We start from the raw sequence: 72,089 nt of genomic DNA, 5'->3' as shown, positions 1-72,089 counted from the left end.
AGAATCACAAATACGCCTAAGCGGAGTGGCTTTGGACTTAAGCCACAAGTGCGCGTTGTCGGCTTAACTCAAGCACGGGCTCAAGCCCCAAAGACTGGGTCTTAGCTAGGGTTTGGACTTGGGTTTTTCCAATATATTTTGGACTCAAATTTCAACTTATTATAAAATAATTCTTTGGCCTATAAAGAATAATTGTTTGCCAGCCCATTTATATGTCTAACACATGAATAAAGAGTCTAAATAATCTTCTTGCTATTGAATAATTTATTTTTAAAGGAAAAAATGTTAGGTTTTTAAGGCAAAAAACTATCAAGTGTTTTTTTTATGGCTGGCATTTAAAGCAAAACATCAGGAATTAATTATGGTAATTATCAAAAATAATTTTGTATCAGTTTTGATCTTAAAAATAATTATAAAAAAGGGGTTAAGGAGGAATGTTTTGTTTATGTTGTAGTAGCCCTTTAGGCTTCTTCTATATTGTTTTTATCGGCTTTTTTTTTTTTTTGTCCTTTTTCTCTTTTATTCTAGAGGTAATGTTCTTGTCCCTCTTATAGAGCATTTTAAGTCCCTTATTTCTTTGATTAGTAAACTTTTTTTTAAAAAAAAAGGCATTCTTTAAGAATGCAATTATTGGAATCTTTGAAAGCATATTAAGATTATTTTATTCAAGAGATGAGCAATAAAGTCTTAACAAAAATGATTGACCCTTGATAACAATAGATTGCTAGTTTACTCTTATTCTATGTTCTACAACAACTGTGTTCCATAGTTATATTATAGTTTTAGATTATTTATATAATTGTTATTGTATGTAATAGTATACATTCTAAAATTTCATTTTGATTCAAGTGTAATTCTAAACTCTAATTATATGCTTAAAATGCAAGCTAAGTTTCTTGTTTAATTCTATTGCAAGTTTATGTTTTTATTTGTTTAATAAAAGTATATGCTATATAAATTAAACAATTGTAGTTTGAATCTATGAACAACAATCTTAAGGTTTTATTATACTAGTGTTTTGTTTTGTTTATATATTTATTTTTTGTCAAATTAGAAAAAAATTTAGAAGGTTTTGCAACTTTATTTTAAGTTATTATACATGATCATGTATATTTTAAATAAAATTATTTTGATATGATATATGTTAAACATGTACTTTATTGAACTAAGTAAGCAAAACTTGTTTATAAGATACATGTTAAACATTTACTTTCTTCAACTAAACAATTAAAACTTGATTAAATCAATTGTCTTAGTAATAGCTTCATGTTCTTCTTTTTTTGACCAATTTGTTTAGTTTTGTGATTATTCTACATATTTAATTTAGTTATTTTCATTCTTACATTTGAGAAGCCAGAATTTTAATTATAAATATTTGGCTATTGTTTATATATGATTATCATGACTTCAACACAAGATTTGGTTATCTCAATCAATGTTGTTTTGGCAAGTATTATTTTGGTAGGGAGGATTTCACCATTATTTTTATGATGCATGGAGAGAAACCTAAGAAGTTCAATGGATTGAACTTTAAAAGGTGACAACATAAAATATTGTTTTGTCTAACCACCTTGAACTTGGCAAAGTTCTTATTGGAAGAAGCATCAATGTTGTCAAATAATAAATTTAATCTCACTTTATGAAAGTTATGGACACATGGAATCACATGGATGTTGTATGCAAGAACTACTTATTATATGGATTAGACAATACATTGTATGATGTGTATAGTTCAATCAAGAGTGAAAATACATTATAGAAAGCTTTGGATAAAAAGTACAAGGCTAAAGATGTTTGTATGAAAATATTCATAGTCAGCCAATTTATGGATTTTAAAATGGTCCACTCAAATACCATGATAAGTTGATTTTAAGAGTTTTAGCTCATCATGCATATTCTTGTTAAAGGAATGGTTTATAATGAATCCTTCCAAGTGGTTGCAATTATTGAAAATTAACCACCATCTTAGAAGAAATTCTAGAATAACCTTAAGCATAAGGACAAGGAAATGAGAGTTGAAGATCTTATTTTAAGGTTAAGAATATAAGAGAAAAATAAGTTGATGGGAAGAAGAGCCAAGTCTTTTGGTATGGCTTCTAAAGCAAACATTGTAAAACAAGTCATGAAGTCTGTAAAAAGTTGTTATGATTGTTGATGTGAAAAAATGAAATTATGTGAGTAATAATAAATGAAGAAATAAAATAAATGCATCAAAATTATGGTCTATGTGCTAAACATTCAAACTAGAAATCTGGGTTGTATTGTTAGTTAACTTGTGACCAGGAATTGACCTAGATAAAGGCATGTTATGGGGTATTTTCCTTCATGAAAGTTGTAAAATTAGATGTTAAATTTTAAATAAAACTGGAATCACCTAAATGGAAGTTGTAGAACTCTAAATATTGGTAAAAAACCAAAGACAGGTCAAAATGAAAAATTCTGGACACCATGTACATCGGACCTAGAACTGAAATTTTAGGCTTGTAACAAAGAGAAATTGGGATAAATGTCTTCATGAAAAATGTGTGCCATCATGTTAAATTTCATAGGAAATAAACCTTGCTCCATTTGAAGTTATAGAACTCCAGATATGGATAAAATACCAGGCATAGGTCGGGCTGTAAGTTATAAGACAGATCTGCTTACCACTGTATTTTGATAAATTTGAGTGTATAAAACATAGTTTTGAAACCCAACCCGGCCCAGCAGGTCGACTCGGGCCGGGTTGAAGAAAAAATGGGGGAAGGAAAAACCCGACGTGACCCGGCTGACCCGGCGGGTTGACCCAACAAGACCCGGCTGCAAACCTGTTGACTTTTATTTATTTTTATTTTTTTTACTAAAACAATGTCGTTTTGATTTTAAAAAAAAATTGACTCGGTTGACCTGATGACCCGGTCAAAACCCGGAACCTTGGCCTTGGACCGGGCCAGCCGGGTCTTAAAACTATGGTATAAATGGCAGAACTGGGTTGACCCTCTTCATCCCATATGTGTTATTGTGTCTTAACTTACTAAGAAAATAATACCCAAAGGGAATCAAGTCCTACAACTCTAGTAGAGGAAAAAGCACTAAACAGTATTTTAGTGCACTTGTCATATGTTGTTTGAACATAATGAGCTTAAGATGGAATTTTATAGAAGTGATTCTTAAAAAAATATATATATATATATATATATATATATATGAGTATGTGAACTCGTTAAAGCATTTACTGAAAGGAAAATTTTGTGTGGTATAAAAGGAACACCGAGCATAGAGTCTTCTATCGGAGGAGCTCACGTGACCGAAGAAGCAGATAAGCAAAATCTTGCCTATAATGAACTTCGTTAAGTTTGTAAATTTTGAATTCTTGATGAATACTGAAGATTTGAAAGGTTAGGGATAAAATTTTAGGATATAATGTAAAACTGATACAATTGAAATGTTTCCATAATGATCGAAAGACCAGTGTAGAAAATCATCTCCTGAGTCATCGGAAATTAGCAAATCTGTATTGGTTATAAATCATGGAGTCAAGTTTGAAACCTTAATATTTGTGAATGAGTAACAAACAAGTTAGTAATATGGATACTTCATGAAAGTAATATGAGCCTAAGAAGAATTCAAATTGCTTTGGTAATGAGCGAAAGCCATTATTGGTATTTGTTTTTGAAATGATATATAACCATGTTAACCTCATCAGAATTCTCTTAACATAGGTTATAATGTTAAGAGTAACGAACAAGTTAGTAATATGGATACTTCATGAAAGTAATATGAGCCTAGGAAGAATTCAAATTGCTTTGGTAATGAGCGAAAGCCATTATTGGTATTTGTTTTCGAAATGATATATAACCATGTTAACCTCATCAGAATTCTCTTAACATAGGTTATAATGCAAATCCAACTTTTCTTTTATGGATGACCAATCTTGATCATTTGATTACATCAAAGGCTTTATCATGGATACCAAAAGTCATACTTACAGCTTAGTATTTTTCTGGTGTTTGCCTTTTGGCGTTTGTTGTGTCTAATAATTATGACATGATTAATTCTAGCACCCATCTTCACTGCTTTGTCTGGATGGTAAGGAAAGACCCGCATCAGTATTTTTTGGCCCCTAGTCTATATCTCTTTTTTCTTTTAGCCTTTTCTCAATCGTTGGACTTTTGTTCTTAACCTTCCTTTTTCCATTGATTCTATTAATGTCTTCAGAATATCTCTTATTTGCCCCCAATATGGGGTATGATCCTAGTCAGGGTTTCTTTTGAAAGGAATATTCCACTTAGCTCAAAATGCAATTGCAAAGGATATATTTCAAGAAATGTGAAAGGATAACAAAGATGGTCTTTTCTCCTTTCAAGCAAGGTCCGTTAAAACTGATAAATTTTGACCTCATCTAGTGTAATGCTATGGAATTGTAAGAGTCTTTATTCATGAATCCATAAATATTGAATCCACTGCGTGTCATTATATATATTGCTAAAACTTGGCTATATGATGTGTGGTTCAATTTTGTGGTGTGAGCTCAAGATTTGTTCGGTCAACTCTTGCCATTTTAGTAAACATCATGTCTTTTCTAGAATCAAAACAATTTTAATCATTCAAAATTGATTGGCCTTAATTTTGCAAGTTAGAGTTCATTCAAAATATTTCACCAAAATAAACTTTGAAAGAAGCATCTTTTTATTTCAATACAATAATAAGACTAAGAATAAAGCATAATCCATTAAAAGGGGAGATGTAATCCCAAAACAAAATGATGGACAATAAAATTGACAACATGACACTTCTAAATAGCTTATTCATCAGTCATCCATGTCTTGTTGTCATTCATTGGTGATGGCTTTTGACGATATGATCGTTGATATCATTCTTCACAAAATCTACTCGTCTCTTGCTCACCAACTTTTAGGCTTAATCTTCAAAGTTCTTGCAATTCTTCACATCTAACTATGATTATTCCATCTAGAGGATCATGCCTTGAAGCAATGAACTAGCTATGATTTTTCCTTGGTGGCACAGGTGAGCTGGAATGGGAAGCATCCATGGAGCAGATGATTAGTACTTAAAAATGTATTTTTATCAATGTTTTATATCATCATTTTGCACTTGAAGTATCAATAACTCCTTAACTAAAGCATGTTTTATAATAACATACCTAATAATATAAGATACATTTAATTTATGGTAAATGTTCTTCTTAAATACAGACCTATCACATAAATGAAAGTATTGATTGATGAGTTTAAGTATTGAAATTGAAAGGACAAAGAGAGGGCCAAACTTAGAAAACAGATGTTGGTGCAGTCCAAACTGAAACACTGTTTGATAATTGGGTTATATCTCGAGTTCTAGATGTCCAAATGACCTCAATTGTTTGGATAGATTCGGTAAGACATAGGCCTACAACTTTCATGTGGAGTCCAAGATTTTAAAATGTCATTTTCAAGTCCAAACTATAACAACAAAGGAGAAGTCTGAATCTATCCTGCAGCCCAGACACTATTTAGTGTTCAGCCCATATCTCGAGTTCTAGGAGTCCAAATGACCTTAATTTTTTTTCCTGGAAAGATAGGACAATTTCCTATAACTTTCATGAGTACAGATGGTTCCAATTCTGATGCTAGCATGACGTTTTATTCAGATAAAAAGATAAGGATTTTCACCAAGTCAAGAGTTGGTCACACACTCAACAATTAGTCATCAAATCAATAGTTCTAAATTTTGGCCTATAAAAGGAGGCATTTGCCATACATTTAGGGGCTTGGTTGTTCGGATCAAAAACTTACTCTTGCTCTCTCTCTTTATATTTTTTGTAATTCTTAAGTTTTGCTTTCATTAATTTATTGTTTATGCTTTTCATTTCCTTTCCTTTACTTAATTAACTTGTATCTTATTTATATTTCTCTTTTTTATTATGTTTAGTTAAGTTTATTGTATCAATGTGAAAAGGTTACACTAATGGTGTAAGAATAAGTTTAGTGTAAACTCAACATGGACCTTAATGTTTAATATTAACATGACTTATCTTTTTATCTTACTAATTCTTAATACCTTTCTTGTTAAATGGTTAATCTAGATTTGTGTTATATAACACATGGTACAACAAATGTTTAGCACTCTCATAGCCCAACCGTATGGTATTACCTACACCTGTGCTATGAAAGGAACTTAATTAGTTGTTAACATAAGTTAGCAACATGAATTCCTGACAATATTTAAGAGTTTGGTGTTACTTAAATAAGATAATTAATATGATTATGTTAACAATTTATAATGAGCTATTAATGACAAATCATTCGATTGGAACCTCCTTTGTGTGTGGTTTCCAGTTGAATAATAAGAGTTTATACTATACTTGTTTGAAATACCATTAGTGGATCCTCTAACATTGACATTTGTTTTTATAATTATTTAATCCTTATATTAATCTTCCATCTCAAAGTTATCATCAACTTCTTCTTCTTTATTATTGTTATTGTTATTGTTGTACTATTGTTATCTATAATTTATACAATTAACCTCCATGTGGTTTGACCCCAGTCTTGTCGAGTTATTTATTACTTCGACACTCTTACACTTGGAAAAAGACATCAATCTTTTGATCGTGTCAGCAGACCCTTCCCTAATCATTAACCAAAATGGATAGAAAATAAGCGAGAAAATCATAAATGTTTTTTTAAATATTTTTAATTTTTTTTGGAATGGGACAGACCTAAAACAAAATTGGGCTGGAACCAACCCGGATAAAATACAAACTTTCTTATATTAGGTTGGGCTCGGCCCAGCTGCATGGACTGGACTGATGATCTAACCCGAACTGGTTATTGTGCCTATACACAGTAATCGGGTAATTATTTTTCCTTGCATGCAGAACGTGCATAGTGTACATTCTGCATGCAAAAAGATGGGAAATAGAGACGAAGGGGAGAGAATTACCTGGAATGGAGGCGCTCTGGTAACTGGGTGAAATGATCAAAATATTAATGTTTTATCCCAAGTGCAGGAGTGTCAAATTAATAAATAACACGGCAAGACCAGGGTTGAACCATAAGGAGATGAATTATATAAATTATAAATAATAAATGGAGAAAAGTTGAAGAGAACTTTTTAAATGTGATAATGATGTGAGTATTAATCAAAGATAAAAGCAATTGTCAGGTTAAAAGATCCACTAATAATATTAGAAATAAGTATAGTATAAACTCTTTTTATTAATCAACTGGAAACCACACACAAAGGAGGTTCCAATTAAATGATTTATCCTTAATAGTTCATTATAAATTTTTAACATGATCATATTAATTATCTTATTTTTGTAACATCATACTTTTAAATATTGTTAGGAATTCATGACGCTAACTTATGTTAACAACAAATCAAGTTCCTTTCATAGCATAGGTGTAGGTTATACCATACGGTTGGCTATGAAAGTGTCAAGCATTTGTTGTACCAAGTGTTATACAACACAAATCTAGATTAACCATTTAACAAGCAAGATATTAAAAATTACTAAGATAAAAAGATAAGACATGGGAGGGTCAATCCCTTACCTTTACTCCTACTATCCAAGCTCCCAGGAAGTCGAGCCTCGCTCCAGATGCTTCTTCTATAAACTCCTTGTCAATAACTATTATTACTCATACCATAATTTAGAAATTCATGTATACAAATTTCCATACAAAACATCTCAATATTCAAATAATTTTCCTTGTAAATTTTCACATACATTCTCCATTCGACACCACAAATCAACCTTTTTATCCTCAAAATAAGTTCACATTCCATATAACTCAAATCTAATTCCCTAACTCACCATAAATATTTTTTCAAAAATTTGTATTCTCATCAACCTAAAAAACTCCCATTATTATTTTGATAAATTCACTTAATCCATTTGAAATCATCTTACACACACAAGCAACATTAAAACATCTTTTTTCTTCTGCTTTTCTCAAACTTTAAAACATCTTTTTTCAACATTTAGGGAGCATTTCAAATAATCATCCTTATTTAACACATCTTCTAACATCATCTCATATAATACCAATCTCAAACAACTTGATCACAAATATTCTCTACATAAAACGACCCAATATAAAGATATAATTTTGTTTTTTTAAAAAAAAAATCTCCTCACATCCTTTATACATTTCATCCTTGCTAACCTAGTACAAATAAGAATTTGATGAATTTAAAACTTCCACCTAAAATCCTTTTATTGCTTGAACCCTATATCCATGGAAGTTAACATTTTGTTTTTTGTTTTTATGAATTTACATTATCAAATCTTACTATGCACTATATTCAACACAACTCATACAATAAATTTCATCAATTAATCTCATTGTCCATTTTCATTCTTTGGTCGGAACTTTAGCATTGGTAGGGTGAGTTCTCTTTTTAATTTATTTTCCAAATTGAAACAATACTCATTCATAATTTATGATCATAAGCATCATTCAAACACAACATCATATATTCTAACAACCAATCATTCAAACTCAATTTTTCATAATACATACTTTAATCAAAATGCATCAATACACAAAATAAACTTAAACCAAGCTTGAATCAAAGCTTCCCACCTTTTAAACACAAGAAATTTGAAAGAAAAAAGAAAGAAATACAAGTTTTCTCCTTCCCTCTTAGTTTTCCTTCCAATATGCCATCTCTCCTTAGCAAAGCCCTTGGAATTTCTTAATTTTCTTAGCTTAGATCTTCTTCCAACCCTTTTTAATCCTTCAATTTATGTGTTTAAATGAGATTTTTGCAATGATTTTAAAAGAAATATAAGAAACTCTCACCTTCCCTTAATTTCTCTTTTGATCAACCATGGTTACTGGAAACAGCCTTGTGTATGCTGATTTTTATGGTCATTTACAGTTTTGCCCTTCATTTGATGTTCCTTGTATTATTTTATTATTTTTTGCATAAAATACAGGCTTTCTACCCTCAATTATGAGTCATTCCTAAGCCCCGATTTACTTGAAATTTTAACTCAACATATAGAAATGTGTTAGAAGGCTACTTGTAAAGTATCTGCTCAATACGATGATTGGATTGAGAGTTATTCTCGAGATAATGAAACTGGAAAATTTGTAATATTTCATCAAAAATTCAAATTTTCTTATTAAATCCTTGTATAAATTGTACCAATTCTTTTACTAAATCATCAATACCATTTTTTATCCTAAGTATATATATTTTTCCTTTTTAATAATTATTTCATTTACAGACTTGTTACTGGTTTGCGGTAACATTACTAATTTTTATTTAGGTTTACATCAACACTTTTATGTGCAATTATTTCTTAAATTTCATTTGTTTTGTCCATTATAATTCCTTGTAATTGTTTATCATTCTTATAACACATTTATTTTAAATTCTTTGAATTCTTCTATTCGTCGAAACTCGTTACCGGTTTCATCAACATTATGAATTTTAAGCAAAAATCCAAAACCTCTATTTTTAACCTTAACAGTGCTTTTATATTTATTTATAGAGGTCATCCCCTCCATTACGCATCATATTTACTATTATTATCACCATCTATCTATTCCTTTTCATCTAGAGTTTCCTTTACTCATTGAGATTTTACTACTTTAAGTCTTATATTTATGCGGGGGTTTACACAGTTGTTGCAAGGATAGGAGGGATAACAAGTATTTTTCCTAGGAAGAGTGTTGGTACCTTAGTATGTTGGGTAAAGAACATGAGAGAGATGGGGTGTGAGCTATTTTTTAGAGAGGAGGATGCAAAGGTCTTATATTTATGCGGGGGTTTACACAGTTGTTGCAAGGATAGAAGGGATAACAAGTATTGCTCCCAGGAAGAGTGTTGGTACCTTAGTATGTTAGGTAAAGAACATGAGAGAGATGGGGTGTGATCTATTTTTTAGAGAGGAGGATGCAAAGATAGGTGGACATTAGCTAAGAAAGGTAGAGAAATCTCTAAATTAGATCTTTGTGTTGGAGGATCTTAGGGTGGATTATGCTACCTAATTGCTCTATGATAGTGCTCGAACGTGTTGGGATACAGTGAAAGAGATGAGAGCTACTGAAGTACTAAAATAGAGAGATTTCATAATAGAGTTTGAAAACAGATATTACTCCTGAAAACACCGTAAGAATAAGGAATAAGAATTTATATCATTGGCAGGGTGATATGACAATGTTAGAGCATGAGGGGTGGTTTCAGGACCTCGTCATGTTTTCTTTTGTTTACATGCCCACGAAACAACACATAATAAAGAGATTACAAGATGGTCTTAGACAAGACCTAAAGATAGGATTAGTTTAAAGTTTTGGAATGTAAACGAACTTGTAGGGGAGACTCCTAAATAGAGACTAGTGGGGTTCGAAAAAAGAAAAGTAACTATATTTTCCTTAAGTAAACCTCCCTTTTTAAAGAAAAGAAGAGGGGTAGTTTAGTCAGTTAAAGAAAAATAGAGGAAGTTTGGGGCCATAAGAAACATTTGATGGATCCTTATAGGATACCCAGGGAGAATTTACAAAATGGCAGTCGCTTGAAAGTAGATTCGACAACTAGATCTACATAATATGAACAGAGGATTGTCACCTATCCACTATATGTGCAATGTGAGTAGAGACACCTAATGGATTATTCAGCTAGCCCAGGCAGATGTTATATCTGCAAGCAAGAAAGGTATAGATGAAGGGATTATTCATATTTAAATGTTGCATGCTATCGTTGTGGAGGGACAAAACATCGTAGAAGGGAATCTCCCTATAAGATTACGGAGCAGAATCAAGGTCAGAGGTTTCCAACATAAAGTCAGCAACATTTTATGACATTGGAGAAACTAGGTAAACCTATTTAGTCAAGAGCAAATGTTAACAGAGGTCTACCCCGAGCAAAAGGGGAGAGAACTAATGAAGAGTTGTAAACTCCCGGTTAAAATAATTAAAACATCAAGAATCTTGACCCTATAATGAAATGGGTTAAATAAAAAATCAAAGAAGATTAATTTAAAGAAAAAGGATGAAATTGAATGAAATAAGAAGATGTAATAGCATTAAATTTTAAGATAAAGACTAGTTAGAAATTGATAGGGTTCAAAACCAAAATATGAAATAAAATGGGTCAAGGTGTAAATTCCAAAAAATCAACCTATAAATAGATCTCTCTCTTTTTCCCAAATCTAGTAGCTCACCTAAAAGAAAAGAGGCTAGATTTTCATTTTTTTTTTCTTCGTTTCTTGATGAAATCAATTGGAAAGGTTAGTAAAGAGTGATAAAAAAAAATAAGTTAGGTGGTCTATAGGGTTTTTACAGAGTTAAAAGATTAGTGTTAGGGAGCTTAGGAGAAAACAAGGAGGAGGGAAAAGAACTTGGCTTATTCTTGCAATTTCCCACTTGGGTTAGCATTCATTTAAAATTAATCTTTTCAATTAAGATTAGTGAGAAACTCATTTAAAATGCTTGGTTTTGAATGATTATGTAATATGTGAATGGATGAATGTGTTGGTGTGTAGATGTTGAATTTTAAAATTTTGTTAGTTAAAATGTTCAATTGGTGATGGAATAATGTTTAATGATATTGGTTGGGTATCAATTCAATTGAAAGAATTGAGAGGAAAAATTTCATCCTCCATGTAAAATCAATTTCGGTCTAGGATAGGAAAAAGAAAGAAGTGTTGGAAAAATTCAATTGGTTACAATTCAAAAACCATTTTATCACCAGGTTAAGGGCATTAGACTTAAATATGCAAGCCTAAATAAATTTGAGTAGGAATTTATGCCTAATTTGTAAGTTGTAAGTTAGGGTTTATAACGAAATGTAAGGGGAATGAGAAATTTATTTTTATTTGATATAATTGGGATAGAAATGAATGAAAATAACTTAGAATATACATAAATAAAGAGAAAAATCCTAGTGTTATTGAAGGGGGTAGTGCCGGCTATAAAGGGGAAGAGTTGGGAAAATTAGAATAGTGCATAAATGTTATTTGTTTATACTTATTATAGCATGTACTAAGATGTGGAGAATGAATTGAAAAGAAATGAAAATCTTGTGTTTAAATTGTAATGAAAAGGTTGTTCATGCATTAAATTATGAACATTGGAACTTTGTAAGAATTATAGAATTTATGTGTTATGTTGAATAATGGTTTGATGAAGAAATGTTACAAAAAATAAATATGTTTCTTTGAGAGAGTTTTAATTATTTCAAGTAGGATGTGAAATGGACTAATTGATTGATTAGGGTGTTATGTTTAATGAAGTTATAAGACATGTGAAAGAGAGATACTTCTTTTGAATGGTAAGGAAAATGAATGAAAATACTTGGTTGCATATTAGAAACCTTAGATTAAAAACTAGATAGATTCATCACTCAAGTTATAGATGAGTTCAAGAATTGAAAATGATATAATTTGGAATACATTTCTTCACAAACATTGTAATTAGGGATGTTATCTTTCAAATTAAACTGACCTTGATTAATTTGAAGTTATAAAACTCCAGATATGGGCTACAATCTAAGGGGAGGTTGGGCGGGAACCAGTGTTCTAGAGGATTAAGTAAAAACGACTGGAGTAGTCAACTTTAAAAATCTTGTCTTTGATAAGACTTAAACGATAAAGGTTTTGAGGGTGGAATTTTTATTATGAGATAAATTATTATTGACGATTAAGTTGCAAGAGAACTTACATTGAATTACTAAATAGGAAATGATATGTATACTTGTTGGTACAGGAGAGGTTGTTGGAGCATAATTTCATATCGAAGAGGCAAGACCATCGCAAGCAGCAAGTAGGAGACTAAGTCCTCTATTATAAACATGTTAGAGCTATTAATGATAATTCTATTTAGTTTTCATAAAATTAGATGTATTTAACTGTATCAGATGTGAGATAAATATTAGAAGGGAATATGAATCTGACTAGTACTTGGTGTAGTACTAAAGACATCAATTTGATTTGATGACCAGAATATGGCATTGACTAGTACGCAGTGTAGTACTAGAGACATCAATTCGAATTGATGATCAGGAATATAAAATTGACTAGTACTTGTTGTAGTACTAGAGGCTTCAATTTGATTTAATGACCAGGAATTTGAAATTGATCAATACTCATTGTAGTACTAATTTAATTGACGACCAAGATACAAATTGATTTCTAGATTAAAAAAAAAAAAGTGGTTTAATAATGATTTTATATGGGTTAATTAAGTAAAAGATTTCTTTATATTGCTATAACATATTTTAGTTATTGTTAATTGTTATAAACTAAATTGTTTACAGGATCTTCATGAGCTTGTGATGTGCACTAGATCACTTTTGTAGTTTTGTTAAATAGTTATTAAAGTTGTAGTTAAGGAAAACATAAACTCGTTTTGTGATTTTGAGTTTTTTTTTATTGGTATGTTAGTGAATTTTAATATTAGGATGCATGTATCAACTAAATTTATTAAACTATGACTTTAGAGATTTTTAAATCATTTCTTCTTTTTCCTTACAATTACGAATGTATGACATTTAAATTATGATTCTTTCACCTTATAATTATTGCTTAGTTATTGTGCGATAAATATGTTGTGATTATTGATTGAAGTGTGAAATGATGGATCGAGAGAGTATATATGGTCTATTCTCGATGGTGTTAAGTTGTAGAATAGAATTGATCCAAGTTATATAGGAGAAGTTGTCAAAATTTTGATAGAAATTTAGATTATATGGAGCTTTTATATATATGTATATATGTAAACTACAGGTTTTCTGTTCATCTATCATTGTATAAATTAAACTGTGTTGATAAAAGTTAGGGTGGTTATAAAAGTATTCCACATAACACAAGAACAAGAAGATGCTAGAGTTGCTTCAAATATAGTGCCAGGTATGCTGCAATAAATACCCAGCAAGTGTATATTTTGGTTGATCTTGGTGCTCCAAAGTAGATTTATTACCTTTGGAATTGCATGGCTTTGACATAATATAGGAATGGAGTGATTAGGTGTGTATTGGGCTCAAATTGAGTATTTTGCCAAGACAATTACTCTTCAAGGTTTAGATGGTAGAAGGGTTGTAGTGTTCAGGAAAGAAAAAAATCCCATACCAAATTATATAATTTGGGTCATAATTGTCAAGAAACTGTTAAAAAAGATAAGCATGGCTTATCTAGCACAAAATTTGTGGTGGAGGCGGGAAAGGAAAAGATAGAGTTGATTAATATAGTAAGGGAATTTTCATAACCATTTCTTTATTTGAATCTTTGAAATCAATTTATAAATGAGGATTTTTAACATTTTTAAAAAATTAGATAATTCTTTTTTTTTTTTTCAATACGGTTGGAGAGCTTAGCTCACCTCATGTGCAACAACATCATATTAAAGAGTGTTTGAAAATGTAATTATACTCGTGTTTTTAAAAATTTTATAATTTTAAATAAATGATAATTTTTTTATATATTTTACATCGTTTCGATACGCTAATCTTAAAAATAATTTTTAAAATATAAAAATATATCGCTTTTAATAACATGAAAAATTTTTTTTACATAGAAGGATAAATTTAGTACACAAATTCTCAAACATGAAGGGAAAAAACAATATATATATATATATATATTTCAAAGAAGATGATTCGGTCTATCTCTGAAATATGTTTTTGGGTCCAACAAGTGATGATTTTAGTAGCTGCATGCGAATTGAGACTATACTGAGGCTTTGGCTTGTTGTATATAAAGTTATAAACAGACCAAGCTTAACTAAGACGTCACGGACCATGTCCTGGAAGGTGCAGGTTGCATTCATGGCAGGTGCATATGTATTTGAACCATGTTCGATGTTTTGGGGTTTACCCTTCCCATTCAAGCTCCACCACTCGTTTCGGCTACTTGTGATGGCTCGGACCTTCCCGAGGCCTGTGCTCGTTTCTTGCTCCAATCCATCGAGTAAGACAGGGAATCTACTCGCTAGGGGAAACCGTTGGATCATAATCGACAAAGGTGTGAAAAAAGAATAAATTAGGTGGCTTTGGTACCAAACTAAAAGGGGTTTGCATTTCTACAAGACCCTTTGTTTGATTTGGACAGCTATCACATGGCACACAGTTTCTTTTCTTGATATATTTTCTTATACAAAATAACTAGTTATTTACCTTGGCGATGCCGCAAGTTTTTTTTTATTATTATTATTGTTTTTATAATTAAGGTAGATATTTGTAAGAGAAAAAAACAATTGATTTAAATCCCTAAAAAAATACATTTTGTGAGGAATTGTTCATGTATTTATTTTGGTTTGCATATATTTTTTCATTAGTATTATATTTTTTTTTAATATATGTTTTTGATGAAAACATGTTTTGTAATTATAAGCACCGGTTTTTTAAATAAAAAATTATAATGAAGTTTTAAGTTAAAAAAAATATCAAAATAATGCCCGAGAAAATTTCAAAAAATTAGCAATAATAAAAAAAAATCATTTTATGAGTGCATTATTAAATTTGTTTTGCATATTTGGCATATAATAATTAACAATACAACTATAAAAACCATGGAAAATCCAAAAAATAATTTTAATATGATTTTAATTATTTCAATTAAAGTGAATTTTAATCAAAATCTAAAAAACAAACCAATAAGAAAATAGAAAGAGGCAATGTGATGAAGCCTTAAAGCCTGGGCTAGGCTCGCTCACCTGATCTAATATAAATAAGACCATGCTCGTGTGCTTGGCCTTTGTTATTTTATTTGTTTCAGAGCAGACAAGATGTCATTCATATTAGTAAACAGTGCATCGTTTACTAGTTTGTGTTATAGACACCTTCAATTATTGGAAGTTAAGGTATAAGTTTTTGAATCCTAATAATGAATTTCTAACTTTTTTCACTTGAAAACCCATAATAAACATCACAAATAATCATATTAAACTTATTTCTAACTTCAAAACATCTTTCAACTCAAAAAAAAAACATTAAAATAAACTTTTCTAAACCCTGATTTACTTTTCCATCAAGATAAAAGTTCTAAATCACCTTAATAAAATGCCTAGGAGGCTAGGCTCATAAGCCTGGCTCAATAGAAATAAGATCAGGCTTTCGAGGGCATGCAAAGCCAAGCTCGTGGGCATTTGCGAACTTATGCCTATATGTCTAGCCTTTTTTAAGGCAAACGACACGTCATCCATATTGACAGACAACGTGCCATCTCCTAGTTTATATTTCGACCACCTATAATGGCTGGAAAATCAAGGTCCAAGTTTTGAGATGCAAATCTCATGGAATATTGTTCTAAAAACTCACAATGAAGTAAATGACAAACTCAAAAGGCTAAAAATCATACTTGAGGTAGGACATTGACCCAAAGATAGTGTAATTGACTTGGACCCATTGATTATAAAGAATCAAGAACTGTAGTATATGAATAACGCCATAAAATCAATTATACTTTGATAAGTTCAGTTGTTCTTTATTCAATAAAGAAAAAAAAACATGTTACACTAGCAAAACACTAATATCATTCAAATTCAAAGGCTGCCAAAATTTGCAACAAAGAAAACCTTATATAGCTCCATATATAATAACTCTAATAAATCTATTTTGGGTTATAAACCAATAGCCCAAACTAAGATTAATAAGTCCTAAAAACTAATAAAAGAACAACAAAAACCTAAATGATAATATAGTTCGACATAATTAAATTAAATCATTCCAAAACAATAACTTCCTTGCATAAAATCTTCTTATAGTTGAAATCAATATCCTAGTAGAGATAGGATTGTGTTATCGCCATTAATGTCTTGAATAAGCTACGAAACCCTTTGTTTTAATTGCTGAAATAATTCCCTTTAAATTGCTACCTTTGACTCTCCTTGAAATAAAAGGAAATAGTGTTAATTGTCTCTCGTAGGTAGTCACCCATTACTTGCCTTGTAGTTAGGAAGTCCTTGCAAAACATGGAAAAATAATAAGGTGTCCCATTGTTATCGCCTCTTCATATTTTTTATGTAGCATGCAATCCAATGTTGTGAACCTCGTGGTCGCGTAATCATGCAACTTATAATAAGATTGACAACAAATAGAAAAGCCAAAGCATCAGGTTTGATAGGAGTGTGACACAGTGAAAACTTATGCTAAGGCACCAACATTATTGAAATAAGAACTCTCATCCTATGAATACCAATTCGCAAATGAGAAGTATAAGGAAGAATATCATAAAGTCAATTATACTTTGATATGTTTAATTGTTTTTTGGTTAAAAAAAAATATTGCATCATGCAAAAAATAAGGTTATTCAAAACATCATGGCTGAAAGCTAAAAACCTAAGTACAATCTAAATAAACATATTTATAATAGGTGAAAAACATACTAGACAATTTTGAGGAAAAAAAATTAATAAAAGAGTTAAAAATAAAATAGGAAAAAGAATCCTAAATCAACTAGAAAACTAATATAAATCTTGCATAGTAGTTTCTAGACCTTATCGCAAGACCTTATTGATGTTGGATTGATATAAATTTTAATACGATATAAAATAGGATCTCTTGAAACGTCTAGTAAGATTTCAGCCCGATCCAACTGTTGAATCGAAAAAATATGCTTGTTAGTGTAAAACTGTGTCATAGAAAAAATCTACCCAATAATCCTTGTAAGAAAAAGATTTTGGAACATTGAAGAGATCATTACCACACTTGTAAACTATATTAACCCATTAAAGATCCTTGTAGAACTAGGAAAAAAAATCTTAAAATTAGTTGTTGAATATTCTTTCATTATTAGAAAAAGAATCATCTCCAAATAGGAAGCCCGTAAGTCAAAAGACAATAAATAATAAAATACATATTGCATCTTCTAACCTATATCACGATGCCATGTAGAACTCTAATTGCCTTGAGATTTTAACCTAGAGTATAAAGATATGTCTAAAAACTCCTAGTTAAATTTCAACCTTATCTAGTGGTTGGATTGAGAGTTATGTTTGATAGCGTAAATTGGACATTAGACACAATTATGCTAGAATCCAAATTTTCTTGTTTAACCATTTCTTAGATCGTATCAGCCAATTCACTATCTTTTTCAGTCATACTCTCTTTTTAAGTTTCATTTATCCTCGTACACTTGTTTAGGTGTTAAATATGCAAGAGTTACATATTTACTATCTTTTACAAACGAGTACCTGTTATTGAATTTGCCATGCGTAAGCCTTCCGATCATATTGTTATGGCCTTCCTAGTAACAAATGACTCGCATGCATAGAAACAACATCACATAACACCTCATCACAATATTTTCCAATAAAGACACAACTAAAACCTGCTTAACCATCTCCACCTCACCACAATTATTCAACCACTATAATTTATAAGGAATAGGATACTTTGTAGTGTGTAAATTCAATTTATCCACTAGATCAATACTAGCCACTTAATGCAACTCCCACTATCTATAATCACACTACATACCTTATTCTGAACTTAACACCTCGTATGGAAGATGTTCTCTTGTTACTCTTCCAAATCAGCTACCTTAACCCGTACATTCAATGCTCATCTAACCACAAGCACCCCCTTAATCAAATACTCAACATCATAATCACTTGTATCTCTAAGTGGTAACATCTTATTTTAATCTTTATCTTCATCATTAATCATAAACTCTCTTTGAGTTTTTATATTCATAGTTTGCTTGTTAGGACATTGTAAAGAAATATGACTTACCTCAAATAACAAAAAAATTTTATATTATGGTTATGAAATTTTTTTAAAAAAAAACATTAACCTAATAAAATCCAGTTGAATAGCTAAACCCAGCTTAGAGCATCAGTCAAGTTAACACTATGGATTTTTTAAAAACAAAAGAAAAAAGGTACCCTTTTAATAAAAATTATATTCCATGATCCAAGTCATTTTTTATTAAGCTCCGGGCCCATTAATGGAAAGAAGAAAATAAATATACAAGAGGAGGATTGTGATTCGTGTAAGAGCGAGTAGCAAAAGAATGAAAAGGATGAGAGTAGTGTGAAGATTGGTTTGAAATGCGGGAAAGAGAAGGAAGGAACAGACAAACGTCTCTCGTCTTCTTCTTCGTAGCCATCAGAACAGTCTAATGTTTCTTCTCCATTAATTCTTTTTTCTAGCAACAGAATCACTTGGTACTTTCACTCTCTCTCTCTCTCTCTCTCTTACATATATGTTCCTTGATTCTCTCTTTCTCAATCTTTGTTGGTAGATATTTTTTATCTTGTCACCATATTTATGGTTTTAATTTACTACTATTATTGTTTATTAATATCCCTTTGAGATTCATCCACAATCTTTTTGAGAGATTTGTCGATTAGAAAAACAGTAATGCAAGCAACACAGGCAGTACTCAACAATGGAGTTGCTGAAGGTTCTCCAGTAGAGGTTGGTTGGTCCTGATTAAAGCTTCCATCTTTTTTATCTAGATAATATACACTTTGTCTTCTTTTTTTTTTAATTATAGTTATCTTTAAAGTGATTTTCTTTGCTTTGCTTAAACGAAAATAAAGGTAGGTCATAAAAATCTTTATATTATCTTTATTGCTGATCTCTCTCTTTTTATGGGGTTGACAAGGTTTGCTGCTGAGATTTATTTGATTTTTTGTATAATTATTGGTTGGTTTATCAGATATTTCTTTTTTAGAATTGAAAAACGTTATTTTGATAGATTTTTATTCCATGATTAGTTAGAACATCATGTATAGAATTACAAACTATTACATTTCATTAGGGTATAAGGTTATTTTGGATAAATTGTGGTGTGATTTAGTTATTGCTTTTGGGTTTAGCCTCATTCCCTTATTGAAGGCAGGGGTTAAGCATTTGGAGTAATATTCGTGTTTCTGGGTAATGAGAAAAGTTATTTCAGGTTTATTGTTATTAAGGTTTTGATATATATAAAGCTTTCGTGTATGTCATGCTATCAGAAGCTGAATAGATCCTTTGCTGGTGATGAAATGCCAGTGAGACAGTGATACTTAGTATTATTTCGCCAGTTATTCTGAACAGTTTTCAATACCATTTACTGCTTACAATGTTTTTGACAACGGATATTATGAGGAAAACATTTGCTATTTGCTTGTTGGCATTTTAGAGATAGTGCTTCTAGTTGTGACTAGTGAGGTTTTAAGATGACACTTGCCCTTATAAAGGAAATGCTTAAAGATAACCTAATTTTGAAAGCTGTTTAAAATTTCCTATCCCTCCCCCACTCCTTATAGACTAAACAAAACCTAAAACTCATTCCAAGAAAGCCTGATATCTAAGAAGCTGTGAATTTCCTTAGGGACCTATGACCAAGTCTGTAATACTAAGAAGAACTGTGTGTTTGTGTCTGTTCCATCTGGTGATTGCAATGTTTGCATATCATTGTAATAGATGTGTCGCATATTCTGCTTTGGTTTGCATGTTTTCTGGAAGCTTGTAAATCAAATGACTGGGATCTAATATGTCCTCCTCCTTGTAGGCTGATTCCAAAATTGTGGAACCCTCAAATGAAGTCTCAAATCCAGAACCAAGTGGAAGGCGCTTGGATCTTTCACTTCAAATTCCTCCTAGACCTGTAGGTTTTGGCACTAGCCGTAGTGGAAAAGGTTTACTTCACTCTCAAAATTCATATAAAGGCAGTTCACCAGGAGGCTTCTTGCGGACTCTCAGCTTGAAGAAAAAAGCTGCTGCTCCTGATGGTGAGAGGAGCTCTCTCCTTACTGCAGACTACAAAACAGCTCCAGATAGTCCTATTATGGCCAGCTTCAAGTCAGCATTTTCTTGGAACAGATGCACTTCTCTTCCTGTTACACCTGCATCGAACTTGTCCCCTTCTGTTTCCATGCCTGCTTCAGCAAGAATGCCTGCTGAATCTCATAAAATAAAAGTAAGCTATATTTGGTTTTTGCTGCTGCCTGGTTTATGAACTCCAATTTAAATTCAAATCCTTTAGATTTTTTGAGAGATGATCTAAGGAGTAATTCCCTGGGCAAAGTAATTGTTGGTTCAAGATAAATAGTTATAATGTTTGGAATATGATCCCACCCTATAACGGATAAGTAACCTAGGGAAATTCTTGAAGAGAATAACTGAATGAGTTTTTTTTTTTTTCAGAAGAGGGCTGCTCATCCTGTGGTTTCAAGGTCCCTCTCTGTGCCTGGGCGAAATGTTGTTATTGTACGATCTGCATCTTTCTCTACTCGCAATGAGCATGCTCTAACAGATCCTAGTAATGGTATGTAGTAGCACATCTGTTGCTTCATTTCCTTATTTCTATTGTTCCTTCAACTCATTGCACGATCAAGTTCCCTGACTTGCTCCTTCAGCTCATAGAATTTGGAATTGCATCATGTTATTATGAATTTAATGTTGTAGCCCTCAGTGATGTCCTCCTTTCAGTTCAGTCAAACCAAACATGTCATATATTTAATAGAAACTATTCATAGAATTAGGAATTGCATAACTTCTGATTGGATACTGTCCATTATTGTTTTGGGTTTTATGCATTGAAGTCGATTATTTATTCAGTTTGCATGTATCCTGTCACAGCAATGGCAGCATGATCAATAATTTGGAAAAAAATAAGATGAAAAACAAGTGATAAATTTGGTCCCAAATTGGTCATATGGCTTTTGCAAGAATAAGGTAAGACAGAGATGGGGTCTTCTTTTGAAGGGGATCTTTGATGGTAAATTAGTATCTGGGTTTGGTGATGAGAAAAGGAAGAAAAGTTTGCAGACATTTAATGAAGAGAATTAGTGTTCTAGGTCTATTATGGAAGGGGGGGGGGTTCATTCAGGTTGTTGATGGCTTATATATATCTAAGATGGTGGTGGTAGGTGCAAGTCATTATTTCCCTTTTCCTGGTATTGAGTTGGTTTATTGACAGGAAATGATAAAGCAGTTGGAGAGGGTGGTTGATGGTTGGTCAGTTGAATGAAGATTTAGAATTCAAGTATTCCAGTAAGTTATACAGTTTCCCATTGGGTGCTACTCAAACCTGGTGTCTTCCAATCTGTTTCTTGGATTCAGGGACCCTGCGTTCTTGGGTGTTGTCATCGAATGGTTTGTCTAGTGTCATGTCATCATATTAGAGATTAATGCTGATGAACTCTTTATACTTGCAATCCTTGCATTGTTGTCCCCCCGCTAGATCATTAACTTTGCTACTTAATAAAGCAGATCAAATAACGCCTATTCCCACTGAAGTCGATGATGAAGAAATTCCTGAAGAGGAAGCTGTATGTAGGATCTGTTTTGATGTATGTGAAGAAGGTAATACACTCAAAATGGAATGCAGTTGTAAAGGTGCCCTCAGACTTTTACATGAAGACTGTGCAATTAAGTGGTTTAGCACCAAAGGAAACAAGAATTGTGATGTATGTGGACAAGAGGTTAAGAACTTACCGGTAACTTTGCTTCGGGTAGCAAGCACAGCCCATAGAAATAACAGACAGGAACAGAGTCACCAGATGTCACAGTCAATAAGGTAATACGAACTGGCATCATAGTCATACATCTATTTGTCTTATCTTTAATATCATGGTTCCATGATGTCATTATGCATTGCATCTTTGCTGAGAGACATCTGCTCTGAGTTTCACTCACAATCAGTTACTTGTGATTTTTCCCTTTCCACTTTTTGTTAAGTTTGATTTTAGTTTTCTTGGTGCTTAATGCAGTGCCTGGCAGGACTTTGTTGTGCTTGTCTTAATTAGCACCATATGCTATTTCTTCTTCTTGGAGCAATTATTGGTATGTTGTTTTGTTTTTATAGAAAATGTAGCATTAACAAATTTAGATTTTTGTGAAAGCTAGAGTTTTAAACTATCTTGTTCTGATGAGTTCTACTGTATACATGCCTGCTTAGGTTCGTTTAGTGGGGGTTGGGTTTGCTGTGATACTGTGCTGTCAAATCAAATAAGACTGTTGACTAAGGTCCCTTCAATTTGTATGATCTCTTAACTGTGATATTGTATGGAACATGTTGAGAAGGCACACGACTGGAATTTTTCTTAATTATTCATTAATATTTAGAGCTGAAATGCTAATATCCTGTGTATTAAAATTTTGTAGATTCATGACATGAAGACTCAAGCAATTATAGTTGCTGCACCATTTGCATTCACGTTGGGCCTTTTGTCATCTATCTTTGCTGTCATTCTAGGTATATTCTGATCTTTGGATTATACAAAAAAAAAAATCTTTTTAATTGGAGTTTTCATGCTAAATGCTTGCATGGCTTGCAGCAATCAGAGAGTATATATGGACATATGCTGCACTTGAGTTTGCGCTTGTGGCCATTACTGTCCACCTATTCTACAGTATGGTGAGTAGCGTGTTATTTTCTATCTCCCTCCTTAAAACAATTTAAAATAATAAATTTAGTGTTGCCTAGTGAATTGAATATGGTACTATATAATAAATTAACTGTGAAGTTGCAAAGATAACCATGGTTAAAGGCACGGGTTATGCTGGATGAATTAACAAAGACAGATTTTAATTAAGAATTTAAGATAACTACAAGATGAGTTCATTCTAGGAACAAAAATCTTCTTCAAAAGCTACCATAATTTAGGTTAACAATCTTCTTTGGTATTCTGGTTATTTTGTCAACTTTACTAAAAAGGCATGCCGGATGAATTAACGAAGACAGGCTTTAATTAAGAATTTAAGATAACTACAAGATGAGTTCATTCTAGGAACAAAAATCTTCATCAAAAGCTATCATAATTTAGGTTAACGATCTTCTTTGGTATTCTGGTTATTTTGTTAACTTTATTAACTTCTGCAAGTGATGATCAAATACCATGTGGTCTGAGATCTTTTCTTTTATTGGAATACAAGTTTTGATACCCACAGCTTGAGGTCTGAATATGTCTCTTTCATGTTCTCTTCCTTGACATTCCTTTGCTTGCTCCCTACTCATTACTGCTCATCTCTATTGCATACTTTGGCCTCCTTAATGTTGTGAATTGCCCTGAGTTGAAGGTTCCCTAGCTAGAAAAGAAGGCAAAACTTTAATTCTTTCGGGTTTCTGAAACTAATAACCAAGGCCAGAAAAAATAAAGGATTAGCTGTAAACTTTAAGGCGGATGAAAGGCATTGGTTTGTAAGCTGTTGAGCCTTGGAGGTGCGGAAAAACACCAAAGCAACCTGCATGGAAATGGTGGGGAAAAAAAAAGAAATAATTTTGGTAAATTGCTGCACCAGAATGATAATTATGAGATAACATGTAACAATCTGAATTCCTTTTACTGTACCATATCAAGTTAAAAAACTCATCACAACTCCAGAGCCCAGATTTGCTATCAATTTGGATCTTGATTCATTTTTACTTGAAGCCTGGAATTCTGCTGATTAAATCATCTGAAAAATGTTGTTGCAGCTTCATGTGAAGGCCATTTATGCAATACTACTTTCATCAGTTTTGGGTTTCGGGATAGCTATGGGCATCAACTCGTTGTACATTCAATATTTTGCTTGGCGAGTTCAGGTTGGCCAGAACCAGAACTCGAACCCGAACTCGAATCCAGTATGAGTGATTATCAAAGTGAAATGAGGTCTAGCATATTATGTTTGTGGTGGATGTGTTGTGATAGAAACTAAGTAGTAAAACAATTTCATGGTATGTTGCTAAATAAATGAAATTGTCCTGCATGATCACTCCCTTTGTCCAGCTCATTTCTTTATATCGTGCAATGGATAACAGTGTATTTTTTATAGCAACTCATTGCTCGATTTGAAAAGGATTAAGACTTGTTAACAGAAACTGCAGAATGCGAGTCAGTTAAATTTGCTAAATCCAAGTCATTGTAAACTTGAGAATTTCAAGGTTTTGTCAATTCAATTGGGATCCAATTTCAAACTAGGTTGAGGTTTCTTCTGTTTATGACCGTGCACAAACTTTAATTCATGCTTGTTTATTTTTTCCTCAGTTTTCTTCCCTTTTCCTCTCAAGAAACAAACCACAAAGCTCTACTCTAAGACAACCCTGGGAGTTCTTCTCGGGAGAAAAGGCATCCATTTATTTTTTTTTATCAAGACCTGTTATAGACAGCTCAGGTGGTCAAACGCTAAAAACAATCCCAAAGATGCATTTGTACAAGAAAAATCAAATCAAGAGTAACATCTCTGCCATTACAGAACGAGGGAAGGGCCCATAATCGTTCATTCAGATCTTATGTTCCTTAAATAAATATGACTAGCTCTGTCAAGCATCTAAAACTAAGATTGTGAGTTCAGAATAAATTTTACATTCTCGTGCTGCTGTAGCACCGTCAAAATATTTCTACAGAGAAGAAAGCCTAACAGATTCACTACTTGCATTATGCAAAAATGTACAAAGGTGCCAGGAAGAAAAAAAAAACTATCTACGCTTTGTCACGGGAACGAAATTGTGGCCATCTTTTTTCATCCATACCGTAGAACGAGTTCTCTTGACATTGTCTGCAAAAAGCCGATGCCTGTCATCAAGAAGAGTCAGTCAGTTTAAAAAAGTATTCAAATGGCTTTGATCTGCCATTGATGTAAGATCCTTATGATTCCATCCATGAACATGCCTCATAAAAACCGGTTGAACTTTGAATTCAGCATATTCTTAAGCCAATAAAGAACAGTTAACTAGTAAGAAAAATCATCCACAAGCATCCTGACACGCATGGACAAGCCAACACACAAGAGGCCCTCCAACTGACCAGAAGATTCAATTTCATTTACTCATAACAAAGTTAATCCTCCCTTAAAACAATGTGACCGACCTTTCATATTCGAGCTTCTGAGTAACAATTCCATTCAGCAGCAGCTCTGAACTGTAGACAGCAGCCCCTGAAGGTATAAAGTAACAGTGTGAATTCTTATTGGTTAGGATTTTATGGATCACGTGAAGAGATGAACCAAAATAAAAAACAAGTATTCAAACCTTTTTCAAGGAAAGGTACGCAGACTTCATAATCTTCTTCGCAAGACAAAATTAACAGATCATCTGGGACTGCATCATCCTTTAGAGTGGATCTGCCAACTCTCTCCACTGCCTGATAAGCAATTCAACAAATATCATTATAAAGCAAGAATTGCCGAAAGCATCTGAATAATTTAATGGGGTAATCAAAAGTTTCAACAGCCATATATTCATCTTCAGTGTGAAACATGATGGGTGTGCAAGTCATAAAAAAGATGTTCATAAAAAAGACGAAGGAAACTGATGGGTGTGCAAGCCATGTATAGTTGCGCATGTCTATGAGAGTATCTGAAGGAAATATCAATCCAAATCTTTGTTAAACCGCCTGTGGCACTCACTAACAGTAAATTAAGTTTAAAACAAAAAGTCTAGTCAAAGAATTATGGAAATATAATCAGAAAGTTTATCCAACCATGATATTAATGCGTAAGTTATCATGAAACCAGTATACCTGGCCACAAACTCCTTTGACCAAACTGGAAATTATTTCTTTGCCCGGCTTTGTCTTAGGAGTGATCAAAACTCTTCGACCCTGCAGAAAATATTACTTTAACAAACAGAAGAGGACAACACTAACCAATATAACGAAATAAAGCAAAAGATGGTGGGCTGACTAAGTCCAGCTATTATGCTTCTTGATGGACTTCATATTCACCTCACCCCATGATACATTCATATTATTCTATCTTTTCAGTACTTTATTATTAGTCTTTTATTCATGTTTTAAATCTTCCAATAGCTTATTTAACTTGTTTTGTGCTTAATAGTGCTACGAAAACACAATGTAAAAACAGCTAAATGAAACATTTTTAGCATAATTTCAAACAAAGAACTAAAAAGAGCACATTGAAACAAGTCATTAGAGCTTAGAAGTTCAAATTCTAATTGCATTAGAAATTCAACTTGAACAATGAATCCTAGTGGGATTAGGATTGGTTAAAGCAAATCTGTCAGACTGGACCTCCATGTACTCTTCAAACCATATCTAGAGCTACTTTAAAAAATAGCATTGTTTCTATGCAAATTTGTGGCAAAGAATGTGAATTTTATGTTTGATAAAAAAGTTCTCTTTCATTCAAGTTTGAAGCTCTTTCTTAATAAGTTGTGTTTTTATTCGATTGGATCATTTGTAGTTACAAACATCTTTAATCATGGTGCAATCGAAATTCAAAGTTTAGAAAAACTGATCAAAGTGAAGGGGCAACGTTTGAAATCTTTTTATGAAGGTTTTATGGAAGGTATTGTGGTGGAGGTTAATTTGGCCAAGCCTTAGACATTAACATGAAGTCGAGCCAAAGACAATAAATAAATGTGCTTATGGGAGGCAACCCAACATACAAAAATAACAAAAAAAACATTCAGATTTGTTTTCTCTTTTCTTTTCATCTTCTTTTAATTTTTTTTGTTTGTGCATGTTTTACCTAGTTTACCCAAATCTATCCATGTTTGGGTGTCTTCTCTGCATGTGCAATTTACTTTACTTTGGATATTAGTGCTTGTTTTTAATAAAAAATAAAAAAGTTCCATTAGATTTTTGTTTCAAACCCTAAGTGATTAATTTTATCTTTTGATTTCCCCATGGTTGATGAGAATGTGTATTATGGATTCGAAGGTATAAACTGAATGAATAGGTTTACTTGTAATATTTGAAGCTTAAATGGTTTAGGAATTGACTTTGAAAGTATGTCATGCTGAGCATTTATCTTCTGTGAGCTTTTGAGCCTCTAATATGATTATTTTATGTGTTATTTCATTCAAAGGTTATGCATTTCCAAAACTTGCTAAATATCTTGTCGAGACTACATTTACATTACATGTGTGTATGAACATGATAAGGACATGCTGGAATTTAACCATTGTGAACCTAAAAAGCCAACATAAAGCATGTTGTGACCTCAACATAAAGCATGTTATCTATTAATGAGTCGTGTTAAGCTTTTTTATCTTTCTTTGCTTTACATATGTTTTATAAGCCTTAACTTTTCACATGTTTCCTATTCCCTGGCCAAAGACTAGTAGAACATATGTGATGTTTATATAGGTTTATGGTTGAAAGTTTTGAAAAGAAAAAAGATTATGTGATGAAGTTTTGTGTTGAATTTGAGCATGATCTGAATCAATTAAAAAACAAATATAGAAACAAAATAAACAGAAACATAATGGTAATTGAAAAAATTAAAGAAAATATTCTCTTAATGAGAATATATTGTGATAAAGAATTCATGAGCTTTGATGATTATATGCTGTTGAGTTCATCATTTATATGCTATACTAGATTCTCTGGTTATTAACCTTTTATTTACCTTTCTTTTACCCCATCTTAACCACAACCTCATTACAACTTTGAATAAAGACCATTTGACTTGTGTGTTGCATGTAATACAACAACTCATTAATTTTAAGGGTTTAAATTTGCGCTTAGACACTCATCACCCCACATATTAATCATCAGAATGCCTTGAACATAATAAAACACTTACTTGTAAAAGTGGATGCTGGCGCGCATGTGCCAATGAAACTGCTAAGTTAAAGCCAAACTCCTTTTCCTTTTTTGAGTCTCTTACTATGTACTTTTGCTCATCAATGTAATAGTTAGCTTGTCCAACATTCTCAAGCCATAAATGTGTGACCACTGGTTTTCCAGAAGCAATAGCTTCCAACATATTCCTTGTACGCACAAATTTATCAGTAACAAAGTGTGTCGCATCTGTAATGGAGGAAGCTATCGAAACTTTAAGTCGATCTGCTATCTGTGAGACAAGATAAAAAGGTACTAAGTAGTTAAACCAGCCTAGCACGTTATGAAAAGGAGTTCATGAAATCCAAAGGACTACCTTTCGCTGCTGCTTAATTATGTCCTCATCCAGGTGATGGCTGAAAAAGACTCGAACATCAGACAAATCTCTTCTCTTCCTTGTATCTTTTGGTTCAGAAACAGGTCCTGTCCATGCAGCACATAGACTACTCATTTCTTTCACAAGGCATGCTCTTGACAGGTTCTTCCTGCATGATTGCTTATATTCACTGCCCATACAAACAGGTGATGCAGCATTCACAGGCGTCATACAGATACCGGGAGAAGCACATGCTGATTCGTAAGATTTTGTTTTCTCCCTTGACAAATTATCTGAACTTGGCACATTCACTTCATTTGCAGCTGATGGTGAGGAATCTGCATTACTTCTGTGAGAGGATTTTACTGAAGCACCCACTCCCATTAGATTGTTAGACATCTTCCCATTCATATCAACCGAATTATAATTACAAGTAGTGCCATCTATGCCTGGTTTGTGAACATGTTGAGGTGACAAGTCTGGGCAAACAGATATGGATGATCTGGTTTTCTTCTTCATGTTTAAATCAGTTCTAATTCCTGGCTGACAAGATGGTTTGGATTGAGCAAGTAAGTTATGGGGCTCATCAAGCTGACCTGACAAATTTTGACGAGATCTTTTTCTTCTGGGAAAACTGGTATAATTGTCTGTAGCTAGCAATCTTGATTTGGAAGTTTTAGGTGCTCCGGCTTGACTAGAACCCAATCCTGATGAGTTCCCTTTAGCATTCAACACTTTAGATGCCTCAACATCTACCACACCAGCTTTATGCCACTCACGACCACCCAACTCAACCAGGCTGTTGGGTTTTTCTCTATTATCAATGGACACATTCTCAGCACTTTTCAATTTAGAAACTGCCAATGACTGCCTGGTCCGGTGAGCGACTGGTGTTGAATTAGCAAGCTCTACTGGTAAATCTTGTTTCTTAACTGAGTGATGACCCCTTGAAGCAGTTCCATTACATCTATCCAAATCATCAAGTCCAGCATCTGACCTGGCCTTCTTACTTCTAGTCATTACTACATCCATATCACACTCCTTTCTGACATTTTCAGGACATTTTCGTGATGGAGTTAAAGATTGTTTACGTAGTTTAGCACTAATCTTCAATGTTTTCTTCGATTGATGTGTTGTAACTCCAATATCCTCATTGTTTCTAAGAGATTGTTGCTTTGAATGGATGCTCTTCTTAGCCTTACTTCTCAGTGATCCTTCCATAAGATCCTTGGAATTAACTGCTGGAATCTGCTGGCCATCATTAGTAGCATCATAATCAATGCCCTCCCCGTGGAATAAGGCTTCCATAGCTTCAGCAGCCATTTGAGTGTCCAAACCTATATCTAGCATTTCTGGAACCTCCTTCCTAGTAAGAGCTTCCAACTGTCCTGCTGATGTATCCGCTTCAGGTTGTTCATCAAACTTATTAAAAAGATTCCTAATAACATTCGTTTCAGTTTCTTGCATCATCTTCTTATTAGCTCTTAGACTACACAAATCTATTTTTGACTCAGAGTGAACCTCTATTACATTCTGGACATTTGATTTTCCCTCATTGTCCCTGCATACACCCAACTGATTTCCTTTGGATTTTGAGGGTTTCATAAAGGATCTCTTCCCAAGGTCTCCAGTACCAAAAAACATTTCCTTTCTTCGGCGGAAAATATCTCCTCCTCCCTCATCCTCGAGTCCATCATCCCAGTCAAAAATCCTGCTTTTTCCCTTGGTGCCTCCATCAGTGGTTTTCTTGGCCAAACTTTGTACCCCCTTTGCAGCTGAAATGTGACTTGACTTTCTCCTGTCAATTTTCCCCAAGTCAGCTTCATCAAACAATACCTTGCTCTCTTCAATTAACTTTTGCACACATAAAAGCGCATCAGCTTGTGACAAATCTCCTGGTTCTTGGGAGTCAATATAGCTTAACCCTGCCACCCCATCATCACAAATGGGGACTTCTTTTCCTCCTACAAAATGTCCTTTGGTTTCAATAAAGGAATTCTCAGCGAAGAGTTTTCTCATTGCAGAACAACCAATATTACACCTGCTTCCATTACTAAATTCCTTCACTTCATCATCAGATCTCCCCATATCATGCCTCCAAACAAATTCCTCTGGAATTTTTTTTTTTGACCTATTCGTGTTAACAGTAAATTGTTCTGAAATCTGACCATCAGTCACAAGAGAACATGAGTCACTGTTGTTGGTTCCATTTGAAGCACTACTGTGAGCTGCAATACCAGAGACCCGCAAGGACTCTACACGAACTGAAGTATACTTCAGGGCAGATCCTGTGAGCAAGATGGAGAAACACTAGTAAAAGTAAAACCAGAAAAATATTGTAATTATAACAAGAAGCGCATCATATATTGCACAACTTGCCCAACATAAAATTTCAATTTTCTTAAGAGTAAATTATTAAAATGTATTACTTGCCATCATTGGTAATCATCTGGTGCAGATCTTTAGTATTTTTTTTATATTTAATTACCAATACGGCTCACTTAAAACTATTCAATTGAAGAAAATACAATTTCATAATCAAAATTTATTTGGTTAACATAAGTTATCCTTTGGAACAATTTAGTATATGCTTAGGAAGATTTCATGTGATATATACTAATTATCATGAATGCCAAGGAAAAAAAACCAAAAATATCATGAGAGAACACTGATTTTGGTTCTGATCTGAGAGAAATACTAGTGTTGAACTAGAAATATGTAATGGTAAAGACATGGATGAAGTGCTAGTCTTGGATTTCGAAACCATTAGTACATAGTTACGTACAGAAAGAATAAGTGTATATTTTTTAATTCGGTTTTTACATTTTCATGAGTAAACCCCATTAAAGAGTGATTTTTTACTCCAGAGAGAGTGCTGAATATCAGATATGATGTGTACAGTTGTGCCACGAGATATTCCCCTTCTGTTTCCTAGTCAATCCTTCATTTAAGGCCCTAGAATCGTAGTGCTAAAGAGACATGTCAGAAGGACTAGGGGAATTTTAAATTTAAAAGTGCAAATTTATGGAAGCTTTATATGTCCAACCACTAGAGAAAATATTTCACCCTCTCATGAATCAAATCAGCTATTTTCCATGATCAGAATCAGAATAACTCACCTGATAAATGCTGTTCATCGGTCAAAGCATCAGACTGCTCCACCAATCCCTTCTCACCATGTTTGGAAAGAGAGGTGTCTTGAATCTTCTCCCCATCCAATGATTCACATTTGCCTCTTCTTCCAGATTCATCATCAGAGAGCTCATTACCATCATCCAAAACTTCAGTTCTATCTGTTCCTTCACCATCACTATCAATGATCTCATCTATCAACTGGGTGTCCACATTCTCAAACCAATCAAGGTCATCCAACGCTTGTGTTTCACCACCAAGATCCACTACTTGGGTCTCGAACGCATCTTCAACTCTAACAGTATCCTCAAAAAGCACAGTACTTTGTAAAAATTGCAGCTCATTGGCATCCTCACCTTTTTCACCTAAATATCATAAAATAAAACTACATCAATATTGAATCTTCAACAACTATTCATAAAAATTTGTCTGTAAATAGTGATCAAACTTTAAAATTTCCATGTCACAGTCATCGACAACACCAGATCATGCACAGATTTCAATTATTTCCCAACAAAAATTGTGGCATGTCAATCGTGCTAGTGATCATCGATCCTTATACAGTAGTTCTTTTTTTTCCATTGATTAAAAAAATCACGTACAAATTTGATTCGAGAAATTCTTTCCCGAGAATAACTGTATTATGACAACAGTTCTTCGACACTTCTAATTCAATAAAATCTTTTCTAATTGTAAATTTGGTTAAAGTACAAAATTGTTTGGTCGCCGTAGAGGCTAAAAAAATCAGTCAGGCGGCAACAACCAGGGCCGGACTTCTCTAGATTAACTTACAAAAAATATTAACTAGATCAATTACAAAATTACAAAGAAAAGAACAGAACTTTATGGTGAATATAAAAAAGAATCGAAGAATTACCAGGCAATGGAGAGGGTAAAAATTGAGAATCAAAAGGTTGGGTATAAGAAGGGGCGAAATTGGCATTTGGGTCTTCTCTCCCTTCTTTAATTTCACCATCGTCATCGTCTCCAAGAGAACCCATTTTAATTCATCTGCAAAAAAAAAGTCCCACCTTTTTAAAACCCTGGAAAATATCAGTGTGTGATTTTTTTTTAACAAGCAATAAAAACAAAGTTGCCTGAGAACCTGATCAAACTAGAGCAAAAAGGAATTAATTTAAAAAAATGCTTTCTTGACTACAGGAGAAGAAGAGAGATTGGTGGTGGAGGGTTAGGGTTAGAAAAGTGGAGTGAGCATTGAGGGGAGGAAGATTTTGGAGGGAAAATTGATACTGTTGTGTGTGTGTGTGTGTGTGTGTGTGTGTGGGTGTGTGACATATGCGGATTTTACTTTTAACAATTTCTTTTAAAAAAAACAAAATTAGGAGAGTTACTAATATTGTAAAATTAATTTTACCCCACCTTACCTGACTTGGAAAAAACATCAGAATTAATTATATTTTTGCTGTATTATATTTTAAATTAGTAAGAGCATCTTTATTTTTTATTTTTAGATTAATTACATCTAATCTTTTATAATTTGTTTATTTTTTTTAAAATTACATTTTACATCATAAATCAAACAAAAAAAATTATCCTCACATCCACATATAAAAAAAAAAAATATATATGCAGACAACATATTCTCTCTGCATGATTTTTCTCTTTTCAGTCTCAATTTCTCTCTCTTTTATTCATAACAATTCAGAACAAATTGGCTAGTGTGGTAGGATAATGCGAATGTATTTAGTAATGTGATTTAATTTTTAAAAAAGTATTTTTTACTTGAAAAAATATTAAATAGATAATTTTTATGTGTTAATAATAAAAATATAAATAAATAAATAAAAACATCATTTTAAAATATTTTTAATTAAAAATTATTTTTAAAAAATTATACCTATATTATTTTTGAGTTTTTATTAACAAATATTTGGGCATGATTTTTTTTTTTTATGGTTTGGTACGTGAACTTGATGTAAGGTTCAAATATACTTGTTATTTTATTTTATGTCTTATGAAAGGGCTTGGGTTCTTTAATTTGGCAAATGGGCTCTCAGCAGCAACCACATCATGGCAGTCGTGATATTTTCTAGCTGTGTACCGTACTCCTTAGCCACAATTCTCAAAATTACTGTTAGGTTTTTAACATTTATGCTCTGTTTGTTTCAAGAAAAACGAATTTCTAGAATTTGTTTTAGAATTCGTTTTCCTTACTTTCACATGTTTAGTAACAATATAAAAAAATAAGTCAATGAAAACTTAATTTCGATTAACATAAAACTGTTGTTTTAATAAAAGTAAATGTTTTTCTTCTGATAAAGAAAGGAAAACACTTTCCTTTTTTTATTACAACCATTTTAACAAATCACGATCTCTCTCTTTCTCTTCAAAAGCGATTGGAAGCAGAACAATTACAGAAGTATTTCTCTAGAAAATTGAAGCATTTCACTTGAACAATATTTCAGGTATTTTTTTTCTCTGTTATTTTCTTTGTATGTTTTTATCTTTTTTTCATAGATCTATAAAATTTATGTCATAAATCCATTTCCCTATTCTTGAGAATAATCCGCTACCCGTATGTTTTCCATAACATTTTCATAACACAAATCAAGCTACAAAAAACACAATTTTTCCATTCATCACTCACATTCGACATTTTTATTCTGAACAAATAAACCAAATCAAGTGCACAAAATCAAGTGCAAAGAAAGGCACTTGAAAATCCCCAAACTGTGTTAATCAATCTTCCCCAGTAAAAAGCATCCCCTCCCCGTTACCTTATCCCTGGATCCACCACCATATCCCGGGTGGAAGCTCTCTGTTTTTTTTTTAACAGTAGCCGGGGGAGAGAGGGAGGAGAACTGGGAAGGAGGAGCCATGTTGCCCCTTCAATCTTTCATCTTTGTCCTGCTTCTGTCTTGAATATTTGCTTCTTTGTGCACAAATGGCGAGAGAAACAGAGAGGAAACACAGGGAAACCGATAGATTGACCGAGAGGGGGAGGGTGAGGGAACAGGGGAATCGATCGAGAGGGAGAGGGAGAGGGAACATGTAACAGGGGAATGGGAGAGGAGAATTGACCGTGAGGGAGGGGGGATGGGAGAGGGGAATGGAATTATAAGCTTGTGAAGTTAGGGGAAGGAAATTTAAAGGCTGCGTGTTTGTATAATGTGAAATGAAAATGTGAAGTCAGGAGAAGGAAATTTGAAGGCTGCGTGTTTGTATAATGTGAAATGAAAATGTGAAATGAAAGAGATGATGAGAGTTTAGCAGAGAATGTGAGCTCCTATTTTTTTTCCATGTGTTTGTGCGAGAGTTAATAAGCAGGGTTTAAATAAGCTTAAAGCTTGTTGTTAATTTTTTATTACTTGGTGATTTATATATCTCTATATTTATATGAATGATATAAATCTACTTGTTGTTATGTAATCATGTGAAATGACTACCTTAATTATATATGGTCATATTATTATTGTGAATAATTACACCATTACCGTGTGAAATAGGATATTTAAATACATGTTACATTAATAAGGAGAATTATAACAGAATAATAAACATTGTTTGTCAGCTTCTTTCAGCATAATTTATTGTATTGATTGTGGAAGTATTTTATATGTTTTTTTTTAATATTCATTTCCCCATATTTTTAGGTTTTGTTATCAAAAAACTTTACTTTCATGTTATGGATAATAAGATAATTCATGCAGCATGTATGGGAGCAGCTGTAACTGTGATAGCTACAGGGGTAGCTATTAAACAAGAAAGAAATAGAATTTATGTACCAAGAGAACCACGTATAAATGCAATTGTTCAATGAGAATTCTATATTGACAGCATTTTGAAATGAGGTGATAGACATTGCGTTGAACAAATTCGTATGAAACCTGTTGTCTTATATAGATTGTATGATATTCTCACAAGTCGTGACCTATTACGATCAACTCAAAATGTGTCTATTAAGGAGCAAGTAATTGTGTTCTTGCAAATTGTAGGCCAAAACCAAAGATTTCGTGTTATTAGTTGTATATACTATAGGTCTGTTGAAACTATCCATCGTTACTTTAGAATTATTTTAAAAGCAGTTCTTAAGTTATACAAACACCTTATTAAATATCCAGAGGATACAGTTCCAGTTGAGATAATGAATAATCGAAGATTCTATCTTTATTTTAAGGTATGAAAACAATACCAATATTTTTATACATTAATTAATTACATCTACAAGAAAAGGTTATAAATTATTTTTTCATGTTTATATAGGATTGTGTGTGGGAGCAATTGATGGTACCCATGTTCCTGCAAATGTTCATGTTGAGATTCAAGGAAAGTTTCGAGGTCAAAAAGAAGGAACAACACAAAATATTTTAGCAGCTATAACTTTTGATTCAAAGTTTATATATGTTTTAGCTGGTTGGGAAGGAAGTGTCCATGATTCACGGGTTTTAGGTGATGCATTATCAAGACCTAATGGTCTAAAAATTCTAGAAGGTATATAATAAAGTATGTATTATATGCAATAAACATATAAAATGTCTTGTTACATAAAGATAGTAATAGGTTTTTGTTTTTTAATTTGTAGGGAAATATTATCTCAGTGATGCTGGTTACGATATTCGAAAAGGAATCATTTTTTCTTTTCATGGAGTTCGATATCACTTGAATATGTTTATAAAACGTTCACCAGAAAATGAAAATGAGTTATTTAATCTTCGACACTCTTTATTGAGAACCATTATTGAGCGAGGGTTTGGTATTTTGAAGAGTCGTTTTAGATCAATTGATGGAAAAATTTTTTGGTCTTATGAAACACAAGTAGATGTTGTGCTTGCATGTTGTATTATTCATAATCACATAATAGGAGTAGATCCTTATGACTTTTTTATGGATGAAATATGTTCGGAAAGTGAACCAATTAGATGAACAATCAACTTAAGTCAACGTGAGGAAAGGGAAGAGAATAAGGAGTGGATAACAAAAAGAGAAATGATTGCATCAACCATGTGGAATGACTATAACACTCAAAGAAAATAGTAATTGAGTGTTAATTATATGTGTTTGTTTTTATTATGTCTTACTTGAGTTTGTATTATCTTTGTTTTTATATATAGAGTAGATGTTGACTTTATTATAGTTTCTCTTTTAATTGTTAATTGTAGTTTTTATATGAAATTTATTAAATCTAAATATTGTATGATTTTATTTTGTATAAATTTATAATTTCTTTTTTGTAGAAATGAGTTCCACGTAGAATGAAAAATGCAAGGGCAAGCACTTCACATGGTCTAAGTCAATGTCTCACATGTTGCTTGAGATATTAGCTGAGGAGACACTTAAAGGAGGCAAACCTTCTTCGACCTTTAAAGCAGAATCTTTTATTAAGGTGGCTACAGAAATCAGTCAAAAGTTCAATGTTCAATGTGAGCCTAAGCATGTGAACAATCATCTCAAGACTGCTACATGCCTGCTTGCTAAGATGGTTTGAATATGTCGAAAATTTGGGTTCAGACTATGTTTGTTATTTGACAAGTATGTTTACTTGTTTAATTCGGTCTAGCATGTTTATGTTTGTAATTTGAACTAATATGTATGTATATGACATCGAAACGTAATATTTATGCATGACTATGTTTGATGTTATGTATTTATATTTATTTCTTGATGCTTATTTGATATATATTAAAGGGATAATTGCCTTTATCCATAAAAAAAAATTATCCAAAAAAACCCATTAAAATATTTTTATATGTATTTATCTTTTAAAAAATTCTTCATACAAAAAAAAAAAAAAAAAAACCCAAATATATAACTTTTACCATAAACTAATTTGGCTTTCTTCATATGAAAAAAAAAACTTATTTTAAGCTTTTAAAATTGAAAAAAAAATATTAATAGGTTTTACTTAAAAAATATTTTACAGGCTTATTTCTATATAATATGATATGACATATATAGTTATATTTTATAAAATAAGCTATGTATGAATATAGGATATAGTAATAAAAAAAAATTCATCATTATACTTTTTAGATTTCATTTTTTTATTGTAAGTGATTAAATATTTATATTAAATATTTTATATATATTAGATAAACCTGAAAAAAAAAATTAATTCATTAATAAATTATTTTCCAGTTTATTTTCCATAACACAAACAAACACTGAAAAGTGTTTTCCAGTTCATTTTCCATAATATTGCCAAATATCGGAAAATAGTTTCTCGGAATTTATTTTCCAGAAATTCACTTTTTCCGGAATTCACTTTCCAAAAGGAAACAAATTTCCTGCAAACAAACGGAGCTTTAAAAAAAAAAAAGAGTTACAACTCTATTTTTATCTGCACATGTTTTAATGATCAACTCTTTTATGTAACAAAATAATATAATTAACCTTTGTAATATATAAATTAAAGCAATTTAAATTAAAAAAATATTAGTTGATTAACCACTTACCAATTACATGTAAAAATATATATTAAAATAATATTTTTTTATTTAAAAAAAATTACTTTTGATATAATATATCAAAACGATCTGAAAATATAAAAAAATAATTTTAAATAAAAAAATCAAATTTCTAGAAAATGCGATTTGAATCGTAATACTATTTTAAAACATGTTTTATATCATAGTAGCAGTTATTTTTCAGAATATTTTTCACTTAAAAATATTTTTAAATAATGTTTTTTTAAATTATATTTGAGATTAATACATTAAAATTATTAAAAAATATATAAAAAATAGTTTTAGTCCATTCTTGGAATGGAGTTATGACAACGTGCTTATTGGTCTAATGATGTATTTAATATCAAATAAAGAATAATAATTTTTTATAAATTCATATTATTTTATTCCATGATACCACATTAAAGAGTGCAGACACCCTCATCTTATATTCAATATATGATATGGATTGGCATTTATTTTATTTCTCAGTAAAATTTGAAATTATAGGGGTTGGGTGGGGGGGGGGGGGGACAGCACGGGAAGAAATAATACAAATACAAGCATGTGCTGAAAAAATTATATAATGAATCATGCTTATTCTTAGACACTGTGTGTCAGCGACCTTGCCAGGCAGGTTTCCCTGCAGGAATTGGGGTAACTGCCACACAAATTTTTCAACTATTTGTTTTTAATTTTATGTCTAGATCTAAGTCTCACACAATCCAAATTTTTTTTGATCCGAGTGTCTGGTTGGAGTGAACAAAAAAGTGGCATAATTATACATCTTACATAACAATAATTATATAGAAACATACTTTCATAGCATATTATTATAATTGAATGATTATAAATATATTTAAATTATTTTTTTTAGCCATAAAAAAAGAATTAGATGACCACAACCTATGATATAATTTAGTAATCTCAAATGCAAGACCATTAAATAAGCTTTTTTATAAACATGTGTGATATCTCCATGTAAAATTCTTAATTACGCTAGTTTAGTGCTACATAGCAGGTACAAAAAATCCCTCATGCATCGGTTTATAAGAACAATTTTTTTTTTTTTATGAATAAAAATAATATAATATGCATCATTCTTGGCAGCCATAATTAATGTTTAATCTTAATAGAATATCGATTAGGAACACTTAAAAAAAATATTTCGATACAATAAAAATCTTATAATTATAATCACTTTATTATTTTCTTTGTAAAATATAATTGTCTGGAATATTTTTTTTTATTCTTGACTTGACTTGTTAATCAAATATAAATAAATATTAACAATATTTTTTTTTATATTAGTAATAAACTTGTTTTACGCGAACAAAGTTAATATCATGTATAATTAATTGACTTCCTTCAAGTTATATATACTACCACCAATATCATCCCTAGAATCAAGTATAATTATCTTTATAACCATCTAGGTGATGGTCCAGTGGTAAGAACTTGAGACCAAGAGGTTTGCTCCCTCTGTGGTCTCAGGTTCAAGCCCTGTGGTTGCTCATATGATGCTCACCGGAGGCTTACATGGTCGTTAACTTCAAGGTCCGTGGGATTAGTCGAGGTGCACGCAAGCTGGCCCAGACACCCACGTTAAACTAAAAAAAAAAAAGAAGTTATAGTTATCTTTATATGATGACAACTAGAAGGTTATATGGTCGTTAACTTCAGAGCCCGTAAAATTAGTTGAGATACACACAAGCTGGTCTGGACATCTACGTTAATAATAATAAAAAAAAAAATATAGCTATCTTTACCTAGATATAAATCAATGAATGAAGATGGAGTGAAAGGAAACAACTTGAAGGTTATATGAATGAAGTTAGCTTAAATGCATATGCTTCATTTAAAAATGCATATGCTTCATCGCATATTTATCGCACCCAAGTAAAGTATCTTCCATGAATCCCTACCACGTGAACACATTCACTCCCGCACCTCAAGCAAAGTGGCAAACCGCCGCCCCTTCTCCTGCCCACATTTTCATACTCCATGCAAATCCATATACTAACACATGATACCAATTAACTGTAACTGTAATAATAATTATTTTTTAAAATATTTTTATTTAAAAATATATTAAAAAAATAATATTTTTATTTTTTAAAAATAATTTTTAATATTAATATATTAAAACTATCTAAAAATAAAAAAAATTATTTTAAAATAAAAAAATTCAATTTTTTTTTAAAATGCAAAAATAAAATAGCCTTACGTAGTCATGAGTTTGATGGAGAGAGAGAAAATATCAATTTAAGAATAAAATAATATATAAATATTGATAATTTTTTTTTAAAGATACAAAAATAAAAGAGCTTTACGTACCTCATGAGTTTGACGGAGAGAATCGTTACCCCTTCAGGAAAAAAAGATCAATTTGAGAAAAAAAATAATATATAAATATTGATTAAATAATGTTTTAGAACTTAAGGGACCATCTAAAAATGATTTTTACTCATCACATGGCACCCAAAAGATATTATGCTCTCTCTCTGTCTTTTTGACGGCTCTGAGTCTAAGCTTCGCGCTTTTTTGTAAAACCCTAGTTTTCACTCACTCACTCATCCATTGCAGCTCCTCCTCCTCCTAAACATATACATATAGTAAAAATAATAAAGATAAAGATAAAAATAATAATCGATCGAGGTTTCAACAATGGAGATTCAAAAACAAAGCAAACAACAACAACAAGAGTTTGCTTTAGCATCAATAACCGAGCTTGCTTCTTCTTCTTCGACCTCGTCGTCTTGTTCAGATTCTCAATCAGTACCGGTAATTGCTAGGTTTAGCGCCGACAATGGAGTTGCGGGGCTTCGATTTAACCGAAACTCTGAATCAACTGATTCTATCAGTGTTGATGTCAGAACTGCTCAGGTCAGTCAGTGTTTATTCTTAGTTTCTTTTTAATTTTACTTTAGTAATTGTTGTTTTGTTAGTTTGTGCTGTTGCCAATTGGTAGAAATAATGATGGTGAATTTTATGGATTATATAAGATATATGAGTAATGATGGTGTTTTTTCTTTTTTCTTTCTTTTTTGATATTGTTCAGTTATTCAAACTAGGGCCTTTACAATCAGTTTGCATAGCTGAAGCTTCGGGTGCTGGCACGGGAAAAGAAGTACGGAGTTTTATTGTTGTTCAAATTATGTAGTTTTTTGTTTTAACTATATGCAGTGAAAGGGGACCTGTTTTTTTTTTATTCCTGACTTATTTCACTTGTTTAGTTAGTAGGGAAATTGGATCTCGTGTTATGTGGATGCTTGCATCTCTTCCTTTAAATACACATGCAAATTGCAAGATGTCAATACCCCCTTGCCACGAGTTGTTTTTCTTTGTACTTGGCTGGTGATTGGTATTGCAATGAATGATGTCGCTTTTATGTTCATAATGTTAACAGTATTACTTTTTACCAGAAATATTCAACAGGAGTCACTGTCCAATTTAGAAATGAAGAGGAGAGCAGGGCCTTCCATTGTGCATTTGAGCAATGGAAGAAGAAAGACACTGTTCAAGGTGCTGCTTTGGAAATTTTGTCACAGTTTATTATAGATAACTACCTGGTATAACTTGAAGATACCCCCTTGTCACATATCCTGACTTCCCCCTACTTTTCCTCTCTCTCTCTTCTCTAGAAGCTCATGTCTTTTGATTACATCACTTTGATAGTGGTTATTTGCTTTAAGTTTCCCTATAAATAAATCCATGCAGAATCATGGAAGTTGGAACTCCAAGATGCATTAAAATACTTAATGTTCATTTGTTAATTGTGAAAATTTTGTAATGGATTTTGTCCTTGAAAAACTCTTAACCTTAAAAATGGAAAAATAATATCCATTTTGCACTTTGCATCTAGATGAGGATTTCAATTTCAATTTACTCCTTCTAGCTTTCTAAGCAATTTGGAAGTTTTGTCCAATCTAAACAGAACAGACAGATGTCATGTTAACTTTTCTTATGTTTTGTGAAGTTGTCAGAATGACCTGCTTTCTAATCCACAAGTACCTGTAATTTGCTTCTGAGTGTTGGCCATTTTCTTTTCCAGGAACATTGATGCCTAATGGAGCAGTCACGTCTTGTAAAAGCAAGTTTGAAGATAAAATAGAACCATCATCTGCCAAAATGTATTTCCATTATTATGGGCAATTGCTACATCAGCAAAACATGATGCAAGATTATGTGAGGACAGGTTAAATTGCTAACTATTCTGTTACTCCTTTCTATCTTATCGTAGATGTCCGCTTTCAATTTCTTAAGCTTGACAAAGCCTCACAAATCACGATGTTCACTAGTTTACTGCATGTGCTCAAAATGCAAAAAATCTATGATGGACATGTCATTTGAGTCAGATGGCCAGTGTGACAATGTAAGCAAAATTAATGTTTCAGGAACCTATTACGCTGCAGTCATTGAGAACCGTGCAGATTTTCTTGGTCGTGTGGTGGTTGATGTTGGTGCTGGTAGTGGTATTTTGTCATTATTTGCTGCTCAGGTATACTTATCTTTTGACTAGTTGAATTTATCGTTCCCAGTGCAAAAATCTTGCATATCTGCTTTTCTGGATGTGCTTTTACAAGCTGATTATGTGTTCCCTTTCTCCAATCAGGCTGGTGCAAAGCATGTCTATGCTGTGGAAGCATCTGAAATGGCAGAATATGCCCGGAAACTGATTGCTGGAAACCCATCACTTGGGGAAAGGATAACAGTGAGACTTTGCTACGTACTTCAATTTGTTTTTCTTTAATGCTGTTCATCTCATTTTGCTCAAGTCAATATCATGTGAATGTAGGTAATAAAGGGTAAAGTTGAGGAAGTTGAATTGCCAGAAAAAGCAGATATTCTGATTTCTGAACCAATGGGTAAGTTTATGCACCATCTTTACTTTGCCATTCCAGTAGATGATGAAATTTTCTAATAATGCCAAGCACCTTTTTTTCATCAATGGATTTTTCTGCTCTGTTTATTTTAAGCCTCAAATGCCCCTTCTCCTGCTGGCATGGGGATGAGTTTTGTCAGCAAAAAGATGAAGAATGTTTCCAGGATTGAATGAATTGACAGATAATATACCGAGTGCTTGTAGATAGCAAGTCCAAATTTATATTTTTCTTGAATTTTTCTGGGACTTGTCTTGTAGGTACCTTGTTAGTCAATGAAAGAATGTTAGAGTCCTATGTGATTGCAAGAGATCGTTTTCTTGTTCCAAATGGAAAAATGTTCCCTTCAGTTGGAAGGTAAATAGTGACTCTCCAATGCTCCTTTTCTGCTTGATTTCTTAGATCTTGGATGCATTTTGTATAAGAATATTTGACTCCTACATGACTGTGGTAGTTGCGATCCTACTGCAAAGTTTTCTTGTTCTCATGCAATTGCTAGATGACTTCCAATTGGAAAGTAACCTCATGATTATGGTGGCATATATCTTCATCAAGATCTTCTTGTTTCATGTAAAATTTGTAGGTAATGTCAACTTTTTAATGATTTTGCCTGATGGTTTCACATGCCCCTTCTACTCCATTACCTGATTTGATGGACAAATTGGGTTCCCATTTTTCTTCCACTTAAGTGATGACACCATCCAGTCAACTCTTTTGACAGTTTCTTCCCCTTATACTATGTCTCTTTACAGTTCTTCTTGTAAAGTCAGGTTAAGGTATGTTTTGATTTGAAGTTTGTTCCTGGCATTTGGAATCTTTCAGATCATGAAGTGTTGTTAGTAATGCTTGGATCTTGTTTTCTTATTAGAGACAGACTTGTAATATATGCTTCTTGTTGCCACCAGCTTTTCAGAATGTTATTTTTTTTCCTAGAAAAATAAAATCATAAATCTGTACATAACTGCATGCATTTTGTTTATTTTTCCAGTGTAAATTACTCTTGATGGTCTCTGTATAATTTTTTTTATCTTTATGCAAGTATTCTCTTGTGCTCCAGGATCCCGTGTCTGCAAACCCAAATTTAATTGATCTTTTATTTTAGATTTTATTAGTTAAAATTGCTTGCTTTTGCAGGATACACATGGCACCTTTTAGTGATGAATACTTATTTGTTGAAATTGCAAATAAGGTATGTACCTAGATCAATTATGCTGAAGTCATTCTATGAATAACTTGATGCAGCCTGTGCACCTCTTTGTAGCAGTGTGACAATTTCAAAAAGTCATGACTGATTGGTCGATTTCTTATTTTATATGCCTAAGCCTTGCAGCAGTGTGACAATTTCAAAAAGTCATGACTGATTGGTATATGTCTAATCGTTGTAGCAGTGCGACAATTTCAAAAAGTCATGGCTGATTGGCTGATTTCTTATTTTATATGCCTAATGTTGCAATGCTAGTCAAGTTTTCCCATTGATATCATGAGTTCTCTTGATTAAACTGTTGTCCATTCCTACCATTAGTGTGTGTTGATATAAATGTTGTGTTTTTCTTATTATTGGTTTTCTCGATGCAGGCCCTCTTTTGGCAGCAACAAAACTATTACGGTGTTGATCTGACACCCTTGTATGGATCTGCATTTGGGGGATACTTCTCTCAGGTCTTTTTAGATTTCATTTTTCTGGCCTTGATTGAATCATTAAATTACATTTTGGTTGACTTGCTTGGATATGCTCTCATCCTGTTTATAAACCAAAATATTCATGTTTTCCGTGGAGAAAATACCTTCTTAAGTGATTACTTCTGATTCTGTGATATCTGCACCATCTTTTGTGATCATTTTTCTGATAATCTGATTGCATGCAGCCTGTTGTAGATGCTTTCGATCCAAGATTATTGGTGGCTCCTACAATTTGTCATGTTTTAGACTTTACTGAAATAAAGGTATAGCCCTTTATTCATGTGCAGTTGCACTTCTTGTTAGCTGTTTTATATAATGCCTGCTCATTAAGGAAAATTATTATGATTTTATCCTCCTAGTTTTGTTTCATCTTGAATTCTTCAGGTTTAGCTTACATTTTGTTTTAAAAGTTTCTGCTGCACAACAACCTCCTCTCTATGGAATCTAAATAGTTAGAACTATTGGCTTTGTATTCCACCTTAGGGTGGTGCATTGCTGAGTGCTGTACACCTGAAGCAAGTTTTGCTTCCAAAGCTTTTAGATCTCTGTTCTCTCTTTATGAGCGACTCTTGTTCCTTTCTCCATGATGAAGTTACTGCCTTGACAATTCTTGGTTCAACTCATCAAAACTTTTCTACTTTTCTTCTGCAGGAAGAGGATTTATATGAGATTGTTATACCTTTGAAATTCATAGCCTCTGTAGGAACTAGAGTTCATGGTCTGGCCTGCTGGTTCGATGTGTTATTTAATGGGAGGCGAGTACTTGTCCCTGATCTTCTTACCTTTGTTTTAGCTTGCATTTTACACCTGCAGGATGATTTCCTTGTTACATGTTTTTCATCCCACAAATTTATTGGCTTCATATGGGAATCACCTTGATCTGCAGTACTGTACAAAGGTGGCTTACAACTGCCCCTGGTGCGCCTACCACCCACTGGTACCAATTACGTTGTGTTCTGTCTCAGCCACTCTATGTGATGGCAGGACAAGAAATTACCGGCCAGCTCCGGATGGTTGCCCACAATGCTCAGAGTTACACTCTATATTTAACTTTGTCAGGTTGGTTTTTGTCTTCTCATGTTTGTCTTTCTGATTTGTTTTCTTCCTTTTCTAACAAGTTACGATAAACTCTAACAGCTAAAATGTGGGGCCCTGGTGCTGAACAAGGAGGAATACTTCAGACATCATCATGCAAACTCGATCTAAAAGAACCATATTACAGGATGTCCCAACCACAAGCTTATGCAATGGCACAAGATCAGCAACCACACCAGCCAATACACACTCAGGTGATGACTAATTATATATCAGCTTTAATCTTTATGATCAATTGGTTAGGAGAAGAAAATATGCACATTGAATTATCAAACACAAAATCCGATGCTCCAAATCTATGAATCTATGCACCTAGGTTACCATCTTTACATTAAAACAGTTTCCAACACACCTCTCTGAATGTAATGGTATGTAGAAAGGTGAACACCGTAAGGTCTTCCCACTGCCATGTGAATTGTATATAACTTGGCCATCCTTTGGGTGAAGTATTGGATGCACATGCAGCGTGCTCTTTCCTTTGATGATATATGGCTTGGAACATACAAAGCGTCCATGTATAATACTTGAACAAACTGACCACCCTAGTGTAACAGTTTCATTTAGAAACTAGGTCTCATGTAGCATTTTGGTACCAAGTGATGGTTTTGAGCCATTAAATATGCCTAGGCAGTAGCAGAAGAAGAATTAGAGGAGATATTAATAAAAACTCATGATATTTGGATAAAGAATTGCTTCTTTTTACCTGAGACAACTAGTCTTGAGTTTTCATCTTCTTACAGGATATACACATTCAAGCAGCGGAAGATTTAGAGGAGCCTGAGTTGATACAGCCACCACCTCAGAATTTGGATGGCCAGCTCCAGTAAGTTAATAATGGAGCCTTACAGGCTTGTGACAGTTTTTAACATGGCATATCTTTGTTACACATAATTGCTTCATCTATGCAAGGGTCCTTCATTTATTAATTGAACTCCCATCCTCCCTGCCCCGTTCAGTTCCCTTGTAAATTAGATAAAATTTCAAGAGTTTTTATCAAATTTATTGCTTTCAGTGGTTACATTGTGGACCTTGTTTTACCATTTCATAATTATTTTAGCTGGTTTAAGTAATAAAAAAATCTCCATCTTGGTCCACCACAAAATATAAATACGAGATGGTGTTAGTCTCGACGGAAATCAACAATCCGTTCTGGGAGCATTTCTTGTTTCAATGCTCTGCCAATAGGTAAAACCTCAAATATTTGACTACCCAAAAAACTTGCAGAAATGAATTTTCAGTTGGGTTTGGTTTTTGATAAAAAAAAATCCAATTAAACTGGATTTTTTTTTTTATATATATATTCAAACCGCAGTGAATTGAAAACTGGTCCAAACCGTTTGATTTTTTTTAAAAAGAACAGGTGGGGTTTATAGTCAAATCTAGTTGCTTAATTTGTTTGGGTTTTCATGTTTTTAATTGGGCTATTTAAATCTTTATGGATTTTTTATAGTTAAATTCAAAATTTTCCTCATTTATTATAGGACATTCATGTCAGGTTAAAATTCTAAAAGTAGCCTAAACCAAATCATCTAGCAAATAATTCTATCGCTAATGAGAACATAAAAAATGTTTCTTTAGCATCGTGCAAATACAAGAAATAGTTACCGGTGACGTGTGTATCACATCCAGATATATTGGTGGCGTTTGTCAAGACTGTTGCGTTTGTCAAGACTAGAGATTGAGGGTTGGCTGTGGATAAGGTAGATTGAGATGATAGCGAGACAGAGATTAGCGATGGCGGATTGCGAGACGGGGAACCAGCGACACAAAGCAGGGGTCCGGCTGTTTTTGGCTTTGCGATCACTGATTCAGTACTGAAAAACTTTTACTGTTTATACGTTTCTCTTTTCTCCCCCCTTCAGTCCAGTTTTATCGGTTTTAAACTTTTAAAACTAGAATGGTTTTTTTTTTTCCTTGAATTTTTAATCAGTCAATTCATTTTTTTTTCTCAATTTAATTTTTTAAAAGATTTTTTTATTTATTTTCTTGACTTAATTTCTTTTTCATTTTTTCTCTCTCTTTGTTAACATCAACCGATATTATGATATTGGTATGGTTATCAGTCTTGATTCTGGGTTTGGTTTGAAAAGTTGAAAAAAAAAAGAAGAAATAATAATCCAGGTTGATGGGTTACGGACTTGCACCCTTGCGGGATTGAATATTTTTTCCACTCAAATCCAAGCCCCGGGGTTTTTCTCATTCTTCAACTGCACAAGACATTCTCTTTTGCAAATTATCAAAAACAAATTCCCAATTTCATTAGAGAAAAAATAAAAATGCGTAACTCGAATACGCAACAAATATAGGCACCAAGAACAAAAACATGTTTGGCTTTCATTTTTCTCTATCCAGCACGGTACTGTACACCATATCGATTGACCGTGCCGCCGTCCAATGAAATCTACTTGATTTGTCAAAACTGTCACCTCTGAACTTGTGAAATGCATTAGCCAACTCAATTGAAAAGAAAGGCTATTAATTTTTAGTCATCTCCTTGCTTCATTGGCAACTGGGTTTTATGCAGTCCAGCTTCTATTAATTTTTAGTCTCAGCAGGCTGCAGACACGGCAGGTTCTGGTTGGACAGCGACCACTTTATAACAGCGGCCACAAAGTGTCGGATGCTCCACAAAAGAACCAACTTGAGGTGTGTAATTCCAACATCTTTCACATTTCAGGCCTTCTGCTCGCGACACACCAATCCACACTCTGTTGCTTCCTTGAATGAGATATTCACCACTGTATGGAATAGCTTTAAGAACCTCATCCTCCACATGATGAAGCATCTCCGCCTGCACATTACCATATAAATGACCCGAGGGGAAGAATAGTGAAACGTTCTACCAGTTCAAGCAATAAGATACTGACACAGAAGGAAAACAGATAATACTAATTAAAGAAACTGATCGATTTTCTGTTCCGAACTTGCAGAAACTGATTGAACTTCATAGAAAGAAGAGGGAAATTGAACGATCAATCTAGATAATAGTCTGACAACCCAAGATCCTTTATAAGGCAGCGAGGAAGATTACCAATCACATGTAGTGGCCACCAAACCCAAACTTCACCTTCTAATAGAGTCCTATCTCACTTTCACCACTCGAATCGAAGCCCAAGGGTTTTTGAAGATGGTTTGTCCCTGTGACTGCTCGAGTGAGAGAAGGTTGAGCTAGGGTTCTGTCAAACTTTGGGTTTGGTGGTCTCTACATGTCACTAACTGGGTATATAAAAGTAGCCATAATTGTGGATAGATGAATTGAACTACTCAGGTAACAGTAACTGTAAATTGAAAAAAAAAAGGAAATGAACATACCTGGGATGTTATGAATATGCGATGCAATGCATCAGCGTCATTGCTGGCTGTGCACATTTCATGTAATCTAGAAGCAAGGCTGGCATCAGAAGTATGTAGATAAACCTTTGCCTCCAAACTGGACCCAATCAACTTGCTTGCACGAGCAACCTCCAGAACTTTGTTCACCTCGGTTCTCAGCTGGTCAAATCATTTCAAAGTCAGAAGCAAGTAAACATGATCAGCGATATTCAGCAACTTTAAACTGTTGAATGAAAAGACCGAGCAGTATTTCCTTTTGAAATAATGTAAAATAACCAACCAATAGGCTAATCAGCATTGGTCTCATATTAAGTGCATGTTATGATCAAGCATGCAGCCATTCAATTCATTAGTTGCATATTCATTAGTTGCATAGTTGCATATTTAAGTATCATACATAATGGAACCTTCGAATGATAATAGCTTGTTTGCTACACATGAATCAGGAAGGGGAATGGAGTGTTATATTGTCCTTGTGGTAGCATTGGTGTTGATGGGTGGATGTGGCGATAGTGGTAGTGATAGTGGGTGATAGCAAAATGGTGATGATGGTGGACATTAGCGACAGTTGTCACAGTGATGGCAGAGGTGAAACTACAGCTTCTATTGAAGGGGGAACCATGCCCCCTGCCCCCAAACAAATTTCTTCTGGTCTAGCTCTTCCTCGGGTGGGTGGTGATGATGGACCTGGTTCTAGTGATACTTGTCATGGTGCAACTAGTAATAGGTGGGGCAGATTTCACAGGTATCTGATTCCGAACACCATGAAGGACAAGCAAAATGATCAAATTATTTGCACATAACTACAAAAGGACACAGACTTTGGAAAACAAAACAGAGAGAAACATCTTAAGGACCCCCCCCCCCCCCAATTTGATATAATTCAATAGAAAGATGAGAGAAATTAATGGTGTTACAGAAAACTCCCATACCATTGTATTGTAACTTGCAACTTTTTACAGTTTTAGCATCTGAGACAATCCATTGCTAATGAAATAAACTCGTGCTATCAAAATATTGTGTACAGCAAACAGAAGTAAACTTAAAGTTGAAGATCAATGCAAAAGAATGAATTTGCACCTAACATACAATGCACGGTTAGTATGTTATCATCAAGTGAAATGAGAGATTACCTCAAGAATTTTTCCCCAAAAGCCAATTTCTTCAACAGGAAAAGCAAGCCGTTTTTCATTGGGAGCAGGCCACTTCGATTCAAAAACAAACTTGGCAGCAGAACCATCTTGGACAGTAAATTGAAAGGGAAGATTCTGCCACACATCTTCAGCCAAATGAGGTAATATGGGCGCAATTACCCTCGCAATGGAAAGGAGATGTGCAGCAAGAACTGTTTGGCAACTTCTCCTTGTATGACTTGTTGTGCCCCTGAAAATCATTTACTTAGCTGTATAGAGTGACCTAGATTTGCAGTTTATATATGCATGACTTGAAGCACTAAGAAAAACTTGTGGTGATGGGGAGCAGAGCAAGGCTTCTCTGAACATTTTTTGTGCATTTTTTTGTTGAAATTTTATATTTATTAAACCCTTCATTATTAAATTTCTACTAATTACTAAAAGTCCCAAGTAATAAATCCAAATCAAACAATCTTGATCTGAGCATTCATATTTCCCTATCCAACATCATGTTATAACACAAGATGAAAAAAGAAAAAATGAAATGGGAAATTTCCATGATAATGTAAAACAATTGAAGAATTACCCAACATAAAGTCGATCTTTGGCAACATCAAAATAGAAATTTGATAGGTCAACAATAACAAACCGCTGAATGATCTGCAACAAAAATTACCCTTTTAAGACATCCTAAAGGAAGCAAAGCAAATTTGTGCATCAAATAAACATAGGTCAACTTAAAATGAATAACAAAAATACAATTCCATGCATTGTTATGGGCCTCCTTATCTCATGGCTTGAAGCTAACTAAATTATTTGTAATTCTATTCCTAAACCGACATAGGAAATTTTTTTTTATATTCTTGACATAATAATGTTTATTGCATTATTTCATTAATGGTTAAGATGTTTAGGTTTTGAAGAATTTAAAAAGAATCTAAGACGCATTTTAGTAGATCAAGCATAACTTTTAATCTAATCATTTGATTGAGCTGATATTTTAATAAAATATTCTAAATGTCCTGTTTCTTATTAGGTTAAAATTCATGATGAACGGAGATCAAAAAGACTTTTAAATAAAGCCCGGGAGTTTCCTTTACAAATTGTCTTTATTTACTTTATTGTATTTGGATTCTTTTTCCTATTTAGATTAGGACTTTTAATTTAATTAAGATTTTACTATTTCAAAATTCTAATGCTAGATAGATTATATTAATTATATATGTTATAATTAGGAATAATTTCATACAAAATTTTTAGTTTTAATAAGGAATTCTTTTCTATAAAAGATTTTAGAGCTAATATAAATAGGATGTCAAGTTTATTTTAAAATGAAAATTATTATTTAGACTTTTAATAAAACACTATAGAGTTTTCTCTAAATTTTTCTAGTTTGTAGCTTTAAGACTTGAAAACCCTAACTTCTATTCACACCATACACCACATCAACTAGTATCAGAGCAGGTTGGTCTCTTTGATGGATGAAAATGATAGCAACCCACTCCGCAACGCAAGAATGGAGGCCCTATGTGCATTGTGCAGGCTCAAAAGTAGAAACTAGATCATTTTGATCGTTTGGAGCAAATCATAGCAGATTTAGCTCAACTAAAGGGTAGTGCAAACAGGGATTGTGAAGAGAAGGGGAACTTGCTTGAAGACGTACCTCGAGACATGCCAAACCCTAGCCATATTCCTGAATTTGATGAGATTCCATTATATGATGGGAGATTTTCGAAGAAAGAGTTATTAACTATTTGACCAAGTTGGAAGCTTAATTTTATTTCAACAAAGTTCCTTACCATCAAAAGATAGGACTTATGGCAAGCAAACTTTCTTATGGTGCTAAAGAATGGTGGTTTGAATTTCTAGAAGTTAGAACTCGTATTGGTATGCAATTAATTTATCTTGGTAAGATTTGAGACAATCATTAATTTTGAAATTTATACAAGATGATTATGAAGAAATTTTATATTAGATAGATAAACAACTAAATTATTATTATTTTTCTTATCTTCAAAAGGTAAGTAGAAAAAACATAAGGGAGTTTTGTGAAAGTATTTTAAAGTTATCTAATCATGTTGAAGATAATGTGACTAAAAAGGATGTGACAAACCGTTTCAATCTTTTAACCTTAAGTTAGAGAAGCTAGTAGCAAACAATGATCTTTCAGTTATGGATGAAGATCTTGCAAACAAGAACATGGAAGACATGGCAATTTTTGACAATTCTCCTAAAAGAATTATGAAAAAATATCTTGGTATTCCTTTACATACAAAGGTTGAAGTGTTGAAGATCATAGATGATGATGAACTCAAGTTTGAAGTAAAAGAATGTGGAAAGAAACTAAAAGTGAACTTCATAGGAAGAGAAAATATAACACTAGATATGGATTTTTCTTTCGCATTTATACATCATAAATTAAATTGAAGTTTACATGTCAAAGACAGGCAACTTCATGAATGTCTACAATGTTATACTTTTAGAGTGGTCGAGTTCAATTTCTAATAGGCAACTCGAGGGCAAGTTTTTTGAAAGTAGAAGGGAATGCCATGAAAAGTTTCTTCCATATTCTTGACATAATAATATTTATTGCATTATTTCATTAATGATTAAGATTTTTAGGTTTTTAGTTTAAGAAGTGTCCAAGATGCAATTTGGTATATCAAGCATAACTTTTAATTCGACCGTTGAATGATTTTAGAACTAATATAAATAAGGATGTTATGTTTATTTTAAGATGAAGACTATTATTTAAACTTTTAATAAAATATTTGAGATTTTTCTCTAAATTTCTCTACAGCCTTAGAGTTTGAGAACCCTAGTTTTTAACCACACTATATGTCGTGTCATGAACTCCTTTATTAGTTTTCATTTTTTCATGGGGAAGGTCATCAACAACATACTATACCCTAGAAGTTGGGTTTGGTCATTTTGTTCGAAGAGCAGAGCAGTGCCCTGCCCATTGTATTCTTCCCTCTGAAATCTACAAGGATTATAATTTTTCAACTTAATTCATATCAATAAGACAAACATGTTGAGTGTTCAAGGGTTCCAGAAGTAAATCATTTTCGAGAATGTTGGTCAAATAAGTTCACGTGCATGCATGCAAGTTATTGTTGAGCTTTTTTTAATTTTTAGTTCTATGTTACTGTGTACTTGTTACCTTGCTAAGTGCAAAACCTGATTTCACTACCTGGTTGAGCAATAATGCAAAGGACTATATTTATAGGATGCCAAGAATGCAATAAAAAACAAAATGTACCTGAAATATCTTGAAAAATTGATAGTTGTCATAACTCTCTCTAATGGTGTTTACAACATTTTCCAGCTGAAATAGCGCGTGCTTATCAATCATGGGAAGATCATTGTACGAAATAGCATTGCCAGCCTGCTAATAGCAAAGTCTTCAATATAGTGGGCAGAGGAAGAGGGGAGTAAATATGGTAATGGCTCTAGCTACGTCAGAACTGCATAGCTTTATTTTCCATAATAAAACTGCCTTCAAAATCAAGAGTTCCAATTATACGAGGAAAGCTGAATTTACCTCCCAGTCATGCAGATTTCCCAAAAGGTATCTCAAAGTTCCTCGCAGCTTCCTATATATGTCAGAAATTTGCCGAAGGACTTGAGTACCAATCATGACATCACCTGTATAATCTACACTAGAAACCCAGAGTCGCAAGACATCAGCGCCATAGCCAGGTGCTTCCTGCCAAGAGCAGAAATAAATTTTAGTAATAAATCATTTACATGAGAAAACACCCACAGAAAATGTCTTGAATTATTATGCACCATTACTAACCTTCGAGTTTCTTCCCCCTTCAATTATAGTATGTGGATCTACAACATTACCCAATGATTTGCTCATCTTACAACCTTTCTCATCCAATACAAATCCATGAGTAATAACACTGGTATATGGAGCCTTTCCTGTAGAAAGAGAAGCAACAGAATGAATTCATTTTCAAGACAGAAATTTATGTTTAGGTGGGCATTTTACCGAGTTAAGGACATAAGTTTTTCTGTAGAAGTCTTGGGGGCATATGATATAAAATGAATGAAAAGAACCTGATGACATACATGTTTACCAACATAGCAGAAACAAAAATAACAGTTACAAGGATTCATTTTCAAGACAGAAAAACAATTTCTTCAGGAAAAAAAAAAAACCATCATCATAGCATTTTTCAACTCCAATTAGATCAGATGGCTGTTACCTTTTGTAGCAATACTGGTTAACAGGGAGCTCTGGAACCACCCACGATGTTGATCTGTACCTTCAAGATACAAGTCTGCAGGAAATTTGGGGCCACCACTTTTTCCCAACACAGCAGCCCATGAAGAACCTGAAATAGCAGTGAGCAACAAATAAATTTAAGAAACCTAGCATAGAAAATAGGCGGGGCAAGTAAAAACACAGACATCTCAAACCACAACAGAAAAATTTGTAACCTTTAAGCAGGATACTACAAATGATGCAGCTATGGAGCAACAGAAAAGCAAAACTTATTAAGAAAAGCAATGCAACACAATTAGAGTGAAGCAGAGAAAGCACAAGCGTGCAAAAATTAAGCAACTGAATCCAAGTGGGCTTCATTATAACCTTGCAGGCTTCACATTGGTCAGAAGTCGTTGAAAGTTCAACATTTACCCACCCTCCTATCCCTTTTAATGGAAGTTAACGACAAAATGTTCCCAGATTAACATCAATCATTGAAAAAAGATTGAAGTATTTTGTTACACATGTTCCAAAAACATTTCCAAACCAGGTCAATCACAGACAAGATACCTTTTCTAAGAGGTACAACTTAAGTGCTTGCCAGGAATTGTAATAATAATAACCCTTGTTTTATCTCGACTATCTTCCACTCATGTTCATAACAAGTCTAATTCCCCCTTTACCCCAAAGTGAGAATGCATGCAGCATGTGAAGAAGAAGCCATTAAAATATCCGTACAGCAATAAGAAGTAACATGAAACTGCTATATTTCATACAAACAGAAAAATATAATATTGACATTGTCAAATGGAAAAGTTTACAATATAATAACACAGTACTCTGTGAGCATGTTCATGGTAAAGGTCTGCAATCTACGTAGTCTTATAATACCTGAATCAAACCAGACATCCATTGTGTCCATCCCTTTTTCATAATCTGACGCTTGATCACGATATTTTTCTGGGAGCAAATCCTCCACTTTCATATACCACCATGCGTCACTACCCTTGAGGGCTATTATAGCTGCAGATGGTGATCAGAAAAAATAAAGCCAGGATCACAAACTGAGCTGTAAGGGAATCTATCACTAATCAAATAGGAGGCTAAGTCTGCATACTTGAAAAAAACAACAAAAGAAATAGAAAGAAGAAGATGCAACCTGATACAAATGGAAGTAATTGGAGGGGGGAAAATTATGGATGCAGAAATATCATTACAATAAAGTGATTATTCACCATTATCTACTTCAAACCAGAGATTAAATTTAATGAAAAAAAGGAAAAAAAAAAGGGGGGGGGAGTTTTTGCTGTTTTTAGAAGACTTACTATGTAAAATGATTATCCCAAAAGTTAAAGGACCAGATCGACAAGGTCAAACTAGAAAAACAAAATCTGCAGATAAACCCAAAAACATCTCATCTCATATGAAGTCTGAAATTACTGTTTCCTGTTTTAATTATTTTCATAGTTAATTCTATATTTTAATTATTTGTTTCCTACTTAGGACTTTTAATTTAATTAGTGTTTTACTATTTAGAAATCCTAATACTAGATGAATTTTATTAATTAGGTAAGTTTTAATTAGAAATCTTTTCCTATTAAGGATTTTAATTTTAATTAGGAATCCTTTTCTATAAAGGATTTTAAGACTTATAAAAATAGGATGTATAGTTTATTTTATAGAGATGAAGACTATTATTCAGATTTAATAAAAATACCACAGAATTTTCTCTAGATTTCTCTACAGTTAGGCCTATAAACTTTGGGTTTGAGAACCCTAATTTTATATTCGTTATAGGCCGCTTTTAGATGGTATCAAAGCAGGTCAGAATCTGGATTGTTGGCAAACCGTGAAGATGATCATGGAGCAATTGATGGCAACCATCTCCATGATGGTGATCAGAGGATGTGGGTTGTTTGGGATCTGCTAGATTATCATTTAGTAGTGATAGCATTTTTAGAGGGGTGAATGCAAACCAAGTTTGGTGACATCAATGCTAGATTTGATGACCTTACAACCAGACTTGAGGCATTAGGGCTACACGCAAACATGAACCGGAAAAGAAAAGAGGCACGGGTCAAGAATGAAGCCCGCTGCCAACCTATCACAAAACCAGTTCGTGCAAATCCTCATGGTCATAATGATTACGGGTATTCATTTGATGAAGAAGATCTATTTTGGCTTATAAGAGGCACGAGCAAGAATCACAAAGAGAGAAACATACTTGAAGACTTACTTCAGGCCGACCTTATCTTAGACCTATTCCTAAAATTCCTCCTAGACAACCATTTGTCTAAGAGTTGGTGAAGATGAACTTGATGGAGGCTGATGAACCTTGTTAGATCAAGACAAACAACCACAACCCGAGAGACAAATTAATCAATGTGATTGAAGGTTAGGATGAGTAAGAACTTTTCGATGACAAGGATGTTCTATATGAACCTAATAGAGACCATGAAGGAGATTGATATGATGATAAAGATTTTCCAAACAAGGACATGGAGGACCCGGTACTATCTGACAAGTTTTCTAGGGACATTATGGAAGATTATTTTGGTGTTCCTTTAAATACAAAAATTGAAGTATTGTAGGGCATAAATAATGATGAAATCAAGTATGAAGTAGAAAAATATAGGAATGAATTACACGTGGAATTCGATGGAATTGAAAGTATAACATCATCAAATATGAATTTTTCTTTATTATACACGCCATAAATTAAAATTTGAAGTTTACAGGTCCAAGACATGCTACTTCATGAATAAATTAGCTACAATATTATATTCAAAGTAATTGTTCATTTGGAATGGAAGAGTTCAATTTCTAACAGATAACTCGAGGACAAGTTTTCCTCAAATGAAAGATACTACCGAAGAACAATTATCTTAGGGGTTATTGGGTGAGATTGACAAGGTCAAACCTAAAAAAAAATCTATAAAAAACTTGAAAGCATCTCATATGAAGCTTGAAGTTATAGTTTTAATTATTTTCCTAGTTAATTTTGGATTTTAATTATTTGTTTCCTACTTAGCTTAGAACTTTTAATTTAATTAGTATTTTACTATTTAGAAATCCTAATGTTAAATGGATTCTATTAATTAGGTAAGTTTTAATTAAGAATCATTTTCTATAAAAGATTTTAATTTTAATTTTAATTAGGAATCCTTTTACATAAAGGATTTTAGAACTAATATAAATAGGATGTCTAGTTTATTTTATAAAGATGAAAACTATTATTCAAATTTAATTAAAATACTATTAAGTTTTCTCTATATTTCTCTACAGATAAGTCTATCACCTTACGGCTTAAAAACTCTAGTTTTATCTTCCTTGTATGTTTCATCACTTACATTTGATATGGTCAATAGTCTCTTCATTCAAAAGTGGTTCCCTTGTCTTCAAATGGTAAAAGACTGGAATGGGGACACCCCATGTCCTTTGTCTTGATATGCACCAGTCAGAGCGGCTTGAAGTCATTGCAGTTATTCTGTTTTCTCCCTGAAAAACGGCCATACATTTAAACAAGAGATCACCGATTAGATACAGTGCCATTGGTAAAATGACAAACAGAAGCTGAAAATAAATTCAAATATAAAAAACCACGCAAGTAAAAATCACAAGCTCTAATTTTTTTCCCTTGCATCATCCTCGACAATCATGAAAAACACACTTTAATAATTGCACTGCAGTGAATAAACAATTACACTACTAAAACTTTATAACTAAATCTATTAAGAAAAACTCACTTCCCAAAAGAGGTCAAGCTCAAGGCTCTAACAGAAGTGACAATCCAGACTGAAAATTTTTGGGAAATACCAGCACCTAGCATTAGATATGGAAACTTTAAACATGCTCAATCAAACCTTGATGGAAGAGCCACCTTGGTGTCATATTCATGGTTTTGCTAACAAACTGTATGTTGAAAAAACAACTACATTTAAGCACGTGCCAAATATGATGGACTTGGTAGGAAGAGTATAGACATGAACAGGATTTGCATGGTTAGACAGGAAAATTCAGCGAAACTCTGAAACAAAGGCAATTGCTTGGGTTTCATAAATTAGTTCCGTGGCTAAGTGACGGGCATTAAACAGAGGCCTTTTGTTGGACAATCCAAATCAATTTTGGAAACCACAAAGCCATGCAATACATCCAGGTATCTATTCACTTCTGCATTGAAATTTATCTTCACCACAATCTAGGTGAAGAATTCCTACATTAAAAAATGAAATCCCCCAGGATAAAAGTTATATTTGCTTCAAGAACTAAGTTTCCAAAACTTGTCACATCACTACTTGCTGACATCCTTTCAAAGGAGATGAGGTATTCAGGTATGAAAACACACAAAAGCGAAACTATGACAATACATACTATACAAATGAAGTTATATTGTCCCATGGTCCTAGAGAAGAAACCATGTAAAACAAAACAAGCAAAAAGAAGGATTCGCACTGCCTCTACTATTTCCACTGCATCAAACATTGAAAATACAGAATGTCAATAGAAAGCCTTAAGTCAAAGCATACAGCTATTACAGCTGTATGCTTGAATAAGAAACAGGAAAGCATACAGAGCATACAGCTATTACAGCTGTATGCTTGAATAGGAAATAGGAAAGCATACAGTTGTTATAGCTGTATGCTGGAATAAGAATATAAATGATTGATAGGAAAGAGGAAACTTATTTAAATTCCTAGATTCCCTCTTTGTAATGGCCATGTACAACACAACTTTTCCTATATAATGAAAGCCTAGTCGAAAGGTGAAGGTAATTCAAACCATTCTGTTATGGTATCAGAGCTTGGTGTTTTCTCACAGAATTCTTAAGATTTTTTGTTCTTTCTTAGTCATAGCTATATGGAGAAGTCAGATAATGTTTGTGTCAGATTTACTGGCAAAAATTATGCTGCCTGGACATTCCAGTTAGAGATTTTTCTCAAGGGAAAGGAGTTATGGGGCCATATAGATGGCAGTGACAAAGACATGGTTGCTGAAGGATCTGTGGTTGCTAAGGCAGCATGGGCTGCCAAAGATGCACAAATAATGTCCTGGATTCTCAGTTCTATGGAGCCACATCTGATCCTTTCTTTGCGTCCTTATAGATCTGCAAAGGCTATGTGGGATCATCTCACTCAAGTTTATAACCAAGACAACAATGCTAGGCGTTTTCAGCTTGAGTTGGCTATTGCCAACTATACCCAAGGAGATCTTTCTATTCAAGATTACTATTGTGGTTTTCTGGCTTTATGGAGTGATTATTCTGATCTTGTTACAGCCAAGGTTTCTGCAGAAGATGTGCTGGCAGTGCAACAAGTCCATAAAATCAGCCAACGAGACCAATTTCTGATGAAATTGCGACCAGAATATGAACCCGTTCGTGCCTCTCTAGTCAATCGCGATCCTGTTCCATCCTTGGATGCTTGCTTTGGAGAACTATTGCGTGAAGAGCAGCGTCTCCATACTCAAACCATTATGGAGCAAGCAAGAGTTGCCTCTGCCAGTGTCTCAGTTGCTTATGCTGCTTCTGCTTACAACAAGGGGAAGAGTCGCGATATGAGCAAGACACAATGCTATAGTTGTAAGAAGTATGGACATATTGCTCCCCATTGTCCTCATAAAATTTGCAACTACTACAAGCAGCTGGGCCACATCATTAAGGAGTGTCCTATTCGTCCTCCTCCACGCCCCAACAAAGCTTATCACGCTGCTGTTACTGCTGCTGGTTCCTTTTTTTCACAGACTCAGCCTCGAGCAAATTTACTCACCCGAGAGATGGTGCAAGAAATGATTGTGAGTGCTTTCTCCACACTTGGCCTTCAAGGTACTGGTTCTTCAGCCCTTACTTGGATCTTAGACTCAGGTGCTTCCAATCATATGAAAAACTCTTTGCATGGGTTAAGTAATTTCCGCAAATATTGTGGATCCTCACATATTCAAACAGCCAATGGTAGTACTCTTCCCATCATAGCTGTTGGTGATGTACCTCCCTTTTTAAAGGATGTTTATGTCTCACCCAAGCTTGCTATAAACTTAGCTTCTATAGGTCAACTTGTGGACAATAACTGTGATGTAAACTTCTCTAATCGTGGCTGTATTGTACAGGATCAGATGTCCGGACAGCTGATAGCGAAGGGGCCTAAGCACGGACGTTTATTTTCTCTCCAACTTCCTATTCCACGCACTTTGCTTCCTTCCTCTGTTTTAGCTTTCTTTTGTACTGCACCTAAAGTGTCCAATGAAGTTTGGCATAAACGTCTAGGTCATCCAAATCCTAGAATCCTCTCTCATTTGTTGAAATCTGGGTTAATAAGTAATAAAGAACATTCAGCTTCAACTGTGTTCCTTGATTGTGCTACTTGTAAACTTGGCAAAAGTAAAATTTTTACCCTTTCCTTCTGCTGGCAGTAGAGCCACAAACCCTTTTGAGATAATTCATAGTGATGTCTGGGGGATTAGTCCTGTCATTTCTCATGCAAATTACAGATATTTTGTCACTTTTATTGATGACTACAGCCGCTATACATGGGTTTATTTCTTGCGGAACAAATCAGAAGTTTTCTCTATGTTCAAACTATTCTTGGCATTGGTTAACACTCAATTTTCTGCCACTGTTAAGACACTTAGATCAGATTCGGGAGGGGAATATATGTCTCATGCTTTCCAATCATTCTTGCAATCTAATGGTATCGTTTCTCAACGATCATGTTCCTATACTCCTCAACAAAATGGAGTAGCAGAACGCAAGAATCGCCATCTTTTTGGATATGGTTCGTACCTTGCTCATTGAATCTTTTGTTCCTCCAAAGTTTTGGGTAGAAGCACTCATTACAGCAACTTATCTAATCAATAGACTTCCTTCACAAGTCTTAGGTCTAGAGTCTCCATATTTTCGGCTTCATCATTGCCATCCGATATACAACAATCTTCACACCTTTGGGTGTGTATGCTTCATGCATCTTCCTCCACCTCATAGAAATAAACTTTCTGCTCAGTCAATTAGGTGTGCCTTTCTTGGATATAGTATTACTCAAAAGGGTTATCTATGTTTTGATCCACACACTAATCGCGTTCATGTTTCCAGAAATGTTATTTTCTTTGAAAATCAATGTTTCTTTCCTTTGTCTTCATCCTCAGCCACTTCTCTTGCCTCTTTACCCTCTTTTGATGACTCTTCTCCTTTGCAAAGTGTTCCAGTTGACAGGTTCCAGCCACATTTGGTGTACAAAAGAAGACTTCTTGTGCTGCCCCCTTCAGCTTCTGTCTTGTCATCTGCTCCTCCTTTACAGCCTTCTGTGGCTTCTGAGGTACCTGTTTTGGCTCCTTTACGCCGCTCCTCTAGAATATATGTACCACCTGCTAAGTATGGATTTACCTCATCTGTGGCACATCATTCTACTGCTGCTCTCTCTGTCACTTTATCCTCTATTTCTATCCCTACTGGTTATTCACAGGCAGCTACAGAACCATGCTGGCAGCAGGCTATGCAGGAAGAGTTAAATGCTCTAGAAGCTAATCAGACTTGGGATATTGTTGATTGTCCTTCTGGTGTGACTCCTCTTGGGTGTCGATGGGTCTATTCTGTTAAAATCAAGGCTGATGGCAGCTTGGACAGATATAAAGCACGGTTGGTGGCTCTTGGAAACCATCAAAAATATGGAGAACATTATGAGGAGACCTTTGCTCCAGTGGCTAAAATGGGTACTATTCGAACAATTCTGGCCATCGCAGCATCCCAACATTGGTGTTTGCACCAATTGGATGTGAAGAATGCCTTTCTTCATGGTGATCTCACTGAAGATATATATATGCGACCACCAGCTGGCTTATTTTCCACTCCTACCTCTGCTGTGTGTAAGTTACGCCGCTCCTTGTATGGTCTCAAACAGGCTTCTCGTGCTTGGTATGAGAGATTTACTTCTGTCCTTCTTCAATTTGATTTCCTCAAAAGTAAATATGATGCCTCTTTGTTTCTACGTAAGACTGCAAATGGAGTTGTGTTTTTATTGGTGTATGTTGATGATATAGTCATAACCGGTACTGATTTCGCTCTGATTGATCAACTCAAGCAGCATTTGCAGAAATCCTTTCACATGAAGGATCTAGGTCCTCTCACATATTTTCTTGGTCTAGAGATTCATGCTGGTTCCCATGGCATTTTTTTATCCCAACACAAGTATGCCATGGACTTGGTGGCAGCTGCTGGTCTCCAACATTTGCCACCCCTTGATACTCCAATGGAAATTAATCTCAAGCTACGCAAAGATGAGGGTGATTTATTATCAGACCCAGCTGCATATCGTACACTCGTGGGCAGCTTACTCTATCTTACACACACTAGACCTGATATTTCTTTTGCCGTACAGCAGGTTAGTCAGTTTATGGCTTCTCCAAGGCATCTCCATATGGCTACTGTTCGCCGCATCATTCGTTATATTCATGGCACAATTCGACGTGGCCTTTGCTATCCTGCTGGTACTTCCCTTGATCTTATTGCTTATAGTGATGGTGATTATGCCGGGTGTTCCAACACTCGCCGTTCCATTACTGGTTGGTGTATGTTTCTTGGTCCTGCACTTATTTCCTGGAAGAGCAAGAAACAAGATCGTGTTTCCAAGTCTTCTACTGAGTCTGAATACCGGGCTATGTCCCAAGCTTGTTCCGAAATCATCTGGCTCCACGGGCTCCTTGCTGAGCTGGGTTTTCAGCAGCGCACTCCTACTCCTCTTTTTGCTGATAATACCAGTGCTATTCATCTTACCGCCAATCCTATCTTCCATGAGCGCACAAAGCATATTGAGGTGGATTGCCACTTCATTCGGGACGCATATGCGACAAAGACTATCTCACTTCCACATGTGTCCAGCAATCTTCAGGTGGCTGATGTTTTTACCAAGACTCTCACCCGCCAACGTCATCATTTTCTTGCTACCAAATTGCTGCTTATGGACCAGCCCGCATCAATTTGAGGGGGGATGTCAATAGAAAGCCTTAAGTCAAAGCATACAGCTATTACAGCTGTATGCTTGAATAGGAAACAGGAAAGCATACAGAGCATACAGCTATTACAGCTGTATGCTTGAATAGGAAATAGGAAAGCATACAGCTGTTACAGCTGTATGCTGGAATAAGAATATAAATGATTGATAGGAAAGAGGAAACTTATTTAAATTCCTAGATTCCCTCTTTGTAATGGCCATGTACAACACAACTTTTCCTATATAATGAAAGCCTAGTCGAAAGGTGAAGGTAATTCAAACCATTCTGTTACAGAAAACATGCCTTATTGCTAATGAACAGTGATGATAACAGAAACCACAAAAAGGAGGATTCACACTGCCTTTACTATTCCCACTATATCAAACATTGAAAATACAGAAAATATGGAATATTACCAAATAAGAAAATATGCCTTATTACTAATGAACAATGATGATAACAGAAACCACATAACTTCCATAAAGTAATCACTTTGTGCAGAGGGCATAATTAAACATAGTGAGTTATCAACAGTAGTATCTTTGCAGAATGCAAGCATAGAAAGAGCCTAGCATATTGAATCAGAATACAACCAAAGCAACTATGCATCAAAACCTGAGGTGGAATCCATTTCACTTGGCTAATTGCCTCCATAGCTGACTGGCGAAACCCTTCTACTGACGCAAACCATTGCTCAGTGGCTCTGAATATTGTGGGCTTTTTAGTTCTCCAATCATATGGATAGTTGTGCTCTGCATAAGAGAAAAGACAGATTCTTATACACTAGCATGGTTAGTTATACTCATAGTAGAAACACGTTACCAGACAGGAAATATTAACTTCGCCATCACTTAAAAGGGAAAGAGTCCAACTTACGATATGATTCCTCCATGATAAGGAGCATTTGTTCATCCAGGTAGTTCATGACAGCAATATTTCCATCCCCAAGTACATCAAGTCCACTAAACTGCACGGCTTCTTCAGTAAACTTCCCGTCATCATCTACAGGGGATATTATAGGTAGTCCATATTTCAGGCCAGTTACATAATCCTCCCGACCATGACCAGGAGCTGTATGCACCAGTCCAGTTCCTGATTCTGTTGTAATATAATCCCCACCAATGACAACTGGGCATTCCCTCTTATCTATTGGATGAATATACCTGAAACCAAAATTCAAAATCAGATATTAGTCTCTGAATAATAATATTAATTAATCATCCATACATTGTGGAGTGTGAATTCAGTTGTTTTACTCATATAAAAAAGACATCATGTCATTGAGGAAAGAGATGTCAAATCAGTTACATTCCATGAGCTTTTTCTCATATAAATACACATTATTTTTCATATCTTACCGGCAGTTTTCAAGATCTGATCCTAACAGTGTTTTTTTGACAACTAGTTTCACACCCCATTTTGCTTCTAGTGTTGGCACAAGATCAGATGCTACTATAAGAAAAGGTTTCTTCTGTTCCTTCAGAACATGTCCGAGCCTTTGTTTCTTATTTCCAGAGGATGTAGAAGCATCTCCTGAAAATGACTGCACTTCAATTACAGCATATTGAAGCTTGGCATTGACAGCAACAGCTGAGAGAACATACCCCAAAAAGATTAGGACAGAGAGAATTAAATGATCGAAGTTATGTGCTAATGAACTACACATTTTATCCAACAAGGTCCAAAAACCTCTTTAACAAGCTGAACAAATCTCAGCTCGTTTTTTTTTTTTTTTTGGGAGGGGGGGGGTGTGGGTGGGCAATGAGCACGTTAGTTCTTGAAAAAACTACATGAACAAACAAGGGTAGGATCAGCACCCTCTGCATTTCACCAGCAAGTATGAATTTACCAAACTGCATTGATGTCACTATTCAAATGGACAAATCCAAAATAATCACACAAAAAAGGCATTTCTAAGCTGCTCAACAAAAAAAAAAGATCAATAAAGATCTTAACCAAAGAGATAAAAAAATCTCTGCAACAAACACAGGCAAAAAATAAAATCATGGCCCATCATGTAGGTCTAATTTCTCACGACTCCCAAAAAAATTAATGCTATTACCTGTTTCAAGGGATAAAGTAGTATTCAGAAGAAAAAACATGCAATATTAAGGATATACTTACTGCTTAACTTAATGGTGGCCAAATTCAAGGTGGTTGGAAAAATTCACTTTGGTGGCAGTTAGTATAGGCAACATGAAGTTCAACCAGGTATTAATGACCATTAATACATGACGATATCTAAATGATCCCCCCACACAGGCATGCATACCAAGGCATCAAACTGATTAAATCGTTAAAATATCGAATGGATGTACATGGTTTGAGAAAACAACATAACCGCAAATTCCAGATTCAGGCATGAGATGTGAAATTAAAAACAACTGCATTAAATTAGTAGAACAAAAGGGATGAACTACCTATGCAAATACTGACATCATATGCAATAAATGAGTTGCAAGCCCGACTAGGTAAGGACTCACCAGCATTGGCTGGAACAGTCCAGGGAGTTGTAGTCCATATGGCCAGGCACAAATCTGGAAAGAATTCCTCTAATAACCCATCTGAAGTTGGAGGTGCACTCACTAATCTAAATATGGCATATATGCTTTTTGAAACATGGCCCTCGGGATACTGCAGAAAAAAAAAATTCCAGTTAGTTAACCAGCAGAATGATACCATGCAAATTCTGAAAGATAGGACAAGTTCGTGAAAAATGGTTTTGAGACTTTGTAAGAAACTTGCTATAGGTTTACACCTCCCATCACAACTTTAAATCATGAAACATGGCTCAAAAGCAGAGTAGGGAAAGAAATTCCAGACCGTACATAAAAAGTCATAATAATGGCTAAATGATGGTTTATATACCATTGAGTAGAAAAATATGAAGACAATGTTTTCAAGCACTAACCAGAAGAAGGATTGTACACATAAGACTAAAATTAAGCAAACATATCTAAATCTGAAGATGTTGTTTCTATGCGCTAACCAAAACAAGGATTGTACAGATAAGAAAGAGTAAAATTAGCAAACATATTCGGATACAGTTTATTGTACCAATATACTCAGAAACCATCAATAGAGCACATTAGAAGTCTTATCAGTTCTATAAATTAAGAATGCATAAACAAAATTTCTTTCAGTGAGGTACATCATTTAGAAGTCTTATCAGTTCAAAATATTAAGAATGCATAAATACAATTTCTTTCAATGAGGTACAACATAAAACCAAGAAAAGAACATGCTAGTATGCAAGAGGATGTAATATACCTCCAACTCAGCCTCTGCAAGAGCAGTACGTGATGAAGGACTCCAGTGAACTGGTTTCCTGCCCCTATAAATGTATCCTTGAAAGGCCATCTGGCCAAACACTTCAATCTATCAAAAAAATAAAATGATACTATTTCTTAGAAAGTTAACCATAACGAAAACCTACCAGAAAATTATGCATTGATAATAAGAAAAAGATGATAATTCTTTATACAGCATTAACAATTTGATCCATCGTATTTCACTTGAGTTAGAAGTTACTGAAATTCATTACATTGCACTTGTCTAGCACCTGAAATGTACCAACTTACACACAAAAATGTAGACTTTTGAATTAGTATTTTGGTTTTAACTTTTATGCATGCAAGTGCAATGGAGAAAAGTTGTACCAGCTACCTGAGCAGCTTCATATTCTGGATCTAGAGTTAGATAAGGCCTTTCCCAGTCTCCCCACACTCCAAAGCGCTGCAAGCATCAACTTAACAATGAAAAAAAAACCTAGCAAATAAGTAAATCAACTAAAAATGTCACTACACCAACTCTTGAAAGATAATAAAACCATGTCTATTAGATAAATTTACTGGTTAATAAACAGAAAATGTCAATACTTAGCAAAGGGCAGATAAATAGGCTACAACCTTAAATGATGCCATCTGAGTTTTGACAGTTGCTTTAGCAAATTTGGCTGCCTTAGCTCTTAATTTTGATTGTGTCAGATCCCTTCTTGCTTCCTGATCCATTGACTGCAGAACTGTGGATTCATAATGACAGTTAACTTGCAATTGTTTAACTCAACTTTTCTTTCAATTTCCCCTTTTTTTTATCCAAAGAATTGATTTGGCAACAAGGACATCCCAAAAAAAATGCCGGTTTCCTCATTTCAAAGAAATCTTTTTCTTAAAAAAAAAAAAGAAGCTAAACAGGGTGTCATAATTGATGTTATTAAAACACAAAATACAACATCTAGTATAATACTATATAGTTAAATCATCAGCACCAGTATAATTTTTTTATACAACTTTCAAATTTCACAGTTATAACCAAGCTCTGGCACCTGAAATTGTAACATAGGAATCAACACATCATGGTAAGATCTTGTTTACTGCAGAAGAAGAACAAGCACAAGAAAAGGTAACAATGCTTGCCTTTCAACTCAATTGGCAAGCCATGACAATCCCAACCAGGCACATAATGAACTTTGTAATTTTGAAGAATCTGACAATATTATAAAAAATAAAAATTAGATAGATAATTTTACTCTGGATTAAATCAGAAGAGGAAGCTAAATTATTTCCAGATTAATCACTGCCCGAAGGCTCTTGCATACACCATGATACATCTCTCGATGATGGCCAGCATTCTCAAGTTATTGATGTTATTACATAGCCAATATGTGTACATGCAAAAATGACATCAATGTATGATCACAAGAATCATGAAAAAAATACAGCCATTGAGCATGAAATGGTGGATAGTTTATCAGATTTGCAGTCCTCTTGCTTTCCTGTGTTTTCTAGTGTTTAATCATTTCAGCAAGGAAACATAGTAAAGCCCATAAATTTAGCGATTCTTATCATTTCTTTTTTACTTTAAATCAGATTAATTATTATATGTTGAAACTTTTATGAATTGGAATTCATCATTTTATCTAATAACTCGATTTCTGATGGTCAGGTTTCTTGATAATAATAATAATAATAAAATAAAAGCATAAAGGAACTTGGAGTAATGCCTAAATTTATAAGTAGGGAAGGGAACACACCTTATAACGGTTAATTACATCCTTCAAGATCTTATTAAGGGCATGACCCATGTGTAACTCGCCATTGGCATAAGGCGGGCCATCATGAAGAACAAAATGTTCCTGACAAAGTAACTAAAGAGTAAGCTAATTTTTTCATACCACGTATGAAAACATACACTCGAGGACAGCAACAAAACCACCCACCCCTTCATTCTTATCAACTACTCTCTTGAACACTTGATTATCTTCCCATAGTTTCTGAATCTCAGGCTCCCTCACCGAAGCATTTGCTCTCATCCCAAACGTTGTCTTAGGTAAATCAACTGTATGCTTGTACCTCCCTTCTTCTTGTTTTTCCCCTAAAGCCAAACAATCTAATTAGTTGGATAAAAACACTTGTAGCCCTTAGTGAATTATTACAATTATGGATATCTCGAGCACTATCGTCTGAAAAACAAGCAAACGTGATCATCTAAGTACTAAAGAGGGGGTAAAATACACACCCCCCGATGCTTTTTTTGCAGCCATAACCGGCCCTCGAGATCTTTGCTTTGAAGAGGGGGGGAAATCGTCACTAGAACTCGTAGAATAGTGCGTAACAGTGTTAAAGATAGAGAGAGCGCTTCCTCTTCGATAAAATAAGTCAACAGAAGTAGCAGTCCTCAAAGAAGAACAACTACTTCTTCGCAACAGTACCTGAATTAAATTAATCAAACAATACAAGACAAAGTCAACACTAGTGAATTAAGTAGAAAATCCTAGCAAAGTTTCTTTGGGACATTTTATCGAACACAAGATGTGCCGTGAAGACAGATAGCACAAGGTAACAGACGAATAAAGGTGAGAAGGTGTGTGAACTGTTTCGTACTCTATGAGAAGCAGAGTGAATCATGGCTACTGTGGCTGCTTCGCTAGAAGTGAATATTGAAGAATTTGCAGCTAAAGATTTTCGAAGAAGGGACATTTTGTAAGCTACTTTCTGTTTATGTTCATTTCTTTTTTCTTCATTCTTTCTGCATAGAGAGAGAGTGAAATAAATAAATAAATAATAAAGAGAATGAAATTGGGGAGTTTGTGGATAAATGAATCAAAACCACACAGCTTCTGCTTCTCTCTCCTTTACCGTTCTAAAACAGTTCTAAACTATTTATTGCCGCCGAGTACTTTTTTATAATATTATTAAATTCAAATACGGTCGATATAATAACCCATAGATCTAGTTGCTATTCTAATTAGGGTTTCAAAATAATTTGCGTGGAAGTTAATTTGGTGTAACAAAATCAACTTGGTGGTTGGATCTAGTTTTTTTTTTTTAATATTTTTTATAAAAAAATATTAAAAAATAATATTTTAGATTTAGCTAGTGAAACCGGTCTAATTTATTCAATTTATAATCCAATAACCTTACTTTTTAAATTTTATTTTTTTTAATTAAATAATTATAAAAATAAATATTTATAGAAAAAATAGAAAACAAGATTATTAAGTTGAAATATGTTTTTTTTTTTTAATTCTGTTTCTCATTTATGCAATTGTTTTTTGTTTGGACAACAAAAATTGAAATTCATTGAATAAAAAACAACAGCAAAAAACAAATTCCTCAAAATATATGGATTTGAAATAAAAAAGAAAGAGAGTATATTAAAAACAAATCTAAATTTTCTTATTCAAGTATTTATTTTACTTTTGATGAAAATACTTTCTTATGAGGAATATTGTTTTTTATGAAAAAATCATTATAATCTTGAAAGCAAGCTTGAGTTAAAAAAATCAAATCATGAATTGATCATCTCGTAGCAACCACGTGAAAAAATAAGAAATTTTAAAATTTGATAAATATAATAAAATCATGTCAAAATCTATTAAAATTTAAACAATAAAATAATTATTTTCATTGAATATTCATAAGGTTTTTGTTGTGCATATTAGGTACATAATAATTGAAAAACAATTGCATTCTCATAAAAACTTATAATATTATATAATAATCATGAAAAAGTGAATAATAATTGAAATATAATTTCAAACTTTTTTATAGAACATTTAAATCAAAATACAAAAATACAATTGAAAACATAAAAACATAGAAAAGGTCGGGCTCCAGGGTCAAATAGATGGGACATGCTCTCTTGCCTTTCATTTTTTATATATTCAAGGAGCGAACATGTTTTATGCAATAAGATAATTACATGATATGTCATTCGCTTATTTAAATTTTAGCCTGGTTAAAAAATCAAGTTAAAAATTTTATAATTTAAAAATTATTTTTAACATGTTTATATCTAAAAATATCAATTAAACACTCTTTTAATTTCAATAAATCAATTTCTCAACTTAAAACAACCCTAAATTAGTTAATAAATACAAAAGCAAATATTTTTTTTTCGGTCCTAATTTATCTTTTTCAGTGAGATGAAGGCTCAAAACATATCAATAGAACTTCTCATTAATTAACCTATTAACACCAAATTTTTTTTTTTTTATTGAAATATAATCGGCCAACAAATATTTGTCTTATTTTTCAAACCTGAGAACTGAAAAATAAATATAATAAAATTTTAAAGAAAAACAAAAATTTTAAAAAATAAAGGGATAGTAAATTTAGCAAAAGTAAAATCGGTCAACCAAAAAGTATATTTTCATGTGAATTTAAGATTGGCCATATGATTTTCTTCTATTTTTTATTTTATTTTGATCCATTTTCTCTTAATTATGTTTTATACTCTAAATTCAAATTATATCTCATTAAAATTAAATTAGCCTCTAGCCAAGTTTCAAAATCTAACAAAAACCTTTAACTCTTTGGAGAACACAAAGATAATGGATTATCAACTTCACAAACACTAAAAACAACACACTAACAGACATAATTGAAAAACAATCATTGATAACAAAAAAAATTACAATATGCGGTCAAAAGTTAAAAGTGTGAATGGTAAGGCATGTATAATGAAAAAGTCAACTCTTAGGGTTTGTTAGTTTTTGTATTTTAAAAGTATTTTTGAAAAAAAAAAATAAATTTTTATATTTTTTATTTGCTTTAAATTAATAATTTTTAGTATTTTCAGATCATTTTGATGTGTTGATATTAAAAATATTTTTTTAAAAAAATATTATTTTGATGCATTTTCGAGCGAAAATTTTTTTGAAAAGCAATCGTTACCACATTTCTTAACATTCTCTTAGTTTATTTTGTAATCATAATTATAGCATAATATAATTCATATTTATTTAAATTTTTATTATGGCTATAAGGTCTCACAACCTAACTTGACGTATCAACATAATAACTTGTTGATTTAAAATCTAGCCCTAACAATTATAATAAAAGGTAAATAACGTGGACAAATCACTATATATCAAGAGAGTTTTTATTATAGATTGTAATGGTAATTTCACTTTTAATTTCTCATCTTTTCGCAAGATGTTTCTTTGGCTTTCTATTTGTTCTTCAGCAAATGGGTGGCACCC

General features: G+C 33.4%; 4 protein-coding genes across 7 annotated transcripts; 2 read left to right on the top strand and 2 right to left on the bottom strand.

Annotated features, from left to right (window-relative positions):
- Positions 1-18,933: 18,933 nt before the first annotated feature.
- LOC118036980 (uncharacterized) lies at positions 18,934-24,704 on the top strand. Of its 4 annotated transcripts, none has more exons than XM_035042854.2 (8): positions 18,934-19,353; positions 20,435-20,842; positions 21,073-21,190; positions 22,135-22,444; positions 22,638-22,710; positions 23,032-23,122; positions 23,205-23,284; positions 24,344-24,704. In XM_035042854.2, exons 1-8 carry the CDS (start codon positions 19,297-19,299, stop codon positions 24,494-24,496), a joined length of 1,290 nt encoding a protein of 429 aa, XP_034898745.1. In that variant the 5' UTR covers positions 18,934-19,296; the 3' UTR covers positions 24,497-24,704. The 4 variants fall into 4 exon arrangements, with proteins under 4 accessions (XP_034898745.1, XP_034898746.1, XP_034898743.1 ...); XM_035042855.2 differs by having other exon boundaries at positions 18,936-19,353; positions 22,138-22,444; XM_035042852.2 differs by having other exon boundaries at positions 18,936-19,353; positions 21,070-21,190.
- Positions 24,705-25,064: 360 nt separating this feature from the next.
- LOC118036979 (uncharacterized) lies at positions 25,065-33,149 on the bottom strand. The gene is made up of 9 exons (XM_035042851.2): positions 32,987-33,149; positions 32,759-32,892; positions 31,869-32,246; positions 28,750-31,037; positions 28,396-28,665; positions 26,367-26,447; positions 25,877-25,988; positions 25,716-25,782; positions 25,065-25,421 (listed from the first exon to the last, which is right to left on the bottom strand). The coding sequence occupies exons 2-9, from the start codon at positions 32,880-32,882 to the stop codon at positions 25,325-25,327; spliced, it is 3,417 nt and encodes a 1,138-aa protein (XP_034898742.1). The 5' UTR covers positions 32,883-32,892; positions 32,987-33,149; the 3' UTR covers positions 25,065-25,324.
- Positions 33,150-40,756: 7,607 nt separating this feature from the next.
- On the top strand, positions 40,757-46,961 carry LOC118036978 (probable histone-arginine methyltransferase 1.4). Its single transcript, XM_035042850.2, has 15 exons — positions 40,757-41,171; positions 41,347-41,415; positions 41,711-41,810; positions 42,340-42,483; positions 42,683-42,786; positions 42,901-42,999; positions 43,084-43,153; positions 43,429-43,525; positions 44,303-44,357; positions 44,744-44,827; positions 45,034-45,111; positions 45,500-45,603; positions 45,735-45,907; positions 45,986-46,137; positions 46,684-46,961. Exons 1-15 carry the CDS (start codon positions 40,953-40,955, stop codon positions 46,768-46,770), a joined length of 1,635 nt encoding a protein of 544 aa, XP_034898741.1. The 5' UTR covers positions 40,757-40,952; the 3' UTR covers positions 46,771-46,961.
- A 1,120-nt stretch (positions 46,962-48,081) lies between these two features.
- On the bottom strand, positions 48,082-69,761 carry LOC118036976 (isoleucine--tRNA ligase, chloroplastic/mitochondrial). Its single transcript, XM_035042846.2, has 22 exons — positions 69,487-69,761; positions 69,122-69,314; positions 68,823-68,977; positions 68,637-68,738; positions 68,020-68,089; positions 67,513-67,625; positions 67,271-67,339; positions 66,875-66,982; positions 66,088-66,238; positions 64,963-65,194; positions 64,481-64,767; positions 64,220-64,356; positions 57,979-58,126; positions 55,520-55,651; positions 54,627-54,755; positions 54,212-54,339; positions 53,954-54,118; positions 53,672-53,797; positions 50,996-51,069; positions 50,410-50,659; positions 49,256-49,435; positions 48,082-48,734 (listed from the first exon to the last, which is right to left on the bottom strand). Exons 1-22 carry the CDS (start codon positions 69,580-69,582, stop codon positions 48,492-48,494), a joined length of 3,288 nt encoding a protein of 1,095 aa, XP_034898737.1. The 5' UTR covers positions 69,583-69,761; the 3' UTR covers positions 48,082-48,491.
- Positions 69,762-72,089: the final 2,328 nt, after the last annotated feature.

This window comes from Populus alba, chromosome 10 (assembly GCF_005239225.2).
Source record: "Populus alba chromosome 10, ASM523922v2, whole genome shotgun sequence".
NCBI lineage: Eukaryota > Viridiplantae > Streptophyta > Magnoliopsida > Malpighiales > Salicaceae > Populus > Populus alba.
This window is presented reverse-complemented; position numbering and strand designations above follow the sequence as displayed.

Coding starts and splice junctions, on each gene's coding strand:
- LOC118036979 (XM_035042851.2), bottom strand. CDS start 32,882: ATGGGTTCTCTTGGAGACGATGACGATGGTGAAATTAAAGAAGGGAGA. Junction 32,247..32,758: donor TTTACCCTCTCCATTGCCTG/GTAATTCTTCGA, acceptor TATGATATTTAG/GTGAAAAAGGTGAGGATGCC. Junction 25,783..25,876: donor CGTACCTTTCCTTGAAAAAG/GTTTGAATACTT, acceptor TTATACCTTCAG/GGGCTGCTGTCTACAGTTCA.
- LOC118036978 (XM_035042850.2), top strand. CDS start 40,953: ATGGAGATTCAAAAACAAAGCAAACAACAACAACAAGAGTTTGCTTTA. Junction 42,484..42,682: donor GCAAGATTATGTGAGGACAG/GTTAAATTGCTA, acceptor TTAATGTTTCAG/GAACCTATTACGCTGCAGTC. Junction 45,604..45,734: donor GATGTGTTATTTAATGGGAG/GCGAGTACTTGT, acceptor CTTGATCTGCAG/TACTGTACAAAGGTGGCTTA.
- LOC118036976 (XM_035042846.2), bottom strand. CDS start 69,582: ATGTCCCTTCTTCGAAAATCTTTAGCTGCAAATTCTTCAATATTCACT. Junction 55,652..57,978: donor GACTATTGACCATATCAAAT/GTAAGTGATGAA, acceptor CACCATCTGCAG/CTATAATAGCCCTCAAGGGT. Junction 53,798..53,953: donor GAAATCTGCATGACTGGGAG/GTAAATTCAGCT, acceptor TGCTATTAGCAG/GCTGGCAATGCTATTTCGTA.
- LOC118036980 (XM_035042852.2), top strand. CDS start 19,297: ATGCAAGCAACACAGGCAGTACTCAACAATGGAGTTGCTGAAGGTTCT. Junction 19,354..20,434: donor CTGAAGGTTCTCCAGTAGAG/GTTGGTTGGTCC, acceptor TCCTCCTTGTAG/GCTGATTCCAAAATTGTGGA. Junction 22,711..23,031: donor TCTTCTTGGAGCAATTATTG/GTATGTTGTTTT, acceptor AAAATTTTGTAG/ATTCATGACATGAAGACTCA.